Below are 72,089 nucleotides of genomic sequence, written 5' to 3' on the forward strand. Positions count from 1 at the left end.
CAACAGTAATAGGATTCACACAGCTAAATCCCTGCCCGTGCTGAAAATTTACTCCTGACACCTGATTGCAAGTAGGAGGGGGTGAAAAGAAAGAATAAAACGACGTTTTACCCTTTTGTAGAGAATCATCTTGTCCTTACTGAGTGACAATGATCACTCTCTTTAGAGTTAGATTTTTCAGAACTGTCTTCTTTTCCTTTTCTGGTGTGTGTGTGGGGAGAGAGGTGGGGAGAAGGGGACGATTACAGTAGACTGGGTAAACAATGAAACCTGAATCTTGATGGCTTAAAACTCAAGATAATCCTAGCAAGTTGTGAGCAGTGCAATGGGATAATTTGAAATGTAAATGTGACATTCTCCTCCACAGTAAATTAACAAGACATGACTGCAGACTCTCCTTGTCACTGCAGTCACATTCAAAGAGTCACTCGCTCTCTCTCCTCTCATCTAATGCAATGACAATAGACAATCACCAGGAGCCTTCTTCAAATAAATATCAAATCAAGTCTTTTCCGTACACAGAAGTGACATATGCACTGAACTATCTTTTATTCATTTTGCTCAGAATCATGTTGCTATAAACACTGTATTACAGGACGATGCGATAGGAAGGTACACCTCCTCCTGCCCACCCCCACCCAATAGCACCATAGAACAGGGAGAGTTTTCTCCCCTTTACAGGGTTACATAGAATCTATCTCAAGATCAAGAAGGCCCAAATTTTGTTTTATTAAACAAATTCAGAATGTAAATAGGGCAGCGATTGATCTTGTTCTCTGATCACCTTGCAATTTTACAAATATTAAATAAGGTGTCTCTCAAATGGAGAGAGATGGGTTGGAAGTTTATATTTAAATTTAGATGGTGCCATACTTATTAATGAAAAGAAAAGGAGGACTTGTGGCACCTTAGAGACTAACAAATTTATTTGAGCATAAGCTTTCGTGAGCTACAGCTCACTTCATCGGATGCATGCAACGGAAGATGCAGTGGGGATATTTTATATACACAGAAAACATGAAACAATGGGTGTTACCATACACACTGTAACGAGAGTGATCAGGTAAGAAGAGCTATTACTAGCGGGGGCGGGGGGGGGGAGGAATCTTTTGTAGTGATAATCAAGGTGGGCCATTTCCAGCAGTTGACAAGAACCTGTGAGGAACAGTAGGGGGGAAATAAACATGGTTCCCTCCCTCCTCCCCCGCTCTCCTGCTGGTAATAGCTCACCTTACCTGATCACTCTCGTTACAGTGTATATGGTAACACCCATCGTTTCATGTTTTCTGTGTATATAAATCTCCTCACTGTATTTTCCACAGAATGCATCCGATGAAGTGAGCTGTAGCTCACAAAAGCTTATGCTCAAATAAATTTGTTAGACTCTAAGGTGCCACAAGTACTCCTTTTCTTTTCGTGGATACAGACTGACACGGCAGTTACTCTGAAACCTATACTTATTAATGAGGCAGGTTCTGTGCTGTGTTCAGTTTGCGCTGTGCAGGGCAGAGAGAGGGGATGGCAGGGAGATGGCTAAGGCTCCCCGATTCTCTGCCCAACTCCCTCACTAGTTAGACCATCTTCCAGGTTATGGTCTCATAGGGACTGTATGCCAGCTGGGTTTAGTTGGAGTGCAGCATATGCCAACTAGTCCTTACTTCTCATCCCTTCTTGCCCTCAGCATGTCCCTCCCTGTTGCCAACACACCCTTGAACCAAGTGTTGTGGGAAGAGTCCACCGGCTCGGCCCCTGCTAGGGATCCCTCTATGGCAGGAATATCCTCTACAGGGATTTGCTGAAGGTTTTCTCTCACTTTGTGCTGCCTACACATTGTAAGAGGAGCATATTGTGGCACAAAATCTGCCCCATAAACCTCAGTCATAGCTTCACACTCGCTAGATCAAGGCATCCGTTAGTATAAAATAAGAAGGTACCTCTCTTGGGGCTACACCTTGGGCTCATGTAACTTGCCAGGATGCAAAGGTTTACAAGCGGCTCTCTGAGCAGATGGCTGAACTGGGGTATTCCCAAAATGAGCAGTGCCAGAACAAAGGTGAGGAGGTCAGACCATGAAAGAGCACAACAGTGCCACTGGGAACTCCAGCACTCCTTGATCCTTTTCTGATGAACTTGATCGGATCTTCCTTTCGGAGGATCTATGTTGATAGCTCCCTTTGAGCTGTACTCTCCTTTCTGGTTCCCAACAGGATTCTTAGTGCTTGGGAGAGAGTTTCAAGTCTATCGATGGTATTCTCTATTAACCCATTCACTAGTGCATCCACAGACTTCTGGATGCTTGATTTATTTTTGCTTTCTCCTGGCAGACAAAGAATAGCTAATACAGAACATTCCTTCTAGAATTTCCACCCTACAGAATTTAGCTTTAATTGGCTCCTGGGACTCCTGGTTTTGTAGAAATCAACAAAAACTGTCAACTGGAATTTCTAAGAGGGCAGAAATTCAAAATGCAGTTTGTACATCCAGTGATACCAGTTAATACCCTCTGTGGGCTGATGGTCACACTATGTGCCTGGAGTGCCAGAGATGTGGGTTCAAATCTTGCTTGGTGTGTATCCCTGGACCTTTCTGTAATAGCAAAAGGGTTGCCCTCCTCCTTCTTAAGGTGGGGAGGGATAGCTCAGTGGTTTGAGCATTGGGCTGCTAAATCCAGGGTTGTGAGTTCAATCCTTTAGAGAGGCATTTAGGGACCTGGGGCAAAAACTGGGGACTGGCCCTGCTTTGAGCATGGGGTTAGACTAGATGATCTCCTGAGGTCCCTTCCAACCCTGATATTTCTAGGAGCCCAGTTGGTTGATTTTAAACTATGGATCTACAAAACACACAGGAATCAGAACATTCTGTATCCAGTTTTTTTGGGAGGTGGGCGGGTGTCAGGTTTTGAACAATTTTGGAATGCCTTGGCGAGGCTGGATTTGTGTGCAAATTAAATCTGATTCAGAAATTTGTCAGACACACACACACACACACACACCTGAGAAGTACGAAATATTACCATAAAAGTTATGCACACCATCTCAGGGTTTCAGATCTGTAGATAAGACATTAAACTGAGGTCACTGCTGCCTGCCTTTGGTATCTGATCAGGTGGAAGTTAAAGACCCCATGACACATTTTCAAAGAGGGAGAGGAGAGTGCCTGTATTCAACATTCCTTCTCTCAAAATAAAACAGGATCTAAAATCAGCATTTAGCTTCTTATCTGGAAAAGTGCCTTGATTAGAAGAGAAAAATGTGAGTCAAGATCGTGGGGTTCTGTTCCGGGTCCCACATTATATCACTGGGTTGACTTTGTGCAAATCACCTAACCACTCTGTGCTTCACTTTACCCTACTGAAAAATGTCTCCAATAATATTGACAGTACCAGAGAGAGAATGTGCTGTGAGGCTGAATTAATTCATGTTTGTAAAAACCACTGTGACATCTTCAGCTGAAAAGTGCTTATAGAAGTGCAAAACATTATTGCAGTCACCTGGCAGTGATCACTAACTATAGTTAATAGTTGCATGAATGAATTCAACCACTGGAGTTTTATTTATGATTGTACTTTATGTTGATGTATGTCAGTGAGAACAATGAAGTAACTGTGCACATGTCCTACTGTAGCTTGTGTATTGACAAGGGATTTTGAATTAGAAAAGGAATATCTAATTTGATGTCTTAGCACAGTAGCCAAGGCATATATAATAGCTTATGATCTGCAAATTAAAAATGCTGATTAACTGTGATGCAAGAATACTTTAAAGTGGAGCCCTTTGATTTTCCTATTTCCTGGCAGATATAAACTAGTTATTGAATAACATTTGCATGATGTGTCTGTTTTATCTCCTTAATCAAATTAAAAGATTTAAGGGAAAATGCATTATTTATAATAGTTTTATGTAACAGGGTTTCATCTTAGTCTGTTGAGTATTTGTGTTATCTACAGTTATTTTGACAGATGTTGACACTGCCCAAAACCTAAAAGAAAAGAAAAATATAGTCAGGAGTAGTAAATAGCATTTCCCCTGACACAGATGGAATATGAAACAGCAGAGAATGTTCTCTGCCAGGGTTTTAAATTTGATAGCTATTTTATCCTCTGTATTGTTCTTATGTACACTCAGTGTAACCATTCTGCTGCTATGTTACAGATCAGGATTTCCAAGATTGCTCTTTGCAAAAGGGTGCGTCAGCTCACAATACAACTCATTTTTGTTTGACAAGAGACAAGGTGATAACACAAAGACATTAGGACCAGGCTAGCATAAAGTCAAGGGGATAGCGAATTTAATAAATATTGAAATGTATGAAAAAAGTTTCATTAGATTATTGGGTTTCAGAGAGATTCAGTAACTCCTAAGAGGCTGTGTGTAAATGGCCATATTGTGAAAGCAGGAATAAATGATCTTTTTTTGTCATTAAAAAGATGGTACTAATAGTAAAATTAGAAATTCATTAACTTTGCTCAGCAAGGTCTGCAGTAGCCTCATTTATTCAGCTTTCAATAGTCCATTGTGCATGCCAAGATAGACTTTCAGTCAGTCATATGATTTTATTTTTTCATAAAATGGTTATTGTGCATTCATTCCAATACTATATGTCACACAGTTCATAAATTGATTTACAAATCCCATAATATCAAATGTCTATGCTCATCAGCTCTTACATAACTTTAATATTTATATGATTTAATTCAATTTTGTTTAGCTTGGACTTTTTTTTTAATGCATAAAGACAGATTTAGTGACCATTGGGCAAAACAATTGATTTGATTTGACATCTGTGTTCCAATAAAATGTAATGCTGTCATTATTTTTTTTCCTTTTGACAGCTGAGAAGAAATATATTTAATCTTATGACAAAATGTCACTGCAGTGATTTAGGAATCACAAGGACATATCAGCAGTTAGAATAATATCAAGGACAGAAAAAAATGAGAACATATGCATGTTCAAAAAAAATAAAAGGTCACCTACATTGCAGCATAACAGACACATCAGGCCAGATATAACCCCTAAACAACAATTTTGGGCAGTTGTTTTAATGCCTTTCATACAAGGTGTTTGGTAAAAATTGAAACTTTTGCCTGATTCTGATCTCACTTACACCTGAATTTATAGCATAGATGCTGGAACTAGGTGCTGGGGGTGGGGTGGGGGGCAGGGGGGCTGCCTCACCGCCAGGCTTGAACTGGTTTCCATTATATACAGGATTTACAGTTTGGTTCAATGGCTCTCGGCACTCCCACTATACAAATTGTTCCTGCACCCATGATTTATAGTCAAGTTATTCCAAATTTACACTGGGGTAGCTTAGATCAGAAGCAGGCACCTTGTTTCTGCTGTGGTGCTTTAGAAGGATGACACAGGCTATTGCCTAAGGACTATAATGTTAGTTGTTGTGATGGTGAGCTTCACAATGCCTAACTTTTAGAGGTGTAGACAATCACCTAAGTTAGGCACCTAAGCTACTATACAATGAATGGGGTAAGAGATGGGCACCTTAGACTGAGATCCACAAAAACCAGCATGCTAGACAGGGACCCTCCCAAGCTAGCTAGTAGGAGATGCCCATAAAAGTGGTGTTTGCTAAACCCCACCCCACTCAGAGAGATAAGAGATAGCAGATATCTCTGCCAGTGATCCTCTTTGGAGTTAGGTGTCTATGCAGTTTTTGAAAAAAGTGTGGAGGAAAGTGGGAAGGAGGTGTGCCCTCACAACTTTTAGCCCAGTGGGAAGGGGACTCATCTGGAATGTAGGAGACCTCCTGGTTCAAGTTGTCCCCCCCCCCCCCCCAACCCATCCACCTGAGTGGGAAAAGGGATTTGAACAGGGATCTGCCATCATGCAGGAGAGTGTGCTAAACACTGGGCTCTGGGAAATTTTGATATGGTGTTCCCCCAGTCTCTCCTGTTTGGAGCTACTGCATTCTGGATAAATAATTAAATAGTTATTGGAACTGGGGGCTGGCTAATGGGTCTTCCATATCGTGGGCTAGTGTTCAAACTACCAGGCTATAGAGTCATTCTCTCTCTGACCCTAAAGACTCTTAATGAGGGAGAGAGAGCACAAGCACGAGAATGACTCCATAGCAATGTATACCTATGATGGGTAACAAGGATTACAAACAGCAGTGGTGTCACAAGAGGCTATCCTGTGGTGCTGATGTCTCAGGAGACACTCGCAAGTCCACATAACAGTGCAGGGCACCTCAGAGACTAATTGAACATTATCATTTACTTCAGTTAGTAGGTTGCTTATAAGTATTTGATATTCTGCGTTATGCTAATGTTGATTGTCAGTGGTTATTATTGTTACGTTTGGGTGGGAAAGGAAGATGTGGGGAACTGTACCTTTAAGAGGCACTGGCAAAAGCTCTTTGGAGCTGGTTGTTATATTATGCAGAGGCTCATGTTACACAATGCAGATCAGTTAGAAGTCAGCCACTGAATATAGCAGACCTCTGTGAGCCTCCTTTGCTCTCTGTGAGCACTGAATACCACACATGAAGCAGTAGGACTTCACATGATTTACTGAAAGATTCTTGACCAGCTGAATTACCAGCATGTTCTTAGCAGAATATATTCATGGTGAATTTGTTGTGGGGCAATTCTGTGGAGAACAGAGAGCCAAACAGATCAAAACAGGTCATGGTCCAGTTGACAGAGCACAGGACTCAGACTCAGGACACCTGGGTTTTGGTCTTGGCTCTGGTCTGCTGGGTGACTTTGGGAAGTCACTTCACCTTGCTCTGCCTCAGGTTCTCTATCTGTAAAATGTGGATAATGATATATATCCCCTATATAAAGTGCTTTGAGATCTATGGATGAAGAAGCCTTATATCAGAGCTATGTATTATTATTATTATTATTAGCTTAGGAATTTCCATACCAGAACAGATCAATTGTCTATTTTAGTTCCTGTCTCTAACAATAGTCAATGACTGAGTCATCGAAAATTGAACTCCTCTCATAATGCATATAACTGCAATATGAATGGAAATAATTCCCAAGAGAAAAATTTCTTCCTGACTCAAGCTGGTGACTGGCATATGCCTTGAAGCATGAGGACTGATAGACCTTGTAATTTTATCCTACCTAGTGTAACTGCAGATGCTTTTCTCATGGTATTCAGATGTGTCTAATCCTTTTTTTGAATCTTGCTAAGCTAGCTGCCTCAATAATTCACTTTACATTGCTCTGGTGCTGATGTAGGTGAAGATTTGTAATATTCAAGATTGGTTCCAAATCTCAGCTTCTTGGTTCTTCAGAATTCACAAAGAATCCTGCCTCAAGGTTATTAGTCATGGGTTCCTGGAAATGTTGTGATTATACACAATAATATTGAGGACATTAAACAGCATCCAAAGTTTAGCTGTATGCCTACTGTATAATACAGTGTGCCTTGTTTACAAGGTAATACAAATGAACAAACATCTATTAACAAAATTAATGATGAACAATTGCTGTAATTTCACTTTGCTTGGAAAACACTTCTTATAAATGAATTGGGTTAATAGCAGCTTGCTGATTGGCTTTATCTTACAAACAAGAATGAACTATGTAAACAAATTCACTTCAGGAACATTAAAGTTGTGGTACAAAAAGCCAATAAATACAAATTTTCAGATCTTGTGAAGAGCAGATATAATTAAATCTATGTCAGTACAATTCTCTGAAAGACACTGTGCACTGATCAGAGACCTCTGCAATAAACTAGTGTAATGGAAGAAGCTACTGGCAGGGCAGTAGCTTTCAGTCTATACTACGGAGGCATTTGTAAAGCACCCAGCACCATAGTAACTAAGTGCCAAATTCAACAATGGTAAGAATTATTTTTTCATGAACAGATCAATTTCTGCACTCTTTGCATGGGTAGTAATGCTTCTTATGGGACATATATGGAGTAGGGATTTGGCAGAAGGAAAAATCTTGCCTGCTCCATGTGTTTATGTAGCCCACTCTGTTGGGAATAACGTTGATTTTATAGTAAAAAACGGGGAAACATGGGCTTGTTCTGATCACCAGTATGATGGTATTTCCCAGCAGAGGATCCTCTGCCAAAAATGCTTCGCCTCAAGCTCCCAAAAGATTTGCCTTGGTTTCCATCTGTTGTAAATGAATTGTTTGGCAAAGGCAGTTTCATGCTTTGAAATACTGATATGTGAATATTTGTTATTAAACGCTCCATGAAAAAGGTTAACCAGAGTGTGCTTTCCTAAATGGACCCCGGAAGGGCCAGTGACAGCAATTTCAGCCAGAGGGGCATAAAGGGCATTGTGTGGGTTAAGCCGTCTATTTTGTCAAATGGAAGCACATAGAAAAGCCATTTCTAGTGCACCTTGGTTGTAGCTGAACTTGTGTGAAGAGTTCCTTTGCTGAGAAGCTGGACCTGAATTAGCTCATGCACAGCATTGAGACAGTGGGGTCCAAGCAGTTCAAGAACCGTGTGGTTTTAGACTGAGGCATTTTCCAGGTCAGAATGCTGAGGGTCAGCAAACCGTAGGAAGGGATGGTGTGCTACTGAGTGCAGGAGAGAGGAAGGCAGTGTGTTGAATGTTCCTGATAGGGAGCTCCTTCCTGGCCATGGGGCTTCTTAAATGTGGTTCCTACAATTGCCAGTGTATAGTTTGTTTTTTTATTTACTATCCCTTTTCAAAGAAAACAGGACTGGTGGACATGTTCTGAACAAAAACAGACCATGGGAAATATCCCGAATCTCTGTGCCACTAATTTCCTTCCCAAAAGGAAAATGACCCATTCCAAAAGCCCCCAAAACTGCTACAGCTCAGCAAGGGAGAAGAGCATTCTTAGTGGGTTGCATAAAAAAAGATGGCCCTTTAAGTAACCAATCTGTGGTCTGTTGAAGGTTTCATAGAAAAGATCTAGGACCACCAGAAAGTGGAACTGGAATTCAATGGGAAGCTAATAGAGAGCCTGGTGCATCAGAGCAATACATTCATCAATGTGTCTCTGCTAGGAGACATCACATTTTCGGGTGTATTAATTTTCACATTCCAGCAGTAGTTTTTGGTTGTTGTTTTCTCTTGTTTATTAATTTAAGTGTTCATGAAAGGTGTGTGGTTGCCTGCTCTGGAGAATGAAATAGTCTAGATGTCCACGGAGGTAGTATGGCATGGGCAACAGTGCCGTGACCTCACTCTTTAAGTGTACTTCAGTGGAGACTAAACCAATCTCTAGGGTTTATTCAGTTCTTTGGTTCCTGGGAGACTATCAATAATGCTGCTGGATAGTTCCAGTTCTGGTAATTCCATGGTGGTGGTTTTTGTGATGTGGACACTGATCTTCATGAACCTACATTGAGATCATGAAACTCACTTCCCAGAGATCACCTCACAGGGTCAGATGGTAACCACACATGGTAATTAATCACTCACTCATGGGCTGGATTCAAATTGATTATCTAGAAGTGATTCTCCAGTGATTATAAAAAAAGAAGCCTGTTTATGTGCCTTTTCAAAAGAAAAATCAAATGTAAAGCTTGTAAATTTGTTCCACTGAAGTTAATCCTATGTGAGATTAAGAGACAAAATGTCAGTCTTGTCTTGAAGGTCAGAGGATTGCACAGAATGCAGTCCAGAGTCCCTGCAGTGAGACAGCTCACACAGTATACTTAACTGCAATGGCCTGAAGATGATGCTACAACACCTCTATTATAACAAATAAGGTGGGCAGAGAAGGGTTAATAATATTATGTTTCCATAGCAGCTGACCACATATTCTGGAATTAATTCTGCCATTCTTTTCTGATAAGCTGTCAAATCCAAGTTTCTAAATTCAAGTGCAGGATTTTACTAAAGGGAGTCTGAATGTCCTTCGGAGTTCCGCTGTGATGATATAGCTTGAACACTCCCGTAAGGCACCTAGAACAACCTTTGCAAACTTGTGTCTTGATTTTCAGAGGGTGATGAAAATCCCCCAAATCCTGGCCCTTGGATACCAAAGTAAGGCACCTATTTTAATATTTAAGCACCTAAATAAGTGACCTGCTTTTCAGAGGCGTTGAGCATTCACAACTCCCACTGAAGTGACTTTAAAAACCAGGTTACTTACTTAGGTGCTTAAATGTTGATTTAGGTGCCTAAATTAAACACTATACAGTTAGGTCAATATTTTCATACTTGGGTACCTGACAGGGAGAAGGAAAATTGATAGCAATTTCACATGAAATTTTCTACTTGTATGTATGTATGTATAAATATTAAACCTATATCCTCTTTAAATCCACTCAACATTTTTCCCCATATGAAATCCATACCCATTACACAGAGAATAGAAAAGGCTGTTAATTGTTCACAAGTAAAGCACAATTACCGTTAAATCAGATATAAAAGAGAACAATTTTCTTAATATCAGTTGTACTCCTGCAATGTGATTGATGTTTGCTGTTACTAAAACAACAGAGAAAATAACTTAATGACATAACAAACTCTTCTTTTTAGCCTGGAAAGAAGTTTCTTTACTCTAAAGACCCCCCAAATGGGTCACAAACAGGTGTCAAGAGGTCACAACCACGGTGCTGTTCCCATACTGGTGAATGGGAGGAGGGTCTCCCCAGTTAGATGGGGGCAGTTCTAGAAAGGATCTTGCAATAGACAAGGGGAGCCCAGTATGGACAAAGCTTGAGGACCAGTGGTCTAAGCTTCTTTACCATCTCTCTGGATCTGTCCATCTATCACTAGGGCCCTGATCCTATTTGACCTCACACATTCATGTGCAAGAGGACAACTGTAGTGAATAAGGATTATGAAAGGGTCATACGCCTCCTAGTGTGCCCATCCCTGTGGTATGTAGGTGCCACTAAATATCATTCTATCCATACAAAGGAACACTTTTTGTACCATGGAAAGAATTAACAACATTAATTTTAGTAATGATTATGGGCGTTAAAAAAAAACGACAAAACCAAGTTCCTCCCTTTTTTAAAAGACTGTTTTTTTAATCCATTTGTGGTGACATTCATTTCGGCAGTGAAACCATTTTCGCTTTGTAACTTTCATAGAGAAAAAGGAAAATATTTTTAATGAAGCTGTTTACTATAAAAAAGCACTTGGGATTAGAAATAAATCAGCTGTAAGCTTCCAAAGGAAAAGCTGAGAGGAAAAAAGTGAAACACAAAATAGTATCTTTAAAAGGAGGAATTATATTTGTGAAATCCTCTTATGGATATCTTCATAATAATCATTGCTTTACTGCAAAAATGTACCACCAGCTTGTCATCTTTATGTTATTAAGAGTATGCCTTTTGCATATGTATGTGGATGCTTGCTATCCATTCATTTTGTTGACAGTATAATGAAATAATTACCGTATATACTCGTTCATTATCCCGTTGGTTTATAATCTGACCCCCCCAAGATGGTTAGGTAAAAATAGCAAAACTGTATGACCCTTTCATAAGCCAACCCTATATTTCAGGGGTTGGCAAACTTTGGCTCCTGGCCCGTCAGGGTAAGCCGCTGGAGGGTTGGGAAGTTTTGTTTACTTGGAGTGTCTGCAGGCATGCAGCCCCTCAGCTCCCTGTGGCCGCAGTTCGCCATTCCCAGCCAATGGGAGCTGTGGAAAGTGGCACCACAGGGAGCTGAGGGGCTCCATGCCTGCAGATGCTCCAGGTAAACAAAACAACAATGTATTAGATATTCAATTCAATGATTCCATAGAGTTTAAAATCATCAAATTTTGGTGTAGACCCGTTTATAAGCTGACCCCTGCTCTTTGATGCGTCACTTTTTTACCAAAAATATTTGACTTATGAACAAGTATATATGGTAATAATAATAATAAACCTTATTGTTATCAATATCCTCTCAAAACAATTCTGTCAGGAGATAAATGGGATCTCAAACCTTTTGAACTTAGTTATCTGTATTTCAATAAACACATCAGAATATATTGTTCTTAGCCTTTATTTGGCTGGATGGGAGAGCAAGGTGGAGAAGTCCCCCTCTCGTCTCCCCTGATTTACTCCACTGAGCAAAGTACTGTGGTTCTGGCCATGATGGGGAGAGCAGCGGCTGGTTCCCTAATACTCCCATGTTACCTGTCAGCTCTGTGTTCTTGGGGAACCAGGGTGCAGTACCCAGAATGTCTGACTCACAAAAGAATTTCCTCCCCTCCCACTTCCCCCACCTCTGCTTGAACCAAAACTGATCAGAAGAAAGACTTACAAAAAGCAATTAAAAGGCAGTAGAAGATACACCTAAACCCCTGGGATAAGGATGAAACGATTAAGGAAACACCCTGGCCTCATTTGCATCAAAGATGGGACAAGGAGGCATCTCCATTAGCATTCAGAATGGAGAACAGAGATTCCAAGGCAAGAACCGTTTGGAAATCTGGGACCAGAAAAGCAGGGAAGCACTGCATGATGGGGGAATCTCTACTCCAGATGTTAATGAACCCATGCCTGCACACACCCAGCTCAGTAGTTATCAGACCAATTCTATTAATAAATCCTTTACTGGTATCCGAAATAGTGAAGCTCCCTAACTGCATTGTGAGCTCCCTCCAAGGAACACTGCCCAAAGCCAGGAATGATCAGCTCCCATGGTCTAGCCTGAACAAAACAACTTTGGTATACTCCCTTGTTTACACATAAACAAATTTAGTGTTCTCCCTTGAACCATTGTTATTTCTCTACAAAAACCCCTACCTATGCTCAAGTAAGTGTTCTGTTGCCTGGATCCAAAATCTGTATCAGTTCCATTGGGACTTCATCTCCTGATTGATCGTGCTGGGGGCTCTGCCTGTCTCCAGCACTCCGGACCCTAAGCTGCTACCACCACCTGGGACCCCCAATTGATTCAAGCTTCACGGACTGGTGAAAACCCAGCTCTCTCTCTCTCTCGGTATAGCCTTCTGACCCTGACTTGTGCGATCAGTTATAGTTTTGTAAACCTGACTTTTATAATCAAGTTTAAGTTAGATTTAATATTATAACTGTTTTGTTTGTTTGGCTTCCCTATGGTTATTACCTGGCAATAAATAACTTTAATGATTAAGCTGGTTGCCTCTCTCTCTCTCTCTCTCCCCCTCATGGGTGTTTTTTGATTTCCTCATTCATTCTGCAGCAACGCTCCTCGTACCTAAGCTAAAAGATCCCTGCAGTGCCCAAAAATCCTGTGGGGGTTTGCTCATCAAGTAGGTTACTACCAGAACAATTGCAACATAAAGTGGGGATAGGGACGTTCTGAACCTGGAACATATGAGGGTGGCAGCTTGGAAGTGCTGCTTGACCCAGCATACTGAATTGGAGGACATATAAGGGGTCAGCTTGGGAGCAATGATTAACTCGGTCATCTCAGACATGCTCTGTTAATATGTGTGTGTGTGTGTGTGTGTGTGTGTTTGTCTGATTTTGGGTCTGGAAGAACCCAGCCCTGGGGAACCTAGGTCCTGCAGGATAGCTCCATTGGGAGGGAACTTGCAGCAGGGAGAAGTAGAGCTCCATATGAGAACACAAGTGACACAAGCCATACATTAATAGAAGTACAGGACCCTGCTCCCTGGAAGCGGGGGATAGCTCCCTTTTATGGACACCCAACCAGCCAGTTAGCTGTAAAATCCCTCTTGGGTAGCTGTTCTCTGCTTCCTTTACCTGTAAAGGGTTAAAAGTCCCACAGGTAAAGAAAAGGAAGTGGGCACCTGACCAAAAGAGCCATTGGGAAGGTAGAACTTTTTAAAATTGGGAAAGAAACTTTTCCCTTTGCCTGTTGTTCTCTGGACTGCAGGGACACGGAGCAGCAATGCTATAAGCAGAAATGCTGTGTAAGGTTTGAACCACGTATGAAAAAGTATCTTCCATACCTAGAAGAAATAATTTGGATAGGCAAGTTCAGTTAGATGCTATCAGGTTTATTTCTTATTTTGGCTTGTGGATCTTCTCTGTGCTAACCCCTGATGCTTTTGTTTGTGTGTAACCCTTGAGCTGAACCCCCAAGAAAGCTATTTTGGGTGCTTAATTTTTGTAATTATTTCTTTTAAGATCTAGCAAAAAGCCTAAATTCCAGATGTAAATTTTATTAAAAACAAAAAGGAAAAAATTACCTTTTTTAAGAACTGGATTGGATTTTTGGTGTCCTAAGAGGTTTGTGCATGTTGTTTGATTAGCTGGTAGCACAGCTAATTTCCTTTGTTTTCTTTCTCAGCTCTTCCCCGGGGGGGGTGGGGTGGGTGGGTGGGAGGGTGAAAGGGCTTGCGGGTACCCCACAGGGAGGAATTCCCAAGTGCTCCTTCCTGGGTTCAAAGGGGTTCTTTTGCATTTGGGTGGTGGCAGCGTTTACCAAGCCAAGGTCAGAGAGAGGCTGTAACCTTGGGAGTGTAATACAAGCCTGGAGTGGCAAGTATTAATTTTTAAAATCCTTGCGGGCCCCCATTTCCTGCACTCGGAATGACAGAGTGGGGATTCAGCCTTGACAACAAGTGACACAAGCCATACATTAATAGAAGTACAGGACTCCCCTCCCCAGAAGAGTAACCCTAATAAATGAGTATACCCCAAAGTAACCGGCAAAGCTGGTAACACCCCCTTATGAGCAAGTTTGCAGGGAGAGGGTCACAGACTTGGCTTTACTCCCCTATTTGCTGACCAGAATAGCTCGGTGCATTGGGTAGTAAGCTGCCTTCTGTAAAAAGATGAAGCGCTCTACTTCTGAGAGCAAGGGGTGTTCTCTAAGTCACTATTTTTTCTCCAAGCGCCTTCTTGCAGGAAGGAGGTGCAGTGTGCAGGAAGGGGCTCATGGCAAGGGGTTGGGGCAGAGGAGGGGTGCAGGGTGTACGAGGGGGCTCAGGGAAGGGGTTGGGGTGCAGGAGGGGGTGTGCAGTGCAGTAGGGGGCTCGGGGCAGGGGGTTGGGGTGCAGGAAGGGTGCAGGGTATGGCAGGGGGTTGGTGCAGGCAGGGTGCAGCAGGGGGCTCAGGGCAGGGGGTTGGGGTGCAGGCAGAGTGCAGCAGGGGGCTCGGGGTGAGGGGTGCAGAAGAGGTGTGGGGTGCAGGAGGGGTGTGGGCTCTGGCCTGGCACTGCTTACTGGAGCGGCCCCGGGGTCACAGTGGCACGCACCAGGGCCACAGCAGGCTCCCTGCCTGTCTGCCTGTCCTGCCCTTGCCCCGCGCCCCTGGGGTTCCCCATTCCCAGCTAATGGGAACTGCAGGGGGAGGTACCCACAGGCAAGGACAGCGCGCAGAGCCCTCTGTCCCCCCTCCCCCAGGGGCTGCAGGGACGGGAGTGGCAATCCCATGGGCCGAATCCAAAGCCCTGATGGGTCGGATCCGGCCTGCGGGCCGTAGTTTGCCCACCCCTGTCCTAAGGGCATAAGTAGGCCTTAATTGGTGCAGTGATCTTGTGTTGGCCCTCTTCACGGGATAAATTTCACCCAAGAAGACTTTTTTCTATCCAGTCCCAGGCTGACTGCTCCAAGCATCTACTTCACAAGAGTTTTGTACCCTAGCAGAAGCAGAGCACTCACTAAAGCAGATGGGTTATGTGCAAAAATAAAAGGCCAGAGCGAGCCAACAATTTTTAAGCAGAACACCCCATTGAAATCAATGTGGGGAATCCTGTGTAAATAAACCTAATAGCATGCTACAGCCCAAAGAACGTAACTATTTAAAAACTGTGAGCCAGAGCCTCAGCTGACATGAATTGCTGTAGCTTCATTGAAGCCAATGGACCTGCAGCAATTTACACAAGCAGAGGATCTGGCCCTTCAATTATTGCAAAATCTTTATTTCAGCAGTTTGTCTCATATAAAATAAATACATTCTGATAGACAGTCACCAGGGGAAACAATTCTTTTTAAAGTAAAAATAATTAATTCAAAAATAATATGTAAATGCTTCTTTGCATTTTTATGGGAAACCCAATTGTAGTATGTAACTTAATAATTATAATTAATTATAATATAATTTTAATAATTATAATTAAATATAATTAAAATAATGCATTTTTATTTTTAATATGCACCTGGCCAAGTTCCTCTGGACACCTTAAAGATTAACTAACCATATCCAGCTACCTGAATACATTTACCAGGAAAAATAAAATAACACCCAGTATCCCACCTCTCAACACCCAAAATACAAACTCCATATCAAACAACACAAACTATAAAAGCAACAGAGAAGTCTCAACTCCTGCCGTTACGAATGTGCTCTGGAGAAACTCAGTATACCAGGTAGCATGCGCCAGTAGAAAACATTTGGTAAAAAAACCCTCTCTCTTGTCCCTTCAAGACTATCTGAAGAGATAGCAGTTCAGATGGCTATAATTTCAGTTGTTACAGTGCAAGAAAAGGTCCTTACAGGTAGGATAGATTAACATATGGCTCTAATATGTTACTGTCTGCCAGAGGAGACTTGTCAGAGGGGGGCATGAAGGGTTGAGTGCCCCCCCAGCAGCTGCCCAGGGTGGGGAGCAGAAGGGGCGGGGCCAGAGCGGGATCGGAAGAGGTGGTGCCAGATCCTCTTCCAGCCATGCTGGTATACTGCCCGGTGCAGCGCAACCGCTTCCTGGGAGAACGCCTGGCTGTGGCAGTCTGCTGCTCCCCTGCCCAAGCTCAGTTGCTGACCTTTAATCATTTTTGTTGCTCTTCTCCTGACTTTCTCCAATTTGTCCACATCTTCCCTGAACTGTGGCATCCAGAACTGGACACAGTACTCCAGTTGAGACCTAATCAGCATAGAGTAGAGTAGAAGAATTTCTTCTTGTGTCTTGCTTACAACACTCCTGCTAATACATCCCAGAATGATGTTTGCTTTTTTTGCAACAGTGTTACATTGTTGACTCATATTTAGCTTGTGATCCACTGTGACCCCCAGATCCCTTTCCGCAGTACTCCTTCCTAGGCAGTCATTTCCCATTTTGTATGTGTGCAACTGATTGTTCCTCCAAAGTGGAGTACTTTGCATTTGACCTTATGGAATTTCATCCAATTTACTTCAGACCATTTCTACAGTTTGTCCAGATCATTTTGAATTTTAATCCTATCCTCCAAAGCATTTGCAACCCCTCCCACAAACTTTGTAAATGTGTTCTCTATGCCATTATCTAAATCATTGATAAAGATATTGAACAGAACCAGACACAGAACTGATCCCTGCGGGGCCCCATTTGGTATGCCCTTCCAGTGAACCACTAATAACTACTCTTTGGGAACAGTTTTCCAAGCAGTTATGCACCCACATTATAGTACAGGGGTCAGCAACTTTTCAGAAGTGGTGTGCCGAGTCTTCATTTATTCACTTTAATTTAAGGTTTCGCGTGCCAGTTTGTTTTGTTTTGTTACATTTTAACGTTTTTTAGAAGGTCTGTCTCTATAAGTCTATATATTATATAACTAAACTATTGTCATATGTAAAGTAAACAAGGTTTTCAAAATGTTTAAGAAGCTTCATTTAAAATTAAATTTAAAATGCTGATCTTACGCTGCAGGCCTGCTCAGCCCACTGCCAGCCTGGGGTTCCGTTCACCTAGGCCGGCAGCAGGCTGAGCAGAGCCTGCAGCCGGGACCCCGGCTGGCAAGGGGCTGGCAGCCAGAACCCCAGACCGGCAGTGGGCTGAGCGGCGCCAGCGGCTGGGACCCGGCAGGCAGCAGCGTGCCATTAAAAATTGGCTCACTTGCCGTCTTTGGCACGCATGCCGTAGGTTGCCAACCCCTGTTACTGTAGCTCCATCTAGGTTGTATTTCTCTAGCTTGTTAATGAGAAGGTCATGTGAGACAGTATCAAAAACCTGCTTTGGTTTGTTTTGGTTTAGTTTATGGTGCAGGTGTCAAAATACTTAAACTAAATTACATGCTTTCATTGGGACAAATTTACCTCTGGAGGACCTGTTTTGAAGTCATTGAAGTTGAACCCTGAAAGAATTTGGTCCACTCAGGTTATTGATTATGATGCTCACAAATCCTGGGGAATATTCTGCCTTTAGACACATACACTCAACTCCTGCTGAAGTCTGTAGGTGTCATAAATGCACATCTGTTACCAGACAATGGCTGCAAAATTGTAACTCTAACTTACACACTCATAAATCATCCATGGAGTGTGAAAACTGCAGTGTCTGGGGTTCTAATACGCTGATTCTTTGTTTGAACTTAGCTTTGTGTGAACCGGCTTTTCTTGTGCTTCAGTGAAATTCTGCTAAAAAACTAAGGACAGAACTTCCAGGAAAAAAGCAAATACTGACCATGAATTGAAAGTGCCTTTGTAAATAACTTATGCAAATACAGTATAATGTATAATATATCATTATATATGAATGGGAGTTGTGAAGAGGACTGGCTAGAAGATAAAACCATATGACACTACCAGAAGGGCATGTAAATAAAAGTTTGTATTTTTAATATGACACAGCTGGCTGTGAAGGGGGCCTTTGTAATTTACAAGGCTTCCACATCTGGTTCTTTGTTATAAGCCTCTCAGACTTTCATATAGACCTAATCCTGAGATCCTTGCTTGAGAGAGCAGGCTTGTATTACTCAGAAGAAACTGAGCATGTAGTGCAGAATGACAATTCTCTATTCCTCTTAAATGGAAACAGGAAAGAGTCCAGAAAAGGTATGTGGTAACTAGGGTGACCAGACAGCAAATGTGAAAAATCGGGACAGGGGGTGAGGGGTAGTAGGAGCCTATATAAGAAAAAGACCCAAAAATCGGGACTGTCCCGATTTTATAGGGACATCTGGTCACCCTACTGGTGACCTACAAAAACAAACAAAAGAGCTGGGTTGTCTGGTATTGTTGCCTGAAGTTGATCAGTATGGAGGAGTGCCTTGAAAAGGATTCCGCCCAGCTCCAATAGTATATAGAACATGGGAGAAGTAAAGAAGGTGGGGAAGAAGTTGTTACCCACAAATCCTCCCACTGCTTAATATTCCCTTTACGTGCCTAAGAAAAGAGCTTTAGTACATTAGGATGCAATTTGTCATTTCCGCACCAGCAAAATGAAGAAGTCCTTGCTTGTGCTTGAGAAGTGCCCCAAATTTCATATTATTTTCATACTGTATATGTAAGGACCAGGCACGCATACTGCATGCCAGTCATATAAAGGGCAAGCTGATAAAGCAGGAAGAAGGACAGAGAGATGTGATGTACTGAGAAAGGCATGTTCAAGTGGTCTGAGTGCAGGACTGGGAGATAAAATAGGCATTCCAGGATCCTAATGCCGTCTCTCTCACAAAGAGTCCAGCTATGGGGCCTGGGGCAAACTGTTTCACCTTTCTATCTGTCTCTGGCTAATGTAATGTAACTGCACGAGAAATAGCTGACACTTGGGAAATCATGGCAGCTGATTAACCCAATAGAGAATTTCAGTCAAGTAGGGAGCAGAGACCAGATTGTGAATGGATGTGAATGGCACACTGAAAAAGGCTTACGTTCCATGACTTGGGGCCAACCAATATCCTTTGCCATCACATTGGGATTGATCCAAAGTCCACTGAAGTCAATAGGAATCTACACTGAATACAAATGGCTTTCAATCAGGGACTTGATAGTGTGCTTTTTTTGGTAACAAGTTGCAGTGACGGGAGTAGGGATTAAAAACCAATAAAAATGTAACAGCATTAAATAAACCAGTGGTCTGATCTAGTATCACAAAGACTCTGTGTTCCTATACCTATACCATAGCAATAAACTTGGATTTTTTCAGTAGTTTTCCAGTAAATTCAATAAGTTCAAAACCATATTGAATTAGCTACTTTAATATCTCAAGTTTATTTTTTTCTCTTTCAAAAGTCACGAAGTCCAGATTTAGGGCCACAAATCTGGCTTTTATTTTTTTTGTTAAAGTCCACTATTTTGTTTCATTTCTTTTTGCAATAAGAGAGAAATCTCATCATCTCGCAATAAATGTTTATTTTGACTCTTTGCAAATACACACCCAACTCCTCAAATGGATTGATTTCTCTCTAGTCTCACCAAAAGTAAATTCCTCCCAGGCTGAGAGCTGGTCTTCCAATTCTCATCCCCAAATGGAAAGATGTATTTTTGAAGGTATAAAGACTGGAGGGAAAGGAATTAAAATTTCCTTGATCCATCTAAATAACTCCCATTTATATCAATGGAAGTTGCACATGGGAGTGTAAAAGACTCGGGGTATAATATCACAGGATGCATTCGCTAAGTACCAGCAATGGAACAAAACCAACAGAAATAAAGACAGTTATGACCTGATTTGCAGAGATTCTCAGCATCAGAGTCTCAGTCTAAAGTCCATTGAAGATTAAACTGAAATCCTGTCCACACTTATCTATAATGCACAGTACATACTCTTATAAAATACTGCCGTATTTACATTAATAACCCAGAATAGTATAGTGGATCTATTGAAAAATGCAGTGTTTTGCTTCATTACAAAAAATTGTACCAGATTTTCTTTGCTATAGCTGTGTAATAAGTATTTCTTTGCTCCCATATGTCAACTCCACCTTCCTTTGTTTCTTGAGCTCTGCTTCTTAAATAAAAGAGGAAAGAAAACAAGGATTTTACCAACAGTGCAAAAGAGAAAAGGAAGGTTTCATTGTTTTTATGAATTAAATTGTCAGAAATTTCTTGCTGATTCCCCCGCTTCTCCAGGACCCTGATAACATGGATCTGAATAAGCATTTTTTTATTCATTTTAATGAAGTGATGAAAGCAGAAAGACAAGAGCTGAAGTCCTTAACTGACGTTATGGAAATAAACAAGAGTCAAATATCAACTCAAAAGAAAAAAAGAAAAAAAAAACAGAGAGGAAAAAATATTCAGGAGTAATATAATGCAGTTCTAGGCTTGGCTCTTACAACAAACCATCAAGTTAATTTAATTCCTCAAACCCCATTGCTCCAACAAAATGTTGTTTAAATCAATTCATTCTTTCATTATGCTGCTTAAGAGCACCGTGGAGTGATGAGAAATTACTGAGAAGACTTTCATGTATCAGAATCCCTTCAGTTTCACTTCATTTTCCATCCTGACATGGGATTAATGTGCTGCATTTGCATGCTAAAACAGTATATTTAAATGTAAAAGTGGTGTTGTCAAATTACCTTCCAATGAGTTTATTTCAAATGGTTCATTAAAGTTATCAAATTTGCTCTCTGTACGATTGCATCTCTGCTGTGGCCTGATGTATTATATTTCCCACCAATAGCTGGTACTGAGGAAATCTTTACTTGATACACTGTTTGCTAGTCCATCAGGTTTTGAACTAAAAGCAGTCACCAATCACATAGGACCCAATTCAGCTAATCATGTAAGCGTGTATTTAGGTTTATCCCTATTCAGCAAAACACAACATACCCCTTGAGTGACTAGTCCAAAAAGAGGATAATAAGTCTGCTATATCTGACACCTAAGGGACTTATGGCCAGATTTTTAAAGGTATTTAGGTGCCTTGTAGGTTTTCAAAAGCACCTAGGCACCTAAAACTCATTGAGTTCAATGGATGTTAGACACTCAGATGCTTTTGAAAGCCCTACTAGGCATCTAAATATCTTTAAAAATCTGGCCCTTAATCTTCTCCCTTGATCTTTAGCATTGAAGGTCTGGGGTTCAAACTCTGCTGTCAGCCCAAGACAGATTGCTTATACACATGGTACCCAACTTGGAACTTGAACTCCCAAAGACCCCAGACACTGGGGATGAGTGCATCATTCCCAGGCATGGGAAGTGTATATAACCCTCATGTAGCAGCACGTGGATCTTCATCCCCTACTAGTGGCTGGTCCACATAAGAAATTAGTGAATCTTCTCCATCAGACGGCTAAGTTTTATTTTACTCCATTCAGTTTTTTATGCATGATGGCCATAGTTATAGTATCTGGATACCTTTCAATAATGCAGCAAGTGACATGACTAGCATCAGTCATTGGTGGTGACTTTCTTCTTTCTTTCTTAATCATTCCTTCCACTCCCTGGAGGGAAAATTACACGTGGGTGGGTTTTTTGGTTGTATGGTGCACTAAGTGTTCGTATGAGGGACAACCAGGTTGAAGAAATGTATCTGGCTCCTAGAGCAGAAAGTGGTGAGGTTTGTGGTAGGGGTGGAATTTAGACTCCTAAGTGCCTAAATCCCTTTGGAAAATGAGATTTGGTCTCCTAAATCAGTTAGGTGTAGCAACACTGTGTGCAGCAATGCTTAAGTACCTGTAAAAATGTAGGCTTTAACTCAAGCAGTAGTGGCTCATGCTTTCAGTGCTGAAGATCCTGGTTAGAAGTCCTGCTGTTAGCTCAAACGGTATGGGTCTCCTGCATTTAGGTATCACTTTTCATCCATGGATGTCAATGTACTGTACACATCTGAATTAATCCTGCCTGCAATGTGAGTTTTTCCTTCGGTTATCATATCTGTAAGGCATATTTTCAAATTAAAAATGCTAAATAGAAACTATTTATATTTAGACAACTGGGCTGGTCAATCAAACCTTGACTGTCCTGTCAAACCAATCTTGTTAATGATTAACTGTGCTTTCTCCCTATCAATATTTGTTTCTTTTTTATTAGCACATACAAGTGATTGATGATTTATTGATATAACACTGTCACTCTGCTTCTAGGAGGTTTGCAAAGCAGGGAAGGTAAAGGACACTAAATTGTTTTCTGTGACAAAATTACACCTTAATCCAGGGCATCTCGCACACAGTCAGACTTAGAGGGATTAGTGAGCATTGTGGTTAAGCATTTTGGCCTTCATGATTTTCTAAATGGACATGTAGCCCTGAGATGCAACACAAAGCATTTATTGTAATCCCCTGTCATAAACATACAGCTAAGGGTAGCCTAGAATTCCTCCTTACCTGTAAGGGGTTAAGAAGCTCAAATAACCTGGTTGGCACCTGACCACAAGGACCAATGGGGAAAGAAGATACTTTCAAATGGGGGGGTGATGCGGTGATTGTTTGTGCTCTTTGTTTGTGTTCTCTGAGGAAGCAGAGAAGCATCAGGTCAGAAAACTCCTTCTCCTAAAATCATTCTAAAATGAGTCTCAATGCTGCAAAAAGAGTAAGTAAATAAGGCAAGGCGCGTTAGATTATCTTTTGTTTTTAGCTTGTGAATTTTCCCTATGCTTAGAGGGAGGTTTATCCCTGTTTTCTGTAACTTTAAAGTTTTGCCTAGAGGGGAATCCTCTGTGTTTTGAATCTGATTACCCTGTAAAGTTATCTTCCATCCTGATTTTACAGAGGTGCGTCTTTTACTTTTTTTTCTTTATAATAAAGTTCTGTTTTTTAAGAATCTGGTTTACCTATTTGGTTGGTATATTATTCTCAAGCCTCCCCAGGAAAGGGGTTGAAGGGGCTTGGGGGGATATTTTAGGGAACAGGAACTCCAAGTGGTCCTTTCCCTGAATCTTTGTCTAACTCACTTGGTGGTGGCGGCAGTACCCATCCAAGGACAAGGAAGGATTTGGGCCTTGGGGAAGTTTTTAACCTAAGCTGGTAGAAATAAGCTTAGGGGGTCTTTCATGGAGGTCCCCACATCTGTACCCTAGAGTTCAGAGTGGGGAGGGAACCCTGACATCCCCTTACCCAAAATGATCAGGTGTTTCACAGCACAATATGGGACAATGGCACTTAGTTGCAAATCCAATTTAATGAAATATCCTACAGAGTGATTTAATGGCTTGGAAGGTGGAGGCTGGGTTTACCTATCTTTTGTTGATTAGCTCTCAGAGATATATGGAGAAGAGGAGAAAGCTCCTTGGCCTCCATTGCAGGCAACATGTGCTGGACACTGATTGGAGTTTCTAAGGCACAGCTCTGCACTGGGCTTGCCCTTGAGGAGGTCAGGGTGAGTGGCAGGCATGGTTACTCCCTGAGCTCTCTTATGTGCATGGTGTATGTTCAGGTATACAGCATTGTCTGTGGGCCAGTGGGGAGCAAGAGTTGGGGCCATAGCTCTCATCCTTACTGCACTCTTTCCTGCCTCACTGGGCTGGTGTGCACGTCCAGGGGCACATGGAAAGAGCAGGGATTGATTTTCTCTCGTGTTTATGCAAAGTGTGCAAGGTGGTACAGAAGGAGACTACCTTCATCCTTCCAGATTGTATTGTGCACACAAGAGCCAAGTACAGGGGACGTATGGTCGAGGTCTGCATACAGTTTTCTTCAAACCTCAGTTTATTTTGTAGTTCTCTTTGGGATTTCAAGTCAAGTCTGAAGACTGTGTACACTGTGCTGTAGTCTATCACTTTTATTTATTTCAGTGCTTAAAGAAAGCTGGTATAAGAAACCCTATTGTGGGTCATATTGAATTAACAATATAAAGAGACCATATTTTAAATAAGAGGATAGAGTTATGGTTGAACTTCCAGTCTAATTTATGAGCTTTCTTGACTTTAGAGAGGTTCATTTCAACCGTAATGTTGCATTAATGCTATTTTTTAGTTTGTTCTCTGTCTGTGTTTCTGAGCCTGCTGCCCACACATATACTTGATGGTGGATAGTTAAAGTTAGGCTTTGTTTTAATCAATGATGAGCACAAAATGAATTCACATGTGAGCCGTACATAGCCATCATCTGAATGGAAATTCCATGGTATTGACTAATCCTGTGTACAATATCAATACTAGAAGAAGGTTGTACTGTAATACAATGGAAGAGCATGCATGATGAGCACCACTGTCCTCACATGGAGGGTCCGCCTGCTGAAGTGTTTGTGACTATGTCACTCTCTGGTTGTTGGCTCCCAAAAAGATAAACACCTTTATACTAGTGAAAACGACCAGAGTTTCTCCTATAGTCTTAGCCGTGGAATTTAAGGGGTTGGTTCTAATCTCATTTAGACTCAGCTGTAAATCCACTGGGGTAAATGGAGGTACATTAGTATAAATCAGAACAGAATCCCAATACTTTTGTTTATGGAGATGATCCTGAGTGCGAGATCTCATCTGTGGATGGTTTATCTTGCATACATGTACTGTCTACAAAAAGGCATCCAAGGTTCCTCATGACCTATCTACAGAGCAATTGCTAGGTACAGTATTTGATTTTACTTAGAGTTACACCTGTTATTAGTATATGTTGCAGAAATAATATGATTTACTGATTTTTTTTTGTTTTCTGCTGCTGTGTCAGCAATTGTTTTATTCCAAGTCTCTTTAACAGACTCTGATTATGTCTGCTCCTAATGTAAAAACTCAGCAGCTACCAGAAAGGGAAATAAAAAATAAAATGAAGTACCCACTATGATAATTTAATGAACACAAACAAGGAGTATTTTCCTCAAATTTTTTCCCCTATCTTTAACAACAAAGATACTGTATCAGTGCTGAAGCTTTGTCATAATAATTGTTTCCATTGTGTAGCATCAATTTAAATTTTTCCCTTTACATAAAAAAATACACTGGGCTTAACATTTATATAAATTTAACTGCACACTATTGTGTCAGTCCGGGAAAACAAAAGTGAAATAAGAGTTCGGCATTTTAAATATAATATGGAATATGTAATAATAGAAGTATTTAAGTCTGTCAGGCTTTCAAAAGTCACTGTGAGATTACCAAAACTGGCTGGTGGTGTTCTATGGCTTTTAATTCGTGTTTGTGGTTCAAGTCTGGTCTGTTTTTTAATGAAGACTTAGAAGGTGGCAAATATTAATGAGGGCCAGATCCTCAGCTGGTATGAATGAGCATAGCTGGACTGATATCCAGCTGAGTGTCTGGCATATAAATCTTCAGGTCATTTTTGTTGTATACCTTGTACTGTATTTTTAAGAAATGCTGGTTGTAAAGAGCTGTATTTCCCCTACATCACTAGTTCACCCCTGAAGAGTCTTCTACGATGTTTTTTCACCCTGCTATCTTAAAGGCCCTAAATCACAACCACCATTCTTCTAACTCAGGAAAACTGGAGGGGACTTTGTAATCTAACAGCACTGCACCTTAATCTGAAGGGGTCACTGTTGAGCAACACTGCAGCACTATCTCTTGCTTGATGGGGCAGAAAACCAGCCCATTTCAGACTAAAGCTGCTTTTCATACTGACAGGTTTCAGAGTAACAGCCGTGTTAGTCTGTATTCGTAAAAAGAAAAGGAGTACTTGTGGCACCTTAGAGACTAACCAGTTTATTTGAGCATGAGCTTTTGTGAGCTACAGCTATGCATCCGACGAAGTGAGCTGTAGCTCACGAAAGCTCATGCTCAAATAAACTGGTTAGTCTCTAAGGTGCCACAAGTACTCCTTTTCTTTTTTCATACTGACAGATCCTTTCCATTCCTCTTATTTTCCTTAGCTAGAGAGGGAGGGATCAAATTCTCCTTTCATTTACACCAGTGTGGGGCAGGAGTGATACTATTGATTTCAGTGGAGTTACTCTGGATTTACACTGAAAGCAGAATTTAGCCCATAACTTTTACTTGCAGTAGCCAGTGGACAAATGCAAACTGGACAACAGCTGGGTATCAGAGCAACAGGCTGTCTGATGAGCCAGCTCCACCGGCTGACTAGAAGGGGTGCTGTTCTTAATCCCAGCATAGTGCACAACAGCTGCCTCCGCTGAAGCAGCCAGAATTCCTTGGGCAGGGGCTTCTTTTCTGCTGGAGAGCACCTGGTACATCCAAAGGAGGAGCATATCTCAGGCTGCTGCTGCTCTCAGTACAGATCATGTGCATTTCCCCACAGTTTCAGCAGCCTCACTGCAGGATCTCTCCCCAGCCCAGCTGACAAACACAGGTGGAGCAACTCAAGGGGACACAGACAGGTTGGGGGAAACCTATCCCCATCCTCTGCTATAGTTCCCAGCCCAGGAACCCTAAACAACTGGACTGTATCTCCCCAGCTGCTTCCTAGGACTTCTTCCCATGTTCCCAGCCCCCTGGCTGCCCCCCACTCTTTACAGAGTGCTGACTTCCTAGGCTCATCTCCCTGAACTCATCCTTTGATCTGCCAGGACTACGCTCCCTTACTGAGCTACAGACTGCTCTTATTTCTTCCCTTGCTGACCTGCTCTTAGTCACCTGACCCTTTATCACTCATTAGCTCCACCCAAGGAGCTGAGCTAAGTATGGTACAGGTGCAGCTGAGTCCCAGTCCCCTTAAAAGGTCATCTCATCCTCTTACAGATCTACTTTGCCATGGGTAGGGAATCTGGCTCATAAAAATACAACCAGGGATCTCTAAGAGGGCCTTATTCTTCCCCTCTACAAATCTCTCTCTTCTCTCTGCAGTGAATATAACTCCCCTGTTTCGCATGTTTTCAAGCTACTCGCTGATGTTATTTTAGCTGCTTTGCACTTGCCAGTCCAGCTGTAGAGCTCTCCCGGGCTGAGCACTTCACGCCAGCTTTTCCTCCACTCCCTGGCATACTGTACATGCAATGGATCACTTCTAAAGAGCTACAACTATTATGCAATTCCAAGGCTCATTTTCTGGTATCAATATCAAAACCTGACAGATGGCTGTCAGTGAGACCATTCGTAAATGATGCCCGTGTAGGATAGAGCGGCTCTTCTTATTAATTCACTGATTTGACAGCAGCCTTCCAAATCTCTCCACTAATGCCAGTGTGGCTGTATGTATCAAAGGTAAAAATAGGCTGTGGCACCATTTATACAAATTTGGGGATCTACAGAAAGACACCACTCTGGAAATAGTTTATTAGGAGAGCTATACAGGTTACCAGAAACATTATTTCTTACAATTCTTGTTCAGATTTCTGGCAGTCCCTATAAGCAGATTGGTCAGGCTCGGTTTGACTTAGTAATGTCACTGCACACGCATGTTGTGCTCAGAAGACCATGGGCTAAATCCAGCCCTGTTGTAACTCCATGGATTGCAGACTCTGAAAGCATCTCAGTTTGTAAGGGCTCTTTTGAAAGTGACTGTATGGGTCTCAGCTCATCCATTGCAGAAGGGTGAAGGGAGAAGTTGAGCCTACTGGGAGTCAGATTGGTGGTTCCAGGGAATTTAGATACTGCTGAGGCCAAATCTCTATTTCAATGTGCATAAGGATGCACTTGCACTTTTTTCATATGGACAAAAGAGATACACTTTCACATATGGGTCTTAAAGATCCCACAACACTTTTCATATAACAAGCAGCGGGTTGAGATGCTGTCCCTGTTCTGTTGCACAGTTTGTTGTCTGTCTGGTTGCTGCCCTTCACACCACAGGAAGTGGACAAGATAAGCATTCTTGCATCTACAGAGCCAAACTTTGGCTTTTATTGGTAGGGAACCTGGGAATACAGTGGAGGGGGAGCTGTTGTGGCTGAACAGAGATAGTCTAGGTAGGACAAAGGCAGGGTTCCTGTGCAGGCACATGAGTGGGATAGAGGGAGGTTTGCAGAATGATCTTCCCCCTAGCCCAATGTACCTGTGTGCATTAGCCAGAATTTTACCCATAAGTTTTAAGAGTCTCCAGGCTGCTAGGTGCTGTATACATGAGAGTGGGTATTCGTGAAGCTGAATTGACCGAAAGCAGTTAAGAGGACAGATAACTCATGAAACTGGTGAATTTAACAAGCATTGTCCCGCTTGAGGATCTGTGAACTAAAATCAGGAGAGAGAGAGAGAGTCAGAAGCAAACATGAAAAAGCAAAAGCTAGGAGAGCAGGTGGGCACAGAGAGCTACTTCAAACATGGGGTGCTTAGTTTCTTATCAGAAATTGAAGCGACATCTCTTATCTCACACCAAAATAAGAGACATGGTCATAATGTATCTGAAGCAAATGTAATTGCTTGGTTCTGAGGAAGGCAGTTGTGTGTGTGTGTGTGTGTGTGTGTGTGTGTGTGTGTGTGTGTGTGTGCGCAGTTAATAATTTGATGATGGTTAAAGGTGCTGTATTGGCAGATCTGGAGATTAAGGTCTTCTTCATCTGTACCATGGGCAGCAACACTGCAAGTTTCATTCCTCACCTTGACTCTCAGGATGCCTGCCACTTGCCTGAAGGGACTATACCTCTGGGAGTTAAGTAAGAAAAAGATATTTTTGAATATCATCCAAGAGAAAGGAAGTCAGACACTATGGTGATGGGTGGCAAAAGCAAGAACCTAGATAGACCAAGTGAGGTTACTGCTCGCTGTGATGATGACTCTGTGACATGAATGCTTGTTCAGTAGGAAATGGAGCAAGAACACCAAGCCCATTTCACACTGGCCATAAAGCAGCAAGTGGGTGGGATTAACTTTCGGATGTTACTGAATTGGGCTAGATTAGAAATAACAATTTAGAGGCGAAAGGTTCTGTGTCCCTTTGCCCTTGAGTAATTCAGTCCCCCATCCATTTTAGGAAAATGATAGCTCAGGAGTATTGATGGTTTGTTTGGCTAAACCCGAGGCAGCAGGCTGCAAGGCATGCTTGATAGAGTGCTGTATAGAGAGTTAACATTTACTTCTATCAGATAGAAAACTTGATCTGATTTGGGAATGGTTGTTTATACACATCTTGTTTTATATTTTCTTCCATTGGGGGTCACCTTCATGCATTCCCACAAGGTTTCATTAGCAGCTGAACAACTCAGAAAGTTATTTGCTGTGATGGGAAATCTAACATCGTTTGTGAGACCCAGGCATCCATCTCTGTTCATTAGACTATTTTTTAAGCACAGCCCTTCTTACTTATTTGTGTTTTCAGCATATTCCCCAGACAGACCAATGGCCTTCTCCCCACCTTCTTTTCTCATGCAGACTCTCTTAGTTCTGATTATCTAGCTGTCACACAAGGTGTACTGTGTTGTGCTTAAAAAGAAACCCACCATCTACAAATCATCAGAAGAACAGAGGCTGAAATTCTGTCTCCTGAGTAGACTTAGGAAGTTGTGAAGAGCAGAGGAAGGAGTCCCACCTTTTCCAAAACATGGCTGCCCACTACTGGCTGATAACTGGAAGGTAATGGAGGCTGCATCCATTTTTTTGCACAGTACATTCACATGAAAACTCAATATTATTTATTTTTAAAAGCCAAACTGAAGCTTATTCCTAGCAACTAGCTAGCTGGATTAAAATAACATGTGATACAGTATTAGAGCAGGGGAGGACTGAATGAACCAAAAAGTGAACAAAATATGGTACACTTGGTACATCTGCAAGACATTTTCATATTCCTGTGAGACACATACACAGGTGACACGCCCATGAGCAAATGCAGCGAAAAATAAAGGGAAGCATAGTGGCTATAAGCCAATGCCTGCACTGTGGGATAAGGAGGGGTTGACTCAGCTGCAGCTGGTACTAAACAGAGGCAGTGTGCCTGAGGCAGACACAGTACCTCTGTGAGTCACAAGTCTGTTGGCCCCTGACATACCCAATGTACACTTCTCCCCATGTCAGACCTGCTTTGCTGAAGGAGGAAAGGGTCCATGACCTAATAGTTCCACCCAAACATCTCCTCTGTCTTCCACCTCCTCTCACTTCTGGCACCGCTTACTTATGATGTCCTAGGCATGTCTACACTGCACACTTAACCAAGATCTGAGTGCTCGGGTTAGCCTAGCCCAAGTATGAGTGTTCCCAAAGTCCTATTTGTGTCACTGTGCCTTCATTGTTTCTGTGCTCACCTGTGTGTGTGGGTGTGTGGGGTGCTTATCCGATGGCTCTTTGTTCTGAGATGCTCTAGGATTCTTTCCCAGTTAATTATACCAAGTGTGGGATAACCTCTCTGTCCCTTTGGGGGAATTGTGGGAACGGCACTGGAGGACTATCAACACTCATGTCATCTTGCCTGCATCCTCACTACAAAGTGGGCAGACTCCAACCTGAGCTAAAGGCTCAGGCTTTAATCAATACCCCAGCTGTGCAGGCAAGCATGGGTTCAAATAATTATATGCTTGAGGGTGTGTGGATGGTACGGGGTATCAGGAAAAACTTTTAGAAGCATGGGCTGAGATGACATTTTAGACATAATCTTAGTTTTGGAACAGCTTCCAAGCATCCTGACTCTTCTCTTTCCAGTGTCTTCTGAGGGTCTCCATGGTCTATGAAGACTTCTATCACTGTATTGTAAACTCTTCCAGACAGGGAATCTGTGCTTCTGACCCTTTACCTGCTGAGCAGTATTCTGTAAACCTACCTTGCCACGTAAATAACAATAACTATTCTTATTGGAATTATTGAATTTCTGCCAGCTACATGGAGCAGAAAAGGTTGGGCTTTTTTGTGAGATTGTATTTACTTTCTGCTGTCACTCAAGTCCCAAATGCCATGGGAACAACTCTGCTTCTCACTGCTTCAGCACTTTCACGTCTAGCTGGAACCCAGAAGTGTGGTGAAAAGTGGTGGAGGGAGATAAGAGTTCTGAATGTTTCTGACCACCATGACCACCACTAAAACTGATTTAATCTGGAGATTTGTGACTCCTTATCCCATTATCAGTCCCCTGCGTCCATGCAGCTTCCAGAGCAATGGGACAGCGTGACATTAGAGAAGTTTCATGCTAATGGAGAGTACTTATAAAATGGATTATTCTCCTCAATACTGTGATGTATCCTAGCATTTTCTGTCCATTTCCTGTTAGTTAAAATGGCACAGAGTGCTGGGATTATACCTATTTGAGATTCAGATTAGAGATTCAGGAAGTGAAAACATCCTTACACTGTCCTACTGCTGATCTGGAAACATCACTTCAGTCTGCATGGCTCAGTTACACCTTTGGCCTTTCTGCCAGTTGTGACAGTTTTTGTGATGTGGAGACTTGCCCATCAGACATGGTATAGAGGGGAGGCCAGAGCTTAACAACCCTCAGATGGAGATAATTTTCAGCCACTATTAGTTTGCCCTAGACTGAATGTCAACAGGACCTAGAAATGAAAGGCTGTGTTATCCCTTAACTAATTCTGTAAGACATCCACTCCCACAAGAGTGTCCGTAGATTGTTGCTTTTCAGTATGTGGACACTCAGACAATTAGCATATTTGGAAGAATAACATGGTTTGTAGATATGTAGGTGCACTGCTTGAGAGACACATTTCAAATTTATTTAAATTTCATGTGGAGATAGACAGTAGTGTCCCTGCTAGTCATCTTCCTTTGAAAATTGCTCTGCACTATGAGGCTTCTGCATTAAAAAATAAACAGCATCACTTTGCATAACAGGAGCACCTTGCATAAACCTTTGTTTAGTAAATTACCACGTATCCTTTACACACATGATGCACTCAAAACCAAGGAATGTGTGCATTAAATTTGAATAATGGACTGAAATAAGATAATATCTCTACACTGACAGGATCCTATTAACCACTCGTACACCTAACTATTCTTCAGTGCATAATTGTGTTCTTTAAGGTAAGGGTAATGGCAAGACATCTAACTAGGAAAGGGATACAGGTTCCAGAAAGTAACATCTGATTGATGTATTTGACAAACTGGTGACAAAATTAAGTTTTGCTCAGAACAATTTGGGATAATTGATTTGGTTTATGACTTTGATCAGAATGTAGACACACACAACATTGCTTCATAATGTCATGTTAATTGTTCAAATTGCCAAGAGAAAGTGAGAATGGAAAAAAATGGTTATGAAAATGGTTAATTAGAGAATTCAAATGGAGTAGATGAAATACCCCTGTCACATTCTGCGGTGCAATCCAGACCAGTGAGGGGTTGTCTCACCATCTGCCCTGTAACCGTGGGTGCTTCACAATGCTTTACTGTTGTAGATCTCAACATGGGCCATTCCCAAACAGCCTACCAACATGCAGGTCTCACCTGAAATTTCAGAGAAATACTCTGGTTCATTTGCTCCTTGAAGGAGACAAAACACACCAGTTTGCCACATTAAGTGGAGCTGACATTCACTTTAGTACAAACACAGCACTGTTAGTTTAGATTAATAGTAAAACAAAATATAGAAGTCTGAAACTTAATCTAGCAAGTTTTAGTTCAAGGCTTCATTCAAGATGGCCTTTCTCACGCACAGTCTTCCAGCAAGATGGAGAGTGACTCTCTCCTTTGTCAGGATGTTTGCCAGAGGCCAAAAGTTGCTGCTGCCTTCATCTTCTTTGTTGAAAGAGATATTTTGGGTTTTTTTTGCCCCTTTCTTTTATACTCCAATGAACCTCTGAAATGGATTCTGCTGAAGTTTATCCCTCAAAGTAAAGTTTATTCTAGCAGTGAGGAAGGCAACATGGAGTCTGGTGGTGAAGTAGGCTCCATGCTCTTCCTTTCCCCCCAACTTGTGTTTGATGTAATGGAAATTGGTCTGTTTCTGCCATTTCCTCCTACTGCTCTTGATGGTCTTATTACTGATATGCAAACTGAGGTAAACCCACATTCCTTTGTTTAGGGTAGTCCACTTAACAACTTTTGCCTGGGCTGTCTGGTTTTGAAAAAATAACATCATCTAGGAGGAATTTATAATTTTACATATAACATCATTACATACATTTTGCCATGATATTATTGACCAGTGAGTTATTAGTTTTCAAATACCACCTTACAAGGCATGTTCTGTACAAAGATTTTTACAATACTCTACGGTGTGAATACAGGGGTGCTTTTGGTCACAACCACTTCTTCTGCAAAGCCCAGAAATGCTATCTAATGCATATCAATAAAAATGCTGCCACTGAAAAATTATGGACCTGATTTTGTAATCTTAATCAAGCCTCCAGTTTTCTACCCACAATTCATTGTAGGTGCAGGTGACAGAATTGGGATGTCTGACTTCCTCATCAGTGGACACCTCTCTTTCTGTCCAGCACAAAGGCTATTGTGACAAGATGTTATGCTTGAACAGACAGTCCTCAGAGCTGTGTGCCTGGAGGCAGATTATAATCAGCAGAGTGTCCTTAACTCTAGAATTTGCTTCTCTTGTAAGCAAAAGAAAACTAAGCTAATTTGATTTACAGAGCCAGACTGTGGCTAACTCTTGCATGGATGTGCAAAGCAGGGGACACAAAGAGCTCTGCTGAGCAAAAGTGTGGCTTCCTGCTATCACCTCCTGTGGTAAAAGCCACCAAAATAGGGGCAGGGAGGGGGTGGACCTATGGCTATGAATCCTCTCCACACAAGACAAGAGAAGGGAGTGCAAAACTTCTTAAGGGATGGCACAAAGCAAGCCGAATATGGAGCCATAATTAACTTTGATCCCAGAAGTTTGGTGGTAGGGGGTTTGTTTCTGGGAGGGAGAAAGTGGAGTCTATTTTTAGTTAAACACTGGGAAACTAATGTTGTTGTATTTAAAACAAAAATGTGTTTCTGTGGCTGACAGGGAATTGTACTGGGCACTTTCTTTGAAAATTAATGAAAAAACCCCAGTACTTGAGCAGTGTAGTGTAGCAGCAGTTCTGAATCTTTGACATATGCTTCTGAACCTGAGCTCAGGAGAGTGAATGTAGGAGCTAGTGGAACTGTTGTGTTACACGTGCTGATTATTAATTCAAATTGAAGCGTTTGTGAACAAGTGAGATTCTGGTGTACTTGGGTAAGTATTGTTGGACCCAAGCAAGTACTGAACTTGGTGCAGTGATATCACACAATGCATGGATAAGAGCATAGAACTATAATTTTAGCTCATTACACTCATTATTTGACTTTGTAACTTTTTGGCTATGAGCAGCTCACTAACAGGAGCTGTCAAGGTTCCTTCCCCACTCTGAACTCTAGGGTACAGATGAGGGGACCTGCATCAAAAACCCCCTAAGCTTATTCTTACCAGCTTAGGTTAAAACTTCCCCAAGGTACAAACTATTTTACTTTTGTCCCTGGACTTTATTGCTTCCACCACCAAGCGTCTAACAAAATATAACCGGGAAAGAGCCCGCTTGGAAACGTCTTTCCCCCTTCAAATCCCTCCAAGCCCTACACCCCCTTTTCTGGGGAAGGCTTGATAAAAATCCTCACCAGTTTGCATAGGTGAACACAGACCCAAACCCTTGGATCTTAAGAACAATGAAAAAGCAATCAGGTTCTTAAAAGAAGACTTTTAATTGAAGAAAAAGTAAAAGAATCACCTCTGTAAAATCAGGATGGTAAATACCTTACAGGGTAATTCGATTCAAAACATAGAGAATCCCTCTAGGCTAAACCTTAAGTTACAAAAAGACACAAAAACAGGAATATACATTCCATTCAGCACAACTTATTTTATCAACCATTTAAACAAAACAGAATCTAATGCATATCTTACTAGATTGCTCACTGATTTTTTACAGGAGTTCTGACCTGCATTCCTGCTCTGGTCCCAGCAAAAGACACACAGACAGAGAGAACCCTTTGTTCCCCACCCCCGCTCCAGCTTTGAAAGTATCTTGTCTCCTCATTGGTCATTTTGGTCAGGTGCCAGCGAGGTTATCTTTAGCTTCTTAACCCTTTACAGGTGAAAGGGTTTTTTCCTCTGGCCAGGAAGGATTTAAAGGTGGTTAGCCTTCCTTTTATATATATGATAGGAGCCTAAAGCTTCTCCAGCGGGTTTCAGGAGTGTCTGATGTACGCCAGATTATGAAAGGCTCAGTATAATGAATGGACACTGTCATGCTGTCTGGAATGGTTCATGACTGTGACAGCCAGTCTCAGGGCAGAGGCCCCAAACTGGTTGTATGTTCTATAATTAGATTTCACCAACCCAGTAACAAGTGTGAACTCTTGAATCACTACAACGGTCTTACTAACGAGTCACCGACAGTCCCCTTGGGCACTCGAGTCTATCTGGCTACCCAGGCAAGATGGACTTAGTGATAGTTAGCTGCTATACACTAAAGATCACAAAAGATTCAGGTTGCTTCCAGTCCCAAGAGACCAGATCAATTTGTTACCCCAGATCAATTTGTACCTTAAATCTCATGCCAAAGACAGCACTTGTAGCCAATCCTAGAGTAAATCAACTAAAGATTTATTAACTAAGAAAAGAAATGATAGAGTTATTTACAGGTTAAAGAAGGCAAACATTTATACACAATGAGTAACAGTCTATGATTCCAAAAGGAGATAGAGTTGCAGCAATCTGTCAGCACTGAATATCTTTTAGGGCTAACCCAGGTTGACCCTAGGGTTCTCTGCTTCTGTTTCATAGCTCCAGCCCTGTGAGAGTCCAAACAGCAAAAGAGATGAAAAACTTTCTTGTTCACTATCTTATTTCCTTCTTCCAGAATTCAAGCTGATGGGTTGAGCCTTTTTGCACATAGCCTCTTCATGAGTATAAGGGGCAATTAACAAATTCTTTGTATTGTGATGTCCCACAAAGGCCCATTTAGTTTTGATATCATTCTCAGTGAACAGGAGATGATCCCTACTGACAGTTTCAGGGCAAACATTTTTTACCATCAGATAGGAAAAACTTAAATATTACCTTATAGCATGTGATAAAGATATTATAAGTAAAATTAATGCATGCAGAACTTAGAAGTGTTTCAAATTCTAAAAGCTAAACACATTGTTGTAAGTCTAATACCCATCTTACCCATACAACACACAGAGGAGCTGGACTGGTTTTCTTCAAAGAATTTGCCAGTGCTTGGCTGAGGCCTAAAGACTTGGCAAGAGCTGGCACCTGGTTTGTCAGCATCACAGACATATTCATTGACAAGGGACATTTAAAAGGATACTGCCTTGCCTAGCTGTGAGATCTCCTACCTAAGGAAATGCTCACTCCCCCCCTCATACTTGGCACCACTGTTCCCTCTCATTTTTGACAGGCTGTGTGCGCAAAAAATTTCTTCTTTCACGCAAATTTTTGTGTGCGTGGTGTTTCACCGTGTGTTTGGGGTTTAGGATCTGTGTGTGCGCGCACATGCGCCCAGCTTAGAGGGAACAGTGCTTGGCACTTACATTGCCTTGCAATTCTAGCTAATTTCTGCAAAGACTTGGTTGTTCAATAAATGCTTTGATTGTGGGTGTCCAGCTTCAAAACAGAAGATTACACAGTCATCATCACAGACATCCTGATAGGGAGAGTGAGAGTTAGAGAAAACACTAAAAATCTTACATGATGTATTAAAGGCACTATAAATGCCAGGGAATCTGACACAGCCTTTTACATTTGAAGTGCTGGATTTATTTTGCAAGAAAAAAACTACCAAGGTTTGAGGAGTCCTTTCCTTTCTTTCTTTAACAATAGTTTATGTAGAAAGAATCAGATTAAGTATTTTTTATGGAAGCTGGAAAGCTAGGTATGTGCAAGATTTATGATTTATTTTGTAAAAACATTTTGTATTTTGGATGGCAATAGGTCCTATGAATGTGCTAGAATGAGAAAGCACCTTGTTTTGTTTCATTTAACTGAAAATCAATAAATAGCTAGTTTTGATATACCATCTTTTATCAGCCACCTGCCATGCATTCATTAAATATCAGCTTTATTTACTTATTTTCTTTCTCAGGTTAAAGAATTAGTTCCTCTGTAGAAACCTTGAATCAGGGATTATAAATGAGTGTGGCATAAGGCGATTATTCCTGTGCTTTTCGGGAAAAAACCATTGTAGTGTCACTCTGCATACTGGTTTCAAAGATGTTGGAAAGAAGAGGTGGAATGGTGTAGCTTATTATATAACACATACACATTCACTAGACAATACCACATCCTCATTCCTTACTGAGACATAGCTTCCAATGACATGCCTAAGTAAAGACTGAAAGATTTGGCCCATAGACCAATTAGCAAGAAATCAGATTTCCTGGTCTAGGCTTACCTATTTTACAAATCACACTAAACTTCAATATGCAGCATATCTTTTCCCATGATCCCAGTTAAGTCCCATGGTTTCTTTCAGGAAAACAGAAAAACAAAATGCGAAGTACCTAAATAATGTAGGAGCCTAAGTCCCATTTTTAAAAATGAGTTAGGTACTATAGAGCCTAAATCTCACAGAAAATCAATGAGACTTAGCCACTTTCAAAATTTTTACTCTTAATAAACTGTAAGAAAATGAGAAATGATCCCCATCCAAGTACCTTGCTATACAGAAAGAACACAGTGGCGTCATACCTGCTACCTACAGGGAGGTGAAAGAAATTTGGTATGCTGAGCACTGAAATAATCTTACTGAATATGAGAGGATTAAACAATGAACATTGGTGCACAACCCCCTTTAACGCCCTGATCCAGCAAAGAACTTAAGCACTTGCTTAATTTTATACATGAGTAATCCCATTGAAGTCAGTGGCACTAATCATGACTTTCAAGATAACTAGGAGCCCAAGCACTTTGCTGGTTTAGAGTGTGATTCCTTGATTTGAATGGTTGTGGCAAACAGTTATCTCTGATGGAGAAAAGGAAAGATTCTTGGAGAATTTGGTTATGCTTATCACCGAATGACATTCCGTGGAAAGTCTTTTATTACAACCACTCCACCTTGCAAATACCAGGCTGTGTGCAGTGTGATTCTAAACTCCTATACCCACTAAGTAAATACATGATTTCACTAGCTTTTATTGGTCTCTCTAAAAGGCAGAGAAAATGACCATATTCCACAGTCTCTGCTAATCTTTCCCCTTAATTAAGCCATTAGAAAAAGTTAATGTTCACTGCCAGCTTTTGTTAAAGAGGGTTGTGGAAATAGAACCCGTGGGATGCTTCCTCTGAGATTTACAATATACTATAGCTTTAGTTTTCGGAGGGGGTGATATTAAAGTCTCTGCATGTTTGCTCAGAGGGAGAAATGTGTCAAAGTACATGCACAGTCTTGTACCTAAAGGCCTGATCCTGTTCCCACTGAAAACAATGGTAAACCTTCCATTAACTTTAGTGGGAGCAGAATCAGTTAAAGGATTACCATGTGGTTTTAGGAAGCTTGTTTCTAATTATGTACCCCTGGATGACATTAAATGATGCCTCAGAAAGTTATGCGTGGGTTTAGTTGAAATGTAACCTTAAATAAATGTTTAAGGTTATATTTGTAATTAAAGAGTTTTGTTGAGCCACAATGGATAGGATTTGGGTGCATGATATTTATCTGTTTAAAAGTCTGTATGTAGTATTTTAAGTATAAGTGAATTACAGAGCATTTTCTGTGAAATCTGAGAGTAGAAGAAACAGCAGGAACACAGCAAGAAAACTAGAAAAAGAACTGAAGTGGACTGTTTAATAGCTAATTAGAGTAATATGCGCACTTCTAGTCTGCATCATTAGAGGCACCATATCATGGAGCAGGGATGTAAGAATTCTCTCTACAGCTCATGTGCAACTGTACCTGGAATGCTGCATTTATTTCTGGGCATCTCCAAGTCAGACAGCTAGACAAATGAGAGGGTATTCAGACAGGAGAACAAAAAATGTTAGGGGGCTATGGGGATCAACTTATTAGGAAAGATTAAAAGAGATACTTAGGTTTCGCTTGGCTAAGGTGGAGACATAACAACAGTCTAGAAATTAGGAATGTCTGAATTCATTTGCCTCATTTTGAATCCATTTGAATATTGTGGGTTCAAAAGTTGTACTTAAACTCAAGTGCATCTCTCTCCCCCACACATTTGGACCAACATAGTTTTAAAGAAGTTCTTTTATCCTTAGCACATGGTTCCCTTTAATTAGAAAGACATGATTTTCTTTTTTTTTCCCCAATAGAATCATACTTGAACAAAACTCAGATGACAACATGGATTTAAATTGCATGACAGACTCCACGTTGTTTTGTGAACCCAAGAAAGGGACTTGCAAACAATCTTGCCTGATCCATATTTGACAGCGGCCCCTTTATTTCAATGGGAATGGAGACAGAAGACAGTGGAGTTTGCCAGCTTGCCAGTTAACACCAGCTTTGTATCTGGCTCTGCATTCTCTTCTGAGCTCTTCAAGTGGCTCTTACAAGGGAAGGTTGAGGCACATTTGTGAGGCAGGATGGGTGAAACTTGCAGTGCTAGTCCCTGGAGTTGTCATTCTAACACCTTTCACCAGCTCTAAATGAACTTTAAAAAGAAAAAAAAAAAACAACCCAGTGGTATCCCTTTAAAATACAAAGAGTTACAACATTCTGTTCTCAAGTATTAGATTCTAACAATGCAACAGATTACAATAATAAAATGACAAAGAAAAGCACACTTTCCACTTTGCAGTCACAAAAGCATTCATCAAATACAATACTCTCAGCAGAACAGAGGCAGGGGCTCTTTTTTAAGATAAAGATTAGCTAAAAACAGTTAAAATTCTTTTCAAATATATAGATCTCTACAGTGTGGGCTCTCTGTACAAAGATTCAAAACATAAGAACAATAGAATAAGATTCATTATTATGGTTTTCATCAAAGATGAATTCTTATACTGCTTTCTAAATGAATTCAACCTTGGGAAGTAGTCCTCCTTCTGCTTAGTTAGCTCAGATGATATTTGCATCTCAGTCCTGAGTATGAATGATTAAGGTCATGTCAAGATGCCTTGGGACAAATCAAGCTCTGATTTACACCCTAAGGCTATGGCTACACTACCGATTAAGTTGAATTAGCCACCCCCTGAGTGACATAACTTATACCGACTTAAGTGCCAGTGTGGACAGTAGTAAGTTGGCAGGAGAGCTTCTCCCGCTGACAGCTATGACCACTCATGGAAAATGGAGCAATTAAGCTGATGTGAGAGCTTTCTCTTGTTGGTTTAGAGCGGCGACTCAGCTGCGACACTGTAAGCTCTCTAGTGTAGCCATAGCCTTAGTAATTCCATTGACATAATTGCCTGAGGTTTAAATCAGGTAGGATTACCCCCCTTAAATTTGTAGTGCCTTTGACAATTAGCTTAAGGCATCTTGACACTAGTGGCGGATTAGCCACTGGGCCCCTGGGGCCCAGGCGCAGGGGTTCCCGCCAACTAGAGGGTCCCCCACTTCTGCCGCCTGGGGGGTGGGGCGGGGGAAGACCCCACGTCCCCTGACCTCATCCCCAGCAGAAGCCACGGGCCAGGGGAAACCACCTCAGGCTCCCCATCCTACCCCATTCCCAGGAGAAGCCATGGGATGGGGGAAGCTCCCCTCCCCACAGCAACCCCCCCAACCCCATCCCCAGCAGAAGCTGTGGGATGGGGGAAGCTCCACAATGGCCCCCGACCCCAGAAGAAGCCACAGGACAGGGGAAGTACCCACAGCGGCCACCCGACCCCGGCAGAATCCACAGGATGGGGAAGACTTCCTGGCAGAAGCCCCCGGGTTGGGGAAGCCCTCCCAGTTGCTCTCAACCCCATCCCCAGTAAAGGAAGTCCCAGTGCCCTTTCCCCATCCCCTGCAGAAGCCCCGGGCTGGCAGGGGAAGCCCCTATACCCGACCCCACTCTCTGGCAGAAGCGCCGGGCGTGCAGAGTGGGAGAAGCCCCAGCGCCCTGTCCCTGGTCCCCTGCAAAAGTGTGGAGTAGCGGGGGAAGCCCCGGCACCTGGCCCCTGCTGCGGCCCTGGGACTGGAAGAGCTCTTACTCCCCGCAATGTGTCCGGGACCGTGGCACGGGGACAGAGCTTCTCTGGTCTTGGGCCACAGTGAGTGGGAGAGTGGGAAGAAAGGAGTAAACGGGTTGTGGGGTGGGTGGAATGGGGGAGACTCTGGGTGGAACAGGGGCAGGGTCCTGGAGAAGGGGCAGAAAGGGGTGGGGCTGTGGGCAGGGCCACAGGTGGAAGGGGTGGAACAGGGGCAGGACTGCAGGTGGAAGGGGTGGGGAGGGGTCTCCCACTTGTTCTGGCCTAGGGCCCTGGAAAACCTTAATCTGCCTCTGCTTGACAGACTAGCTGTAGAGGTGAGCCTGAGTTCAGACGTCTGGATACAGCTCCAAAGTTCAAATCTTATATTCCAGAGTTTAAATTTTATATTCCAGGTTGGATCCATCTTTAATTACTTAAATTTAAGGGACTAATTCTGATCTCACTTACACTCTTGATTTACACCAGTATAATAATATAAATGAAATCAAGATTTGAGCCTGAAGGTTACTGAGGCCAACATTAGGTGAACCTCACAAAATTCAGATTCAGCAACCATAATTTGGAAAAGCTTTGCTGAGGCGTTGTCTTCAGTGCAAAGCTAGCTCAAGTTAAGTACCTTTGTATTAACCTAGTTCGAGTGAGAGCAGCCACACTGTGAAATAACCCTTGGGATACCTAGAGTGATTGTGTTAGCAACTGACAAGTTGTGTTAACTCATGTTTTAGCCTGGTGGGCCAGAAAACTTGAGTTAAAAACACCATCACACTTGAGTAAAGGGTTTTTGTGTGTGGACGGGATTCAAATTAAGGGCCACACTTGAGCTAAATCTGCCATGAGGACAAGTCTGATCTGATCCTCTTGTATCTATGACACTGAGCTGGAAATCTTGTGAGAACAATCTTGCTTATCAGATTTCTAGTATTTATTTTGTTTGGGCTGGTTTTGCCACCTCCACTTCTAGCTGGGACTCTGTAGTAATGGCTTGGAGAATTGAAAGAAAAAATAAATGGGTAAAAAAAAAAAGAGTTGTTCTTTTTCCAGCCTCAAATGTTTTGGGTGAAGGCTCATGAAGATTGTTATTTTTCTGGACCGGGTTTCTCATCCTAAATTGGCATGAAGAAACAATCCTTCCCTCTTTTCTAACATCTTCTGTCTAATGATCTCAAATAATAAATAAGGGTATGTCTACACTGGCAGAGTTACATACTGGCAGTTACAGCGCTGCTTAGAGAGGACTGAAAGGAAACTGCTGTTGTGTGTTCACACTGTCAGCTGTCTGTGCAATAGCGCGTTCACACTTGTGGCGCTTGCAGTGGTATTTGGAGCGGTGCACTCTGGGCAGCCATCCCACAGAGCATCTCTTCCTCTTCGGCTGCTAAGAGTTCTGGGAAGGCAGAGGGGGGTCACGGAGCATCCTGGGTTCTGTCCCAATGCCCCGTGATGCATTGCTTCACATCCAGCAATCCCTGTGCTTCCGTCTGCATTTGGTGCCATCTTTCAATGGTTTGTGTACTGTGCACCCTGCCTCTTCTGTGTGCAGGAATGGATCCTGCACTGTTGACCAATATGCTGCTCGCTCTCACTAACACGTCACGAGTGGCAGTGGAGTTATTCCTTAAACTACAAAGGCAAGAGGAGTATGACATTGATCTTGCCACACGTAGTAGCTATGACACGAGATTGCTTGTGGCATTCACGGGGGTGCCTACCACAGTGGAACGCCACTCTCTGGGCTTGGGAAACAAGCACTGAGTGGTGGGATCACATCGTCATGCCTGTCTGGGATGACGAGCAGTGGCTGCAGAACTTTCGGATGAGGAAAGCCACATTCATGGGACTGTGTGATAAGCTCACCCCAGCCCTACGGCACAAGGACACGACAACGAGAGCTGCCTTGTTGTTGGAGAAGCGCGTTCAGAAACATGCCAGCCACGCTCTGGCTTCCGGTCGGCATAGAGGCTGGAACTAGGTGCCTGACCCCCTGGCTTCAAATGGTTTCCATTATATACAGGGTTTACAGTTTGGTTCAATGGCTCTCAGCACCCCCACGATACAAATTGTTACAGTACCCCTGCATGCAGTGTGACCCCAACACATTCCCAGTCCTGGATTTCCCCTCCATAATGTGTGTTTTGCACTGTCCAGCCCTCTCTTGGACAGTCCAGATATATTAGGTCCATTGCAGCTCTAAGGGGATCAAGATACAATAATTTGTCACCTTAAGTGGAGTTACCACACAATTTACCACACTGGGTTAGTTTTGGTTAAAGAATAAAACAAGTTTATTTAATCACAAAGAGATAGGTTTTAGGTGAGTATAAGGCATTAAAGTGAGAAATGTTTACAAGAGAAATAAAGGTAAAATGCTTCCTAGTATTAAACTTAACAAAGTAGACTTGGTTCAGAGAGAAATTCTTACTGCAGGTTTTCAGTAGCATTGGTGGCTAAGTTTCAGAACAGATCTGTTCCCAAGGTCTAACGGCTTTTTCTTTTGTCTTCTTATGTGAAAAGAAAGAGATGGACAGGGAGAAATAACTTGGGGTGTTTTTTGCCTCTGACTTTAACAGTTCAGTCACCCTTTGAAAAGCATTTTCCTGAGCGTGACCCCTAGTTAAAGTTATTTCCAGCTGAGAGCAAGGAGACATGGAGTTCGACATGGAGGAAGGAGGCTTCATGCTGTTTGTTTTCATCTGTGAATGCTGAAATGCAGATTTGCTTTGTCTTTTTTCTTCCCCCTTTCTCTGTCTGAGACTCTGTTTACAGCTTACATGCAAATTGTGGTAAACACACATCCCTTTGTTTCAGACAGGCCTGCTTGATGAGGTTCAACAAGGACAAGTGCAGAGTCCTGCACTTAGGATGGAAGAATCCCATGCACCGCTACAGACTAGGGACCAAATGGCTCGGCAGCAGTTCTGCAGAAAAGGACCTAGGGGTGACAGTGGACGAGAAGCTGGATATGAGTCAACAGTGTGCCCTTGTTGCCAAGAAGGCCAATGGCATTTTGGGATGTATAAGTAGGGGCATAGCCAGCAGATCGAGGGACGTGATCGTTCCCCTCTATTCAACATTGGTGAGGCCTCATCTGGAGTACTGTGTCCAGTTTTGGGCCCCACACTACAAGAAGGATGTGGAAAAAATTGGAAAGATTCCAGCGGAGGGCAACAAAAATTATTAGGGGACTGGAACACATGACTTATGAGGAGAGGCTGAGAAACTGGGATTGTTTAGTCTGCGGAAGAGAAGAATGAGGGGGGGATTTGATAGCTGCTTTCAATTACCTGAAAGGAGGTTCCAAAGAGGATGGACCTAGACTGTTCTAAGTGGTACCAGATGCCGGAACAAGGAATAGTGGTCTCAAGTTGCAGTGGGGGAGGTTTAGGTTGGATATTAGGAATAACTTTTTCACTAGGAGGGTGGTGAAACAACTGGAATGCATTACCTAGGGAGGTGATGGAATCTCCTTCCCTTGAAGTTTTTAAGGTCAGGCTTGACAAAGCCCTGGCTGGGATGATTTAGTTAGGGATTGGTCCTGCTTTGAGCAGGGGGTTGGACTAGATGACCTCCTGAGGTCCCTTCCAACCCTGATATTCTATGATTCTATGATACCTAATTGGGACTACATGAGTTTGAACACGTGCCTTTAACATCTTACAGGGAAGGGGGCATTTCATAACTTTACACATAATGTTGCTACATACATTTCACTGTGATGTTATTGACCAGTGAGTTATTATGATACCTCACAAGGGGTATTTTGTACAAAGATTATTACAATAGTTTGTAGGGTGTGAATACAGGAGTGCATTTGGTTACTTTTTACCAGCTGCATTTGTGGTATTTATTATCTCTTAAGGAAAAGACATTGCTAACTGCCTCATTATTTCTTTTCTTCTGAGTCATCTGATCACTATAAAGTAATTTTAGAACAGTAACTAATGAAGAATGGTGTTGTGGCTAAGCATGGGTTTGGGACTGAAGAAACCTGGGTTCAGTTTCTGGGTCTACCACAGATTTCTGAGTAACTTAGAACATGATACTTTATCTCTCTGTGCCTTAATTTTCCATCTGTAAAATGGGAGTAGCCCCCGTGTTAGTCTCTATCTGCAAAAAGAAAAGGAGTACTTGTGGCTCCTTAAAGACTAACAAATTTATTTGAGCGTAAGCTTTCGTGAGCTATAGCTCACAAAAGCTTATGCTCAAATGTTTCTTCTGTGTATTTAGACTGTCAGCTTTTTGGGGCAGGGACAATTGCAGAGTGTATTTGTATAGCATTTCGCACAATATGGTCTTGATCTCAGTTGGGATTCCCGGGTATTTGTGTAATATAAATAATAACAATAATTTGATGGATTGTATAAATGATCACTTTCCAGTAGTGGCTGGAATACGGAGGTGCAGGTTTCACACACAAAGGATATATAACAGGAAAAAAAGTTAGCCATACTAGTATGAATCACATAAAAGTTTCTCTCATGGGTCAAGATTAAAGTTGGCTCTTATTTTGTCCAAATTTGGTCATCCATCCCTTAGAAGCAAGATGGTGGAAACTTCTGGTTGAATGCCCTCAAGTCCCACTGACTTCAATGAGTGCAATTAGCAAATCTCAAGACCAGCCCCTACTTTGCATGTCTCACATAGAATGGAACCAGCTTTACTGATATTGACAGAATCACTAAAAATTCCTGCTTCAATGTGGCCCAGCCCAAGGCATTGCTACATGACAGCTACCTTCCAGTCTCATGGGATCAGCTGGCGAATAGTTATTTCGCTCAAATAAGCATTAGGAAAGCTTAGATCACTCTCCTCCAAGTCTTATTGCAGCTGATTAGGAAATTATTAAATCAATGAAGACACTTTTAGAGACACATCTGCTTTAAGCCTTTGCGTGACTTATTATAATTTCTATCAATAAGCCACAATAACCAGATTTTTTAAAAAGTTATACCCAAGCTTCCATTTGCTTTTGTAGCTATGTATAGAATATGGGGGAAAAAATCAATGTGATTATAGCAGACAAAGTTAGTTCCTGAGCAAAAATGCACACATGCAGGGGGAGGGCGGGGGTCACAGCTGCTTTCCGTATGGCTAATATAGTGTGATTACGTTTAGAATATTGCCTTAAATTCCTGCTGTATCCAACAGAAAGAGGGCCACAAGGGAGCCTAGGGGTTGTTCTAAGCTCCATCATCTTACAACAGCCCTGAAGAAACTTTCTGTCAGCTGGGGATAACCAGAGTGCAGAATGCCTGCAGAACACCTCCCTGTTCTAGATGCTGGAGCTGCGTAGATGGTGGTGTAGGGAGTAGGTCTGCTGGCTTTATGCCCACTGGGAACTTCTCTACCCTAGCAGAGGAGATGAAAGCAGATTCTTGTCCCTTTGTGCTACTTGGGAGCTGAATGGGCCAGGGAATCTGGCCATACCTATTCAGTTCCGGCCTCTCTGATACCAGAAAAAAATAGACACAATGGAGGATGTTTAAAGAAGACCAACATATCTGATTAAAGGGGATATATGGTAAAAAGAGTGTTTAAAAACTCTCCCCACTCTCTTCTGTACACATGCAACCCTACTAGAACCTGAGGGATTACTAGTGTCTTATTTGTTGTACAGCTGGAAGAGGCTATAGTCTAATGAGGACATTAACTTTTTTTTTTTTAATGAGAAATTATTGGAGACATCTGAGCTTCCTGCTGCTGATCTGTCATTGCTTTCGGGTCTAGTCTCATGGCTCTTGCAGAGCCACTGCAGTTCAGGATGCCCTGCAAATCCTACAAGAATTATTTTGTTTGGTTATGATCATGCAAAACCAGACCGCCCCCTTCCCCCCCTGCTTCTTAAAAAAGGTAGAAATTTTAAATCAGTAAAGACACTGAAACATCTTGCTATGGAAATGAAACTAGAACTTGGGATATATTAAGAATTGAAGCCTGCAGCCCCGTGAAACCTATGTAACAGGATTTTCCATACTCCTTTAACAGCTCAGCTTTGGCCCTTTCCCAGAGGAATTGCTAACAATCTGTTTTTATGGTGTCTTTTGTAACAGAGGATGAGTGCGTGGCTGCAGAAGCTTGCAGCCTTCTCCATATCTTAAAGAACTGCCATGTTATCTTCCTTGGGTTCTGTACCTTGGTCCATTGTAAGGCTAATAAAAATCACGTGCTTTAACTCCCATAGGATTTATGCCTCTTGTTCAGGGATAATAATGTGAATACAAACATACTTGCGAAAAAGCACACATGTGGCCTGCATTGGACGTGTGTGCAGAATAGACGATGAATAGTTTTGATGATCTGTCATGTAGGAGACATGCACTTTATATCTATAAACTTTAATCTTGGTTCATATGCTTGTCTAATTTTCTGGAGGTATCAGTGAGCTGGAGGAGACTTTCCGAGGTCCAAAAGGAATAGCCACTGGAAGCGCCGGTGTTCTTTGAAGCTGCCTCATCACTAGTGCTCATCCTCTTCCTGTTGGCTATAAAAACCATTGATATACAAAGCTACTGTGGAGCCAGATTTTATTTAAGACACATTACCAAGTTGCATTATGAATTTTTAAAACTTATTATGCAAGCAAGTGGGAGGGTATGTTATTAACAGCAGCAACCACAACAACTAATTAAGAATAACATATGCTTTTTTTACCAAGATACAATATGTTAAACACTACCATGACCTTTTGTTCTAAAATAAGATAGATAATACAAATACAGTATGATGCAAACTGTGATATGTTTTCATACTGTTACCTCCATTAAACCATTGCCATCAGTTATTTCAAATGAATTAGCTGAACTTTTTTATAGAAAACATTATGTATCTCTAGCTCTTCAGAGCCTAAAACTTCAGATGGCACTGAACAGAAATCCTCAAGGGAAAATGGTATTTTACACATGGTTACAGCCAGTTTTCTCTGCATAGATATTAACCCTTTGGACACTGGCCAGGCAGATACCAACTGGGAACCGGCTGTTTTAAATTTATAGTTCTACTCTGAAAAGTGACTATAAAAATTGCAACTTCTTATTAAAGAGATCTGCTTTCAATATGCATTTAGAGTCATAGCTGTTTATTTTACTGGTTATAACCCCAGTTCAGCAAGGTACTTATTAAAAGTGGCCCTGATCCTGAGACGCACCAAGCAGCTGGCTCCCACTGACTTCAGTGGGTGCTCAGCATTTTGCAGGATAGGACTCCCATGTTCCTAATTTTAAGTGTGTGAGCAGTTTCATTGCAGCCATTGGGACAATTTACGTACTTAAATTAATGCACATGCTTAAATACTTTGCTGAATCAGGCCTAAAGTCAATTTTTCTTTATTTTACACTTGTTAGCAAAGACATTAGCTGGAGTCTATTCTGGTTTGTGCATCATCAACAGAAGTGTAAGCTAAGATAGAAAGAATTTAGACCTTGATTTTCAGATTCAGAATTAAGTTTGGGGCAGTGGCAGTGATCAATCTTCTTTTTACTTGTAAACATCAGATTTGATATAGAAATAATTGAGGCACAACAAACATGGAAGGAACTCTGCAATGCCATCCTGGCAATGCTGCTTTTCCTAGCAGAATCTTACTTTAAAGGGTTTTGCATATGTAGGCAAGGAAGGTCAGATGAGTCCCCCCTTGTCTTTGTGGTAGTGACAACCCTGTTGATCTCTGTCATGTGCTCTGTATATATGATTCACCACTCAGCTGCTGATTTCCAAGCCCAGAGTCAAACTGAAAAACAGCATGGTTGAGAAGAACAGCATGGTTGAGAAGAATAATGGGAGCTGTTGGGTGCTGCTGCATACTTCTGAAAACCTGGCCTCTTCATTTATTACTAGATTAATATTGCTGTAGTGCCTGCAGGCCAAACAAGTCTGTGCCCCATTGTGCTAGGTGCACTACAGCCATATTGTAAATAACACTCCCTGCCCCAGAGATGTGATTAAGAGGCCTGAATGGGAGCTGCTGGATGTTGAGCTCTTTTGAAAATCTAGTGTTTAATGTTCTCAATAGACAATCACTGCAAGCATGGTACTGCATCTTAGTTTGCTTGAATTGCCATGTTAATTATCAAAAAGATAAGCAAACTTGAGCACAGCAGGAATGGCACCTTTATTTATTGACTTTACAAGCACACAATGTTAGCTATTTAATTTTACTGAACTTAATTGATTTCATATTTGGAGGGAACATTTGCAGGTGATATATATCCAATTATCTCAAAACGTAACATGACTACTTTAAGTAGCAATATTTATTTAGGACAACAGGAAGCAATGTTTGTTGCATAACAGCTCAGGCATCACGAGTAAACTGATATTGCAAAAGAAAATTAATTTTATAACATAAAAAGTGGGATAGGAATCCATGCACCCAAATACAAAATGCCCAGAAAGTCAGGGGACTAATCTGATTAAAGTAGAAAATAGAGTAACGATGTTGTTCATTTGCAATGTCTTTTGAGCTAATAATTAAATGATAGATTTTAAAACTAATTGCTAGGTAAAGTCAGCGGTTAGCCTAAAAGGCACAATATCTCTAAACTAGTGGTATCACATAGTAATCCTTGAATCACAAAATCATCTGTTACTTCCCACACCACTCTCTACTTTCAAGTAGTGATATTAGGAAGATAAAATCCGGGGCCAAAACTTCTTTCTAGTCTGAGGACACAATTGCTTTAACACTTTCATTAGCACTAGGTGATGCAGCAGTAAGCTAGATTTGTAAGAAGCAGAGCTTTATTAACCATGCTGAGAGGTCAGTGTTACAGGCTGAGAATCTGCCAGTTGTCATTTCACAGCCAGCCACATGCCTGTGTTCCTAAACCCCGGTACCTCACAGTCTAGGTCCACCTGAAACATGATCCTCTTTCTCTATTTCCACTCATCATACTATAACACGGTGCTTGATTTTGCTATAGAGCAAAATGACGCTGTAAGGGCAGCTCAGACAGCTGTTCAGAATTTGCCCTTATTCCCACGAGTTTTACACTGGTGTAACCTAATTTCCTTCACTGAAATTACTCTGGATTTATATTGGTGCAAATGAGATCAGAATCTGGTTTTCAAAGTTTGGCACCCTTGCCATATCAAGGGTGTTTAAATTAGACTGAACAAAGAACATGTAGGCCAAGGAGGGACGAAGATATAGTTGGTGAACCACCAAGTCTTTTCTAGAGCTGGGTGAACTATTTCCAGTTAACAGTTTGTTTAATGAATTTAGCTCTCTCCTTAAGTTAAATTTCATAGTGGTCACTTTTCAGAGTAGCAGCCGTGTAGTCTGTATTCTCAAAAAGAAAAGGAGTACTTGTGGCGCCAAATTTATTTGAGCATAAGCTTCCGTGAGCTACAGCTCACTTCATCGGAATGCATCCGATGAAGTGAGCTGTAGCTCACGAAAGCTTATGCTCAAATAAATTTGTTAGTCTCTAAGGTGCCACAAGAACTCCTTTTCTTCTGGTGGTCACCTTGAGTATTTGCTATTCACTCTATGTGATTACTCATCTACTTGGTATTCTTTCTGTTTCCTTACTGGTTGACCTAAGCTTGTGTTGCCAAGCACTTAAAAATCATGAGATTTAAAAAGAAAAAAAAAAGTTTGGAGTTCTTTTTATTTGCATTGTGGTTTTGAGCTTTAAAGGGTCATTATTTTCTCTGCAATCAGCAGGGCTGAAAATGCACTTTTTAAAAAAAGTGAAAGCTGACATTTCTTGTAATCAGTTCATTTCAGGAACTGAGGCTTTTAAGAAAAACACTTAATATTGTGACATTCATGATAAAATCACAATAGTTAGCAACTCTGAAACAGGTTACCTAGATCAAAAAATAATTAGATAAATTTATGGAGGATAGGTTCATCAGTGGCCAACATGGTCAGGGACACCACTCAATGCTCTGGGTGTCCCTAAACCTCTGACTGCCAGGAGCTGGGACTGGACAACAGGGAACAGATTACTTGATACACTGCCCTTTTCTGTTCATTCCCTCTACAGCATCTGGCACCAGCTGTTATCTGAAGACAAGATATTGGGCTACATGGACGTGTGGTCTGACCTAGTATGGTCATTCTTATGTTTGTACCATAATCATTGTCTTCCTTGGACTCATGGCAGTTCAAATTCCTCACAAGCTAGCCCAAAACTATTACAAAGCTGCTGGAGCTCTCTCCACTGCGTCGTCAGCGTCATGCACACTGCATCATCAGTGAAAAGAAATTATTTTATCAGCAGGTGTTTGACTTTGCTTTTGGCTCTTAGACGTGCAATGTTGAAGAGTTTTCCATCTGATCTTGTACAGAAATATTCACTTTTGGTGCTAAATGAGAAAGTATGACAAAGCAGGAGAGAGAAGAATACATCAAAGCGTGTTGGTGCCCAAACACATCCCTGTTTGACACCACTGAAGGACTGCAGGTACTAGTGAAGTGGATTGATAATTTTTATTTACAAATATATTTGGGAATGCTTTTTTTTTTTCTGTTCACTCAGTTCTAACTGTTTTCCTCCTGCAGTTTCTCTGATTCCCACTCAGCTATTTTAGTTGAACAGTTTAAGCTGCTGATACTTTTGAGGATAAATGCATCTGAAGTGGACAGAACAGTCAACTTCTGCACCTTCAACCAGATCTTCCGCTGGTGAAAATCAGCACAACATTATTGAAGTCAGTGGAGCTATACATTTGATATGAGCTGTGGATCTAGCTCTTTGAAATTTTTCTTCCTCTAACAAAAGTGCCTCTATAACCGTTCATATCTTCCTGGCAAGGATCTGCAGGAGATAAGGAAGGTCAATGAGATTAACTTGTTTGGAAGACAAAAGCAGTGATCAAGATGCACTTTTATCAGAGATGACAAAAACAAGTTGGGAAAATCGAGAAAGAAATCTCTTCTCTGTAATCTAGTAAGGCCAAACAGGCAACATTTGAAGGGAAATGGTGTTTCATATAATCACTCAGGCATTACAAATGTATAATATGGAATGAGAGTTATTTTATCTCGAGGGATTAAAAATTTCTAGATCTAGTATCACCTTGTGCTTAACGTTTGTTGGCAATTCATACCCTTAAATTCTCCAACATGTTTGCAAGTTGCACTTAAAGCCCATATATTGGCATTTCTTCCACACATATGATCTCTAGATCTCATAAACCTAACAAAGCCTGTCTAACCTTTACATTTACTGACCTTTGGGAATGCTAATGATGCAACAGCATAGGAACATTACAGCTTCTTGCTATCATGATAGCTGTTGCTGGTCCCTGCTGCTTTCAATAGATTACTGTCTGGCACAAATAAGTCTGAAAAAATACGCTGAAGAAAGGAAGTACTGATCAGAGGCAGCAGGATCTTTGTAACAGTGAATGTTCCTGAAAGTCTATATAGTGCATCCTCAAACTAGTGGGTTTTAGATGGTATGCTTAGGAGACAGGTAATGTGACAGAGACCCTTTCAATTCCAAGTCACTGTCATAGCTGACCATTGCTTGTAGTAATGAGGTGCTATGACTAGGGACCCATGTAGTGCTGTGGTCACAGAATTCATCCCTTGCTGAAGCCTGGTGCTTCAGAATCTGAGCTTCACTTTAAAAAAAAATGCTTTTAGCTCTTATGGTTGCAACGACAACCATGAAAATGTGAATTGAGTGTAACTGCTGTCGACATAACCTGTCTGAGTCTGCAGAGAGCCTGAAGCAACAATTCCCCATTTATCTCTATCAGGATCCTGGGGCTCTACCATTCTTCATCCATAAGCTTTGGTATTTTCCCCAAGATCAGAATTCTTTCTACTAGGCACAGTACTCACATATAACAAAAAAGATGGTTCCTGTCCTGAAGATGACATGGAACTCAGCATTTTTGCCATGGAATCCACTATTTTGCTGTAGCTAGGAACCAGGAGCTGCCCTTGCTCTATAGCTAGGGCCTTACCAAATTCATGGTCCATTTTGGTCAATTTCATGGTCCTAGGATTTAAAAATTGTAAATGTCATGATTTTCAGCTGTTAAAATCTGAAATTTCAAGGCATTGTAATTATAGGAATCCTGACCCAAAAAGGAATTGAAGGGGGGAGGGGGGAGTTGCAAGGTTATTGTAGGGGTGGGTTGCGTTACTGCTACCCTTACTTCTGCGCTGCCGCTGGCTTCAGAGCTGGGCAACCGGAGAGAGGTGGCTGCTGGCCGGGAGCCCATCTCTGAAGGCAGCACCACTGCCAGAAGCAGCGCAGAAGTAAGGATGGCATGGTAGGGTATGGCCACCCTTATTTCTGTGCTGCTGCCTGCAGAACTAGGCCCTTGGCCAGCAGCTGCCACTCTTTGGCTGCCCAGTTCTGAAGGCAGAAGAGCAGAAGTAAAGGTAGCATGGTATGGTATTGCCACCCTTACTTCTGCGCTGCTGCTGGCAGGGCTCTGCCTTCAGATCTGGGCACCCGGCCAACAGCCTCCGCTCTCCGGCAACCCAGCTCTGAAGGCAGCACAGAAGTAAGGATGGCAATACCACAACCCCCGTAAAATAATCTTCTGACCCCTCTGCAACCCCTTTTGGGTCAGGACCCCCAGTTTGAGAAACGCTGGTCTCCTCCATGAAATCTGTATAGTATACGGTAAAAACACACAAAAGACCAGATTGCATGGGGGGGGAGACCAGATTGCACGGTCCATGACACATTTTTCATGGCCGTGAATTTGGTAGGGCCCTATCTATAGCTTTCTCCCAAAGGAGGAGTTATTGGTGTACAGTGCATGCTCCCAGCAGTTACACAGAGCCAGGCCATTGGGAGGCTGGGTAACCAGAGAGGGAGTCCTTTTTGTGCCAAGGTTGGGGATGGGGATCAGAAGCGTATGCAGGTGAACTTGGTTTCCGGTAGAACACCATAGCAGGTGAGGCACAGGGAGTTGTGGGGTTGAGTTGATCTAGCTAGCTATGAGCTCCCTCCTTCCCGGGTACACATTGTGGAAGAAGGCTCTGAACTGGACCACCTGAAGAACCCTGCAGGAGCTCAGAAGTGGGAGTGGAATCAGCTGCCTGGAAACAGCAAAAAACATAACCCTCTTTGAGTGATATTATTTGTGGATATCACCTGATTTTACATGAATGTGTGTTTTCAGTTATGATCCATAGTGGTGCATGTATGGGAGAGGTTGTGGGGTTGAGAAGAGAGGAAACAGGGTTAAAACTGTAGTAGAATGTAGGGGTTGTTGTCGTGGAAGTTGGTTCTATTATGGTGGAGCGTGTATGTGGGTTTTGGTCATAGCTGTGTGACCTAGTTTGGTGACCTATGTTAAGTACATCGAAGTCCAGTGCTTAGGGCAGAGATGCCCACAGCTCAGTCACCAGGGAATGGACAAAGTTTGTGGCACTTTACACTTTAGTTTGGTGTATTTCCTAGTGCCATAGTGTCAGTATCGCATTAATATTGTTATGATTGCTTTTTCATTGCTAAAAAAAATGCACCAGCTCAAACAGAATGAAAAGAAACTTTGTTCATCAAGCTTCTATATTTTTCCTCCCAAAATTCTTAACATTAGTAGAAGGGTAAAAGCAAGTGTCATGTGGAGTTGACTAGTTTAATTGCTGAATGGTTTAAAAAGCCTGCAGAATCCCAGCAGGTGCATTTAACATCAAAAGGAGCAGCAAGTGGCTCTGCTCTCCTGTTTCCTTGCTCTCCTGCTGACTCACTTGCCACTTGCCTAGCAATCATTTGCCTCTCTTGAGTGACTGATGCTGATCTTCCCACTGCCCTGTGCAGCTGTTTGATTGACTGGTGTTGCCCTTATGCTGTCCTATCCCCGTGGCTGTCTGATGTCACTTGCCTGTTCAGTGTCTGGTGCTGCTTTCCTCTTGCCTCATCCACCTGTTTGAAATTCACCTCCCAAAATGAATCATTTCCCTTCTGATCCACCATTTGAAAGAAAGCTAACTCCCTTTCCAAGCCCCTTTCATTCTGAATTCTTGTGATGTGCCTGCCATCCCGTTGCTTGGAAATATGAAATATCTTATTAGTGGGTGGGATATCACCGCTCATTGTTAGCTAATATTTGAAAAATATTTTCAGATATGTAGGTTAAATTGTCCTCAAGTGTGGTTGGTGGACAGAGCAGGGGATTGGAAACAGGACTCCTGGGTTCCATTCTCAGCTCTTTCACTGACTGTGTGACCTTGAGCAATCACTTGCCCTCTGGGCTTCATTTTACACATCTGTGAAACAGATCTAACAATATCTAACTTCACAGATTGTTGCAAATTTCAATTATTTCTGTTTGTAAACAACTTTGGTATGCCTGGGTGGAATGTGCTCTGTAAATAAAAGAATTATTAAGAGAGCAGAATTGAAATATTTGGGCCAGAAATTCAGTTCTGTCTTATTTTAAAGCTGTGTCAAACAAATGAGAATTCCCTCTGGGAAGGGCCAAATTAAAACATAGGCACTATAGAGATGGTCCTAGGACCCCAGCTCCCAGAATCACATGATTACATCAGCATCTCAGCTGCTTTTTTTTAGTATGTCTTTAGTTCTCACAATTGCAATGAAAAACTTGAAAACACAACTGAGTGTCAACCAATGCGCAGATGTCTGCATGGGTCAGCAGGGAGCCTGAGACTATAGCTCTGAATGTAAAAAGAAAAGGAGTACTTGTGGCACCTTAGAGACTAACCAATTTATTTGAGCTGTAGCTCACGAAAGCTTATGCTCAAATAAATTGATTAGTCTCAAAGGTGCCACAAGTACTCCTTTTTCTTTTTGCAAATACAGACTAACACGGCTGTTACTCTGAGCTCTGAATGTGTGACTTGCCCCAAGCATCTGAATGGGGTGTTAACTACTCAGAGGGATTCCACCCCCCCCCCCCATACCACCACCTATCAGGGGACTCTGTGTTGCAGGAGAAGCAGAGTGCAAAAGGCTCAACTTACTGAGGTCATGTTTACACTACGAGGACTATGCTATGCCAACATAACCCTGTAGTGTGGACATAGGATTTTTCATACCCTGAGTGATGTGGCTATGTTGACCTAAATATTAAGGGTAGACCAGGTCTTACTCTAGCGCACATACCCTGGTTGCTGATATAAGTAAAGCGGGCGGCGGCGGGGGTGTGTGGATTGCTGCTGCTCTTGCCTTTAAGGGAGGAGGGCCACTTCCACTCCAAGCAGGGGATGGGGCCACATTGCAGGGATGAGGACATGAGGGATGGGGTTCTTTTCTGTGGTGTGTCTAGGTCCTGATTGCCCTTAATCTAGCCCTACCCCTGTGTGGTGGAATCCTCAATTGGCATAGTTTATGTCTCCTATGCCTTGCCCTCAGGCATAAGAGGTGTGTTGGAGGCAGGAGGGGTAGGGGTGGAAAGCACAAAGTTTAGGCTTCTCTGGGGTGATTTTGGCAGTCCCAGGATTATAGAAATGGAAAGGTGAGCCAGTGCTTCCTCTTCCCCATCCAAGCTGCACTGATGTAAATTCAGCACACCTGAGGACCTAGTCCTATGTTTGCTTGGTGGTATGGCGCAGTCCTCTCTCATATTTCCAGTGATAAACAATGGAATTGTTTGGATGGTTTTAAAATGAACGTTCTTGAAATCTTTGGAATCAAACTCCTGGAAGCAAAAGCTTATTTGTGTTTTCTGAGAGCAGGAAAACTGAAAACTGTGCTAAGCCTTCTCTGCTTTATGTAATATTCTTTTAAATACATTGGGAACAGAGTGCTTATAAAAAAAACAACAAGACAAGCTGAGGACCCTCATGCCAGCTGATGATCGGAAAAATCATATCTTAAATAATTACCATATTGGAATGGAACAAATGCTGTTGAAACCTCTAATAGAGCCATGTGTTCTAGGAATTTAGTTTGTCGAAAAGTCTTTGAAAGGAACCAATGGCTTTAATGACATTAGCCCAAAGGGCGAATATACTGTAAATAGAGAGATGCTGTAACCTTTGTGGCTGGATTGCAGATAAATTAGGGCTTCTACTATATTTACCAAATGTAAAACAGTATAGCTAAATCTTTACTTGATTTTATGATTTGGTATTTTATTTTTTAAAATTGTATTCATGGACTATAACAGCCATAGGAATATGTAGGAATTCTGCTCTTTGCACTGCCTATTTTTCATCTGTAAATGCAGTGTGTTCTCTGGTTTAATAAGTTTTCTTCATTTTTTTAGCCCTTTGTTACTGGAGGATCTCTAAGTGCTTTATAATTAATTAGCCAATTGCGCTTCAAAACATCCCTGTGAGTTAGGTAAATATTATATCCATTTCACACATGGATAAACTTGAGGAACAGGGAGATGAGATCACACAGCAGTGGCAGAGTCAAGAATAGGAGTATTAGTGGCACATTAGAGACTAACCAATTTATTTGAGCATAAGCTTTCGTGAGCTTTTCGTGATGCATCCGATGAAGTGAGCTGTAGCTCACGAAAGCTTATGCTCAAATAAATTGGTTAGTCTAAGGTGCCACTAGTACACCTTTTCTTTTTGCGAATACAGACTAACAGGGCTGCTACTCTGAAAAGGAGTATGGAACCCATGAATGGCTAACATCCAGCCCTTTGTTCTAGTTACAGGACTATCTGCTCCCTGGCAAATGGCATTTCTGAGTGTGGATTACATAGCTGAAATTGAGATCTGCTATGCCAATCAGAGAGCAGAATTTTCACCAGGAGTCTCAAAAATGAGTAGTCATTTCAGCTCCCTCAGTTTTTGAGTGCCCAATTTGAGGCACCTTAAGAAAGGGGCCTGCATTTTAATGTATGGGTGCTCAACATTTTCTGAAAACCAGACACCATTCTGGTGTCTCAAGATTGCCATTCAAAAACCCGAGGCATCCAAAATCTTTAGTCATTTTTGAAACTCATTGTCCGCAGTTGTGTATTCAGCCTGCCTTACATGTCAGGAAATCAGGAAGTCTGTGGCAATGATGAAACATCTGGTATACAAACATCTTCTTTTACATTGCAATGTATAAGGAAATAAATATGAGTTGTGATTTGTCTTATCTCACCTGGCTTTTTAAAATACACACATATACACACAGAGATTGATTTTCTAATACATAACAGGCAGACAGCTTGTTCCCAGAAGTGCCTAATTCAAACTCATTGACTGTGTGTTAAAATATATGTACTTGGCTCTCCAGGTGTCCCTCAGTTAAAGAGGCTGTGTATTTGAGTGTCAGTTTGCTGCTTTTGTTTCCTTCCCCAGATAAATGCAAAGTAGCGACTTCTTAAATCAGACACTTTCAGTGCATCAGCAGAATAGCCACCACATTTTGCATCCTTAAGGTGGCAGCAACAATCAAAAAAGTATTTAAAGGGAAATAAAACCCCTTAAAATTGGAAAAAATGTGAGAACTAATTCTTCTAGAGCTCCTTCTTTAATCCTCCATTTTCTGCTCGGCAGAATCATATTCATGGCCAGATTATTCATTATTAAGAGCTTATTTCAGATCAAACCCTGTATGTTGGTAGATTAGGACATGGAGGAAGATTAGCTTCTCACGGTGGGTGGTGGGAATAAGTTCTTTATCTTATCATTAGCATGGACTTTCATGGTTTTTTATCATAATTATTAATTCTGCCAGCAGACTTTTGCACAAGGATTAAAATGCAGACAGGTGTCATTTAAATAACATAATCAAACTGAAAGTGAGGGTTAGTGGCAGGAAAATCCTCTGTTTTATCATTATCATTTTTGGAGTTCTTTTTAACCAATTTTATTGCTTTTTATTAAATTAAAAATGTTCATTTTCATGTGCTTGTGGGAGAATTTTATTAGTATTTCGTTTTTGCAAAGGAAAATATTTTAGTATTCAAGTGAACTTTTGTTCTGATTAGTATAAATGGCACGTACAATGCTTAAGCAATATTTCTGCACATCTTTGCATTGTCATAAATGGAAGACAAGCATATAGATGAAGAATTACTGAATGAATTCAAATTAAATCTCTCTCTCTCTTTTTGTTTTTTCTCTGTTGCTCTTTTTTCCTTTTTTTGATCTCTTTGGGCTTTATTCGGTCTGTGAATGGGGATTGGTGTTACGGTTTTCCACAGATAAGAAACTGAAACTTTGCCCCAATCTCAAGGAGAACATTTTTAGAACCTCAGAAAAATCCAGTTCGCTTTCCCCAGGGCATTTCTGAGCATCTTGACTGCAACCAGGAATGAACTGACAAAATCCCATATGAAAAGGCATTTTAGTTAGACTTTAAATCAAAATTTTACAGAGCCATAGGGTCTGTGTCATGAGCCAAAGCATTCAAATGGCTGGGTGCTTAATCAAACTGAAACTTTTGACCTTCTCACTTTGTCAGTGCATTCATATAATTCTCCTTTACTTTACAGCTATATGCAGGTAGAGGGAGTACAGATGCTCACTCATTTATAGAGGCACCATTTGTACAGCAAACATTAGGGTAGCCAGTTGGCATTTGTTTCCATTCCAAATTTGACACTAGTTAGGCAACTGGTATTATGTGACCACCACTTATCACACAGAATCACAAGCATCTCATTCTTACCTGGCAATTCCTCCTTCTCACTGGTTTGTTGTATCTGCGTGTTGTTTCTCATGTTAACTTATACTGCCTCTTTGGGGGACTATCTTTTGTCATATGTCTATACAGCACCTCTCCCAAAGAGACAGAGGCCTCCAGATGTTACTGCAGTATAAATAATAATAACTATAGGCACTGAGGCCCAGGCCCTGAAATCAATGGGAGTTAGGTGCCTAAATATCTTCCAGGATCTGGATTTGAATACTAGTCTTGGAGGCAAACAATGGATCCATGCATGAAACTATGAGTGCAGGATATGGCCTTTTGCCTCTACTTTTTTGGACTTTATGGGTGGTAATTTACTGGAGGCTGGAACATGACAGAATTTATTAGGTATTGTTACAAAAGATTATAAAATAAACTCTGGAATTTTGTCAAGTGCAAAAATGTGCATTCACTTCTGGGCAAACATTTAAAAATGTGTGTCTAAGTGACTTACCAAAGGTCACATAGCAAGTCAGTAGCAGAGCTAAGACTAGAGCCCACGAGTCCTGAGAAGAACCCAGTCACCTGTGAAGGCAAAATCTCAACCAGGCATTGTATCTGAATAATCTGAGGGTTCTTTAGAAAGTATGCTCTTTGGCTAACTTTTCCAGTATGAATTAATTGCAAGTCTCTTTCCAGCTCTTATTGGTTGTTTTAGAACACAAATATGCCCACCTTAAATCCTCCTATTTGCTACACAATCCATGCTAAGCCATTGTTTAGTATTGTTTTGCTGACCTAAAGAAAACTACCTCAAGCAAATGATGTGTTCAGAACTCATAGAATTGACAGCGGAATACTTGACGTAATCTTCTTTCACTGTGGAAGAACATTCTGTGTGACTGTAGCAGTTTACGAGACAAATCCCACTTGAAACTTAAACTAGTGAAGTTTGTTTTAAAATGAATTAAAACTAGCGAAGTTTGTTTTAAGATGAATTCAGAATGATGATGTTACACTTGTTTCCAGACAGCCAATGCACAAAAAATATGTAAAAAGAAAAGGAGTACCTGTGCAACTTAGAGACTAACAAATTTATTTGAGCATAAGCTTTCATGAGCTACAGCTCACTTCATCGGATGCATTCAGTGGAAAATACAGTGGGGAGATTTATATACATAGAGAACATGAAACAGTGGGTGTTACCATGCACACTGTAAGGAGAGTGATCACTTAAGGTGAGCTATTACCAGCAGGAGAGCGGGGCGGGGCAGGGGGGAACCTTTTGTAGTGATAATCAAGGTGGGCCATTTCCAGCAGTTGACAAGAACGTCTGAGGAACAGTGGGGGGTGGGAGGGGGAATAAACATGGGGAAATAGTTTTACTCTGTGTAATGACCCATCCACTCCCAGTCTTTATTCAAGCCTAAGTTAATTGTATCCAGTTTGCAAATTAATTCCAATTCAGCTGTCAGGAACAGTATCCCCAATAATGTCACGGCAAACCTGGTGGCTAAACTTTGTGACTTTGTCCTCACCCATAACTATTTCACATTTGGGGACAATGTATACCTTCAAATCACCTGCACTGCTATGGGTACCCACGTGGCCCCACAGTATGCCAACATTTTTATGGCTGACTTAGAACAATGCTTCCTCAGCTCTTGTCCCCTAATACCCATACTCTACTTGCGCTACATTGATGACATCTTCATCATCTGGACCCATGGAAAAGAAGCCCTTGAGGAATTCTACCATGATTTCAACAATTTCCATCCCACCACCAACCTCAGCCTGGACCAGTCCACACAAGAGATCCACTTCCTGGACACTACGGGGCTAATAAGTGATGGTCACATAAACACCACCCTATACCAGAAACCTCCTAACCGCTATTCCTACCTACATGCCTCCAGCTTTCATCCAGACCACACCACACGATCCATTGTCTACAGCCAAGCTCTACGATACAACCCCCTCCTCCTCCTCCCCCCCCCGCTCTCCTGCTGGTAATAGCTCACCTTAAGTGATCACTCTCTTTACAGTGTGTATGTTAACACCCATTGTTTCATGTTCTCTATGTATATAAATCTCCCCACTGTATTTTCCACTGAATGCATCCGATGAAGTGAGCTGTAGCTCATGAAAGCTTATGCTCAAATAAATTTGTTAGTCTCTAAGTTGCCACAAGTACTCCTTTTCTTTTTGCGAATACAGACTAACATGGCTGCTCCTCTGAAACCTGACAAAATATGTATACATTCCTCACCACAAATACAAAATAGGGGTTTGGAACCTGCACGTATTTCTGCCCCGCCCCCCAGCCACTAGTGTTTGGGCTCACATAACACGTTAATGCATTCTAATCTCAGGCATGTTGTATATCTAAATAAAAAGTACACATGGAATCAGAACATGACTCAGAAGTAGAGACCAAAATCTTCACCTGGTTCATTTTGACCAATTAGGTGAAGAATGGATTGAAAATCAGCACAGTTATTTCTGCGGCTGTTCTCAGAAGGAATAGAAATTTGAGATTTTTCTTATGTGACAAAATTGCACCAAATCAATTCTGATCAGTAAATTTACTCTCTTATTCAATAGGGTATCATAAACCTACACAAAATAGGAGCATTAGCTGCTGCTGTGCATGTCTGATATATTTAGCTATATCTCTGAGTTCTATTGGGATAGGGAAATCTTCGGTGCTGCTTATTCAATCTGAGGTCCAGTTCATTTCTCATCTCCTATGTTAATGAGCTGATTTTATGGGGCCAAATCCTAAACTCATGCAAAACTTGCTTTGAACTCATGGGGCTAAATTCTGCTTCCTTTTACACTGGAATAAATCCAGAATAACTATTGCCTTTAGTAAAGTTTCCAGATTTACATAAGTGTAAATGGAAGCAGAATTTATTTCAGAAGGAGTTCTGAGTGATTAAAAATGGAGTAAGCCCTGGGGAATTGGCCCATTATTATACAGCTGTCTACTTGGTGCTGTACAAAACACAGAGGAAGACCCAGTTATGGTTCTCTATTTATTTTGTTGTTAAGAAATACAGTATAGTGCTATAATGCCAGACTGATCTCACTTACTGGAATGTGAATGTAGAGAAAGTGGTGGCTTGCTTGGTGTACTACTAGGGAACAGAGAGTTCAGACCCTAAGTGGTGAGCTGGACAAAAGAGTGAATAAAGTAGTGAGTGAATGAACAAAGGTGGTAGCTTTGGATGAGAGGAAGAGAATGAAACAGTGAGTAAGAAGAGGAGAAGAGAAGTGTAGACAAGAGAGGGGATGCACAGAACCTTGAAAGTGAGGATGAGAAGTTTGAACTTGATGTGTCAGCCAAAAGGAAGACAGTGCAGGGACCAGGTTGCTGGTGCAGCAGGTGAAAAAGGAACTTTTAACAATGACAAGGTGAGAAGCAGGGATACAAGAAGGAGACGACATTACTACTATAATACTACAACAGTTCCTTGTGTCTCTGACTGTGAAGAGGTTAATGTGAATGTACCTCTTATAACATCACAAAAGCCTTATTATTCAGCGTAGGATTTGTTGAGACATCCCTCGAGCAGGACTGTGTGTATTTTCAGAGCTTTCCATCTGTTTACCAAACAAGTTCTACTAGTAGCTGAAAAGTAGCAGACAATTCCTAGTATGAGTATTACGAGAATACATGTGTTCTTTCTGTCCTGTTTCCATTTGCAATGAGCAGACCACAGGAACAAGCTTTGGTTCAGTTTGTGGTTTGCATCATACACTCAGACCATGATCATATACACATACACTCACATGCAACACATGCTCATATCTCATACCAAGATCATATACTATCATGATGGATACGGTCTAAGATCCAAAATAGACAGAAAGATGCTTATTCACAATTTACTCAAAATCCCTGAGCCTGGAAATCTCTCACAAAAGATGCTCCCGACTGGGAATGGGGAGGTGGCATAAAGAGGGTTTCCCAGTACTGAGGTTGCTTTGCTGGCCTAGGGGCAGCTCTAAGTTACAATGGCCCCAAATGAATACTACAGTAGAAGAGCCTAGCATAATGACAGGTTTCAGAGTAACAGCCGTGTTAGTCTGTATTCGCAAAAAGAAAAGGAGTACTTGTGGCACCTTAGAGACTAACCAATTTATTTGAGCATAAGCTTTCGTGAGCATCCGATGAAGTGAGCTGTAGCTCACGAAAGCTTATGCTCAAATAAATTGGTTAGTCTCTAAGGTGCCACAAGTCCTCCTGTTCTTTTTACAGTAGAAGAGGATTGGCTGGATGTAGTAGGTCCTTGGCCATGCGTCCTTTTTCTTCATTATGCCACCAGTGGTGGAATGCCCCATGCTGGCCTTTTGCTCCTGGGAATACCTTCGTGCAGGTGAATGCCGCAGATAGCGGGTTAAGCTGGGTTTTCTGCCAGCTTTTTGTTGCTGGAACAGTGCTAAGTGGGTGAAATAGGGGTCAGGATCTTTCTCTCAGAGGAAATTCCTGGTGAATTCCTTGGCAGCCACGACAGACTTCTAAGGATACATTTTGGCCCCTAGATTCCGTTGCAAGGTGGGTTTTATTTAGTTTTGCTTTTGTCCCACAGCCTTTTTGTCATTAGCTCATTTGATTAACTGCTCCACACAGTTAAATCAGTCCTGTCTGTGCCTATCTGCATTTGGGCTGATCTGAGTGGATACAGACTGCAAATAGAACCACCAGGATAGAAACCTGTTCCTCTATGGCACAATTCCAAAAAATGTCATGGAAGGGGAGGAAGCTGCAATGACAAAGAATGAATGAGTTGGAATTAGATCAGGATTGTGTTGCTCCTCAAGTGATAGAATCACAATCTTGGAAGCCAATATTTGAAAAAGTTAAAGATCAAGGAGAGAGAGGAATTGTTTAGGATGATCCGAGGGATTAAATTAGTTAAGGGAAAATTTAAAACAGGCTGAACATCAGGAAAACACTCTTAATGGTGAGATCTGGTAGAGCATGAAATAGTGTCCTCAGGAAACAGAAGTCCTATGAGTCATTTGGAAATGGATTAGACAAAGCACTTGGAAATATATCAGAGACATTTTCCCCATTTCTAATCTCTGTAATTCCATGGTATTCTAAATGGATTCAATAATTCTGGTTGCCATGACACTCACAAAGACCAGTAGGTAGACTCCATACTTTTAAGTAGACAGCAGTAAGCCAGTGAAGAACAAGAAACAAAATTAACCTGTGTCAGAAGTGTGGAAGATTCATTCCGTTTGTTAATCCATATGAAAAAAGGAGAAACATAATTAAAAATACGTGTCTATGCTCCCCGAAAATTTTTTTTGAAGCAGTCCCTGAATTGGTAAGAATCTAAATAGTAACAATTACATTAATTTCGTTACGGAACGAGCAAGGTCACAACAACAGCAATTATCTGTAATTTCCCATTCTGGCAATTACATTATTATGAAAATGATCACTTACTAAGTGCAATAAGGCTTTCAGGGGCACTAAAGTGAATTCTTTTTCACTTCAGCATGCTTGCTAATTGTGTTCATGACCTTAGAGTAATGTGATTAACATTGCTTTTGTTTCATTGGTAGAACAACAAACAATAGAGAGATGGTTCTTCTTTCATGCCTGGTACCCATACAACTATTTTGCTTGGGGTGTAATATTTATACTGATACATCTCTTAATGTAGTTATAGCAGTATAAACTCCAGTATTGTATAAACCATATGAGAATGAGTCATACCAGTACAACCAGGTTTATATTGTTAGAACTGGTTTCACACTACAGTGGTTGTACACTCTAGATATAATACCAATACAGAATACCGGTATATGTGTGTAGACAAGGCCTTACTTACCTACACTGCTTTTATACAGTCAAATCTATTAAATTAACTGGCATTACTCCTGATTCAGAGACACTTAAGTGAGCTTAGAATTTGGCCCACTTCTTTTATTATTTTGCATTTATTTACTTTTGTATATCTCCCATCAATATAGCAACTATGGGTTTTAATTAAAAAAATAAAACCACAAGTAACGTATGCCACCCACTTCCTATACTGACAGGGCAGGGCATGAAAACTAAAACTGCCACTAGCATAACTGCCATCAGCAAACTTTTGGAAGTCAAATGTTACCCACGATACAAAACCACATTTTTATTATTAAGATTTGTAGTGTTGCTGCTTGGCTTGAGTGTCCAGCCAATATTCAGGGGAATCAGGGGAAGGTATTTCTTTGGTACAATCCTGTACATTTACAAATAATGTACATAATATCCTGTTTCCCTGAACACAGTAGAAACGAAATAAGCAGCCAGGTTCCTTGTTCAGAAGTTCAAGCCTACTTCCCAGCCAATCCTGTGCCATTAAAAAAATCTCTCTCTCGCCTTCCCTCCAGGGATGCATTCAGACTGTTTCTGTCACTGTCAGTTGGCTTTCAATCTAGATGCTTTCAGCTTTTGACACACACAGCTCCACCAATCAATGCCCAAGCTCCTGGGGTTTCAATCGGTCCCAAGGAAGCCCCTCTTATTCTGTTAGTTCTTGCTCATGCCTTCCCAATTGGCCCTGTGGCTTGGGTGATGTCTTCTATTGTTTCAGCTATCTTACCTCACAGAGGAGCTTAATTGTTTCTTCCCTTTAGCCTGAGTGGAAGACGCTTGCCCATTAGCATAGCTCAAATACTTGCTTACTGGTAGCCACCAACACTTTCCAACACAATATATTGCAATATTATCTGTATTGCAGTAGCGCCTGGGAACCCCAGTCATTCATGGATTCATAGATTATAAAATCAGAAGGACAATTGTGATCATCTAGTTCAGGGATTCTCAACCTTTTCCTTCTGAGCCCCTTCTCCCCACTGCGTCCATCCATATGCTATAAAAACTCCAGGGCCTAGCAAAGGGGCCCTCAGGGCAGGGACACTGGGCATAGGCATAGTTTGACTTCTATGGGGGGGAGGGGCAGGGGCCAGCAGGGCTCGAGGCAGCTCTACACGGTGCAGTCCCAGGAGGGAGTGCCACCTCCACTCCATGACTCACCTCAGCAGACCACCCAGCCTGTCTGGGTTTGGGCAGGAGGGGGCAACCAACAGTTATAACTCAAAGGTGGGGGGCTCAGCTCAAAAAAGTTTGAAAACAGCTTAGGCTGCAGGCAGGAAGTAACTAGGAGCTATGTGCGGGTGGGGGGTAGCTCAGGATGTAGGGAGGGGGAAGCTAGGGGCTGTGTGTGGGCAGTGGAGTAGCTCAGGGTGCAGAGAGGAGATAGCTAGGGGCTTGCACAGGCAGGGGGGTAGCTGAGGGTGCAGGGAGAACATAGCTGGGGGCTGTGTGCAGACAGGGGGTATCTCAGGGTGCAGGGAGAAGGGTACTAAGAGCTGTGTGCTGGGAGGGCTCCTCTGTGGTCCCTGTTCCTGGAGGGCTCTGCAAGCCACGGAGCCAGGTCCCCCAACCTGGGTGGCTCTTACCAGCTGCCTCTGCGGGAGCAAAGGGGGTTGGGAGCTGAGGGGCAACTTCAACCCTGGGCACCACCAGAGCAGGAGATGAGGGAACACAGCTGCTGCCTGCTCCATGGCACCAGCCGGTGCCCTGCACTGCCCGGCTCCGACTTCCCACCTCCAACCTGGCCAAGGGATGGGGAGGAGAGAAGGAGAAGGAGAGGGGAAGTGTGGAGCTGCCTCCGGGACTGCCCAGCTCTTGCGCTGCACTTTGAGGGAGGAGGCAACACCCTCCTGTGACGGCCTGGGTCACAGAGACCCTCTTGGGAGTGTCACCTAATGTGCTGAGACTACATCTGAGCCCGTTTTCCCAGGCAGCTTGGGACTCCAGAGCCCTGCCTTGTTGAGCCAGACACGCTAGCCTGCTGCAAACACAGACCCAGGTCTGAACCACATCCCCCAAAGCTGCAGGCTTTTTTTGTGAGAACAGCTGTTTCTGCCCAACTTGGTAGAAATCTTGGGTGATCAGTGATCTTGTAGGATTTCTACCCTTTGGGACTAAAGTATCATAACAGCTATCAAGATCTGACACTGTCAGATCCAGTTCTGAGCCCAGCCCTGATCAACAACCAAAAAATCTAATCTAGATCCAGATCTTAATACTGCTTTCTCAGCCCAACTCTACAATGAGCCAACTGTTGAACAAAATAAACGGTCCTTATGTTGTGCACTGAAACTCCTCCAGACTCAAAATATTGCAGTCCACCAAGGAGACTGGATCTCAAAGGCATGCAACATCAGTTGAGAGCCCACTGCTATTGGTCCCACAGAAACACTGAGGCACCAACAGCAAGTGCATTCCAGCTGATCTTAATGAGAAAGAACATAATTCTCATTAGTCACTAAAAGGGCACTAATACCTGTAGGATTATACTGAGACATTTTAGGTTATCAATTCCATGACTATAACATTATAAAACACACACTGTCTGCAAACAGGGTGACAACAAGTACAGACATAGCGGGTTTGACACACTGGGTCTGAGCTTTCGCATACATTTAAATGTAAGAATTTCAATAGGTAATTTACACTTTCCTGTTACCCTGAAAAGAGGGGTAGAAGGAACACCTGACCTGAAATTTCCTAGAGTCTAGTGAGAATTAAAATAATTGTTGCAATAACCCCCAGGTTTTGTAAACTTTAAACATATCTGTTATGATTCCTACATGCAACAAATAAACTAGCCCTATTTGAATCTATGGTAAAATGTTCATCCATAAAATTGTAGTGATAGGAGGGTTCTTTTTACAATTTAATAGACTTGATTCTGGTCTCATGCTAGTTTTATCTTGGAGTAACTCCACTGACTAAACTGGAGTTATTCCCAATTTGCACTTGTATGAGATCGGAATCAGATCCAGTAGCACTAAAAGTTGGTTTACAATGAGTGTCACAATATGGGATTAATTTTTGACAACAAGCTGCATTGCTGTAGTTCCATGAAGACTCAAATCCCATATACTTTGTGCAGCAGCATTTACCTCTAGGTTGGTCTCAGGGAACTGTGCCCTCAGGGCTGGGTCCCTTTCTTGTGCAGCCTCTATGGTTAGCTCCAGTTCTGCTGCTTTTTCCATTTCTTTAGGCTTCTCTTTCCACAGAGCTCTAGTCTAGATCTCCCTTCCAGGTGTAGGAAAGGTTATTTTCTCGCTCTGGATGAAGTGAAACTAACATCCGTCTTACTAGGTACTTTTAAAGCGTTTCTCTGGAGTTCAGGTATGTAAACACAAATATGGAATCTTTGGTTAATCTCCACATTTAATTTTTTTTTCAAAATTTTCTTTACCCTCTTTAAAGTACACTTGTGCTGGTGAACGATACTAGACTGGCAACCCTGAAAACTGAAATAAAGTTAGGTAACAGCATCATAACTTAGGTAAAGCAGTTAGGTGCTTGTATAAGACACTTTCTAGGGCTGATACAGTAGGAGAATTCACTCTCCATCTCCATTTAATTACTGGCCTTTCTGATGAGACTACCAAGCATGGAGCCAATTAGTGCTAATTATAATAGTGGTGGATAGTGTGATATAGGGCCAAGAACTGGACTGAATACTACCAGGTACCATGTAGGTCACTGAAGAGTTGTCAGATGATAACCTTCTGTCACTATAGCCCAAGGAGGATTTTGAACCAAAATCATTTGTATTTGTTGTTTTGCTTTCCTTTTTATATTTAAGACATTGAAATGGCAATTTGCATCTCTTCTGCATTTCATTATTCAATTGAAAAAGATTTTAATCTGAGCTGTGTGTTTCTGCCTCTTCTAATAATTAATTTTTTCTTTTAAAAACAGACGTGGAGAATCTAGAAAAAATATTGTGTGCTGTGTTAATTAACATGGCAATGTGCCATGCTCACGTTTATGTCACAGCCGTAAGAGATTGTTTAGAAAAAGGCAAACCTTCTGGTGCCTACAGGAAGTACCATTACTTTTGATAGCTATACTTAGTAGACATACTAGTATGAAGATATCCCTGTGGAATATCCATTAGAGATGTGAAGTACTGCTCATCATGGCACATAATAACATCAACCATCAAAAGTGAAGTAAAAAAAAAAAAAGGTATGTTTTTATACCAGGATAGCTAGATCAATGTAAAATCCCAGTGGAGGCACTGTAGTTTTTACCTTGATGTAGCAAGTCAAGATAACCACAGGTGGGGGTTATAGCTCCACACTGAGGTAAAAGCTACCTGTGCCTTGTCTCCACTAGGATTTTATATTGAGATAGTTATCTGAATGTTAAAAACACATCTTTTCTATAGTGAAGACAAAGCACAAGAGGGCTTTAACAGTTTAGGAGGGTTTTAAAGCGTAGATGGCAAGTCAAAATCTCATCCGTCTTCAAAACTGCCTTTCTGTGAAACCTACAGAGACAAGGTGGGTGAGGTAGAATCTTTTATAGACCAACTTCTGTTGGTGAAAGATACAGGCTTTTGAGCTACACAGAGCTTTTCTTCAGGTCTGGGAAAGGAAGAGTGTCACCACTGAATAAAAGATCAAACAGATAAGTTTAGCATAAGTAGTTAGCACATATTCTAAGGGACTATTCAAGGTGAAGTGGCCTGTTCTGTGAAACTGTCAAAGGAAAACTGGTTTCAGAGTGAAAAGAATGAGGAGTCCTTGTGACTAACAAATTTATTTGGGCATAAGCTTTTGTGGGATATAACCCACTTTACCAGATGTATGGAGTGGAAAATACAGTACCAGGTATATATATACATAGTACATGAAAAGAAGGGAGTTGCCCTTACCAGGTGGGGGGTGAATCTAATGAGACAATGCAGTAGATAGTAGAATACCAAGAGAGGAAAAATCACTTTTGTAGTGGTAATGAGGATGGCCCATTTCAAACAGTTGATAAGAAGGTGTGAGTAACAGTAGGGGGAAATTAGTATAGGTTTTGTAAAAATTAGGTTTTGTAATGATCCATCCACTCCCAGTCTTTATTCAGGCCTAATTTGATGGCGTTCAGTTTGCAAATTAATTCCAGTTCTGCAGTTTCACTTTGGAGTCTGTTTTTGAAGTTTTGTTTTTGAAGAATTGCCACTTTTAAGTCTGTTATTGGGTGACCAAGGAGGTTGAAGTGTTCTCCTACTGGTTTTTGAATGTTGTAATTACTGATGTCAGATTTATGTCCATTTATTCTTTTGCATAGAGACTGTCTGGTTTGGCCAATGTACATGGCAGAAGGGCACTGCTGGCACATGATGGCATATATCACATTGGTAGATGTGGTATCTCTGCCACCCTCTGACTAAATTCCATACAGAAAACACCATATCTTGCACGATCCTGTTCTCTAAGCAAAAAAAGGCAAATAGCCTGGTTCTCCTATTTATGATTCCCTCCCTATCTGGGATTTCAAATGTGTTTGACATAAAGACTCATGTTTGTATTCGAGCTATGTAAATAATAATGATAATTTACATTTCTACACACCCATCAGTTTGAAATCTCCAACCACTTTGCAGTAATTAACTCACCAGCCCCTTGTGATGCAGATATGTATTTTTACTCTCATTTTACATATAAAGAAATTGAGGCACAGATAATTAAGTGGCTTGGGCTACATCTTCACTGCCCAAAAGGCATTTTTTTACAGTGTAATAGCTGATATGAGTTAGCTATCCTGCTGTAAAATCCTAATGGAGACAAGGCTCCTGTAGTTACCACAAATGGCTAGCTAGGCAGATCAGTATTGTACCACTACTGATGGCAGACTTGTCTAGATTACCCATAAGAAAACTACCGGGCCTTGTCCCTATTGGGATTTTACAGAGGAATAGCGAACACTTGTTAATTGTCCCGTGGTAAAAACACATCTGTTTTTTTAGCAGTGAAGACAAAGCCTATGTCAGAATCATGAATAGAAACTTAGGGGCATGTGCACTACAAACTCTGCAGCAGCACAGCTGCAGTGTGGCAGCTACCCTGCTATAGTCCTGTCGTGTAATGACAGGTTTCAGAGTAGCAGCCGTGTTAGTCTGTATCCAAAAAAAAAAAAAAAAAAAAAAAGGAGTACTTGTGGCACCTTAGAGACTAACAAATTTATCTGAGCATAAATAAATTTGAGCTCAAATAAATGTTAGTCTCTAAGGTGCCACAAGTACTCCTTTTCTTTTTATTGTAGTGTAGGTACTGACTATGAATAGAAAGGGTTTTTCCATTGCTGAATTAAACCCACCCTCTTAAGAGATAGTAGCTAGGTCAATGGAGGAATTCTTCCATCAACATAGCAGTGTAACTGGTGTCTACATGGAGGCTTCGGTCAGCTTAACTATGTGTCTCAGGGGTGTGAATTTTTCACACATCCCTGACTGACATAATGAGGTTGATTTAAGTTTTAGGTGTCGACCAGGCCTAGGATACCT

At 41.7% G+C, this 72,089-nt stretch overlaps 1 long non-coding RNA gene across 2 annotated transcripts; it reads left to right on the plus strand.

Annotated features, from left to right (window-relative positions):
• The first annotated feature begins 23,704 nt into the window (after positions 1-23,704).
• LOC122466363 lies at positions 23,705-52,259 on the plus strand. 2 transcript variants are annotated; one of them, XR_006291793.1, is made up of 4 exons: positions 23,705-23,780; positions 48,176-48,254; positions 51,542-51,657; positions 51,756-52,259. It is a non-coding gene; the product is annotated as an uncharacterized LOC122466363 (long non-coding RNA). The 2 variants fall into 2 exon arrangements; XR_006291794.1 differs by lacking the exon at positions 23,705-23,780 and adding an exon at positions 24,854-24,965.
• The last annotated feature ends 19,830 nt before the right edge of the window (positions 52,260-72,089 follow it).

The sequence above is a fragment of the Chelonia mydas genome, chromosome 6 (assembly GCF_015237465.2).
Source record: "Chelonia mydas isolate rCheMyd1 chromosome 6, rCheMyd1.pri.v2, whole genome shotgun sequence".
NCBI lineage: Eukaryota > Metazoa > Chordata > Testudines > Cheloniidae > Chelonia > Chelonia mydas.